The sequence below is a fragment of the Neomonachus schauinslandi genome, chromosome 7 (genome assembly GCF_002201575.2).
Source record: "Neomonachus schauinslandi chromosome 7, ASM220157v2, whole genome shotgun sequence".
Lineage (NCBI taxonomy): Eukaryota > Metazoa > Chordata > Mammalia > Carnivora > Phocidae > Neomonachus > Neomonachus schauinslandi.
Window position 1 is genome coordinate 3,597,965 of NC_058409.1, and position 72,089 is coordinate 3,670,053.

At 37.8% G+C, this 72,089-nt stretch overlaps 1 protein-coding gene across 1 annotated transcript; it reads left to right on the plus strand.

The window, feature by feature from the left end:
* The first annotated feature begins 13,517 nt into the window (after window positions 1-13,517).
* On the plus strand, window positions 13,518-14,465 carry LOC110581197 (olfactory receptor 2G6). The gene has a single exon (XM_021690948.1). It carries the CDS (start codon window positions 13,518-13,520, stop codon window positions 14,463-14,465), a length of 948 nt encoding a protein of 315 aa, XP_021546623.1.
* The last annotated feature ends 57,624 nt before the right edge of the window (window positions 14,466-72,089 follow it).

The following is a 72,089-nucleotide window of genomic DNA, read 5'->3' on the forward strand; positions in this document are numbered from 1 at the left end:
GAATGGAATAAATATGACTAGAAAAGACAAATGCTGTATGATTTTGCTCATATGTGGAGTCCTAAAAAATCAAAACAAAGAAACAGAAAAAAGAAACAAACCAGGAACGTTTATAAATATAGAAAACAAATTAGTGGTTGCCAGAGGGGAGGTGGTTGGGGGATGGGTGAAATAGGTGAATGGGATAAAGAGGTATAAACTTCCTGTTATAGGGGCACCTGGGTGGCTCAGTTGTTAAGTGTCTGCCTTCAGCTCAGGTCATGATCCCAGGGTCCTGGGTTCGAGCCCCACATTGGGCTCCCTGCTCCAGGAAGACTGCTTCTCCCTCTACCACTCCCCCTGCTCATGTTCCCTCTCTCACTGTGTCTCTCTCTGTCAAATAAATAAAATCTTTAAAAAAAATAAACTTCCTGTTATAAAATAAGTATATTATGGGAGTGTAAAGTACAGCATAGGGGATATAATAATACTGTAATAACATTGTATGGTAACAGATGGTAACTACACATATCCTGGTGAGCATTGTGTAATGGATAGAATTTTTAAATCACTATGTATACACCTCAAAATAATGTAACATTGCATGTCAACTGTGCTTTAATAACAGCAATGAAAAGACAGGAAATTGGTTTTAAAAGCCTCCTCAAAATGGCTCAAATGGTAAATTTTATGTTATATATATTTTATCACTATAATAAAATATATTAATATAAAAACTGATTTACACCCTCTTTGAAGAAAGACTCCTTACAATTTATTAATTTTTTAAATTTATAATTCTTATAGAAATAATGACTATAATGGATAGATAATTATTCTATAAAAATGCATTTATTGTTTTTGTAAAAACTTCCAGAGTTCTTTCACATATTTACAAAAAAATAAAAATAAATAAAATGGAACCATACTTTCAGGCAAAATAAATAATACATTTTTTGTATTCTGATTCAATATAATCTTTAATTTTTTGAATGTATTTTCCTTCATGTGAATTTTTCTTAATTGCTTCCAAATCTCAATTTTCCTTTTCAATTTAATTCCTTTATTTATATAATAAATTCAGTTTTTCATTTCCCACTTCAAAATATTTGTTGGAAGGATTAACATATGTAGTGATTGTTAATTAAACATTTAAAAATCCTAGATACAGAAATTTAAATTGCACATGTTCTGTTTATTAAAATTTTATTGTGGGTATTTAGGTCAGTTGGATAGTAAGTTTGTCTGTTTTTTCAGATGAAGTGATCTCAGGACTATTATTCTCCATTGAATCTCTCCAAGTTTAATTGGTGGGTTGGGATCATAGTCCCTGTGGTGTAACCAGTATAAATAAGCCATACCTTAAATATAGGAATGTTATCCCTATGGGGAGACCCTTTTCTACTCCATTTCCTTTCATATTTTCTCATTGCTTTAGATTCAAAATGTAGAACTTATATCATTCTGTTGGTTTTACTGTCCTGACTCCTAAATACAAAAAAGTAGGTGAAGAAGCCAAAGCTTTGCATATTATTAAGGGAGCATATGCTTCCATTTCTCTTTCGACTGGCATTTTACATTACCTTTTCCAGGAATTTCCTTTTTTTTTTTTCTATTTGAATTATCCAAAATTTATAATTGGAATCACACAAAAATTCAAGCCAAAAGGGATCATCCAAGAAGAGGCTGGATCACGGATGAAAGAAGACGCTGGATCATATACCTGGATAATCAGGTATTCCAATATTTGCTCTGTGAATTATAATTGTTTAAAGAAAAAAAACACAGGATTCTGTATGTAACATTTACATACATTTCAACTATTAGAAATAACAATCACGGGGCTCCTGGGTGGCTCAGTTGGTTAAGCAACTGCCTTCGGCTCAGGTCATGATCCTGGAGTCCCGGGATCGAGTCCCACATTGGGCTCCCTGCTCAGCGAGGAGCCTGCTTCTCCCTCTGACCCTCCCCCCTCTCATGTACTCTCTCTCATTCTCTCTCTCTCAAATAAATAAATAAATCTTTAAAAAAAAAAAAGAAAGAAAGAAATAACAATCACATTGAAATCTAGATGTGAACTTGCTGATTGATTGCAGCCAAAAATTATACTGGAATTTAAATATGTCCCTAAACCTGACTCATCTGCAATGCTAGTCAATCCATGTTCATGACCATGTCAGTTTTGAAGCATCAAAATGAAATTTTCTTTTCCAAATTTCCTCCAAGTGAAATGACTAGATGGGATCATGTCAAATAAATTGAGCCACTATAATCCCTTATTTTAAAGAGCAGACTTTGGTATACATAAAGAAACTAGTATGATTTTATACCAGTTGATCAATTTTACTGTATATAAATATTCTCTAAGAGCCACATAATGAAACACAATACAATAACCACTCCTTTTGTGCCCAATATGAGTATGCTATAAGGCTTTTACATTATTCAGATAGTTATGATTATAGCAAAATATTTAAAGCTTCATTGTTTCCATGTCTAATTTTGATCATCACAGTGTCTCCATGCCTGGCACGTGATGAATTTTTGCTGATTGTAGATCATGAGAAGGAATATAGTGATATAATTCTATAAGAGCTAAAATATGGGCAGAGGAGACTACTTTTGACATCAGAAGATTGGTATTCTTCTGAGTTCTGTCATTATGTTTACCTTTTTATACCACAGGATTAATCTGTAAAGCTAACTGGCTACAGACAAAGTGAAGTCTTCAATACATCTGGAGAATTTAAGACTCTTGAATAAAGACCCATGGCATCCTAGAATTCTTTCATTCATTCTTAGAACATGATTACCATTTAGCAGAGCTTTGCAATGAGTTCTAGATAAAGAGTGTCAAGCTTAAAGGACAAGCAGCTCTTGAATGGTAGGAAGAGATGAAGGGCTTTGAATGTTGGGAATTAGAAAGATTGTTGTTTTTTCAAGTGTGGTTATCCAAATATTATTCCAAACAAATGACCCGGGCTTGACATCATACAAAACATAAAACTGATATAAATCAGAATGTTTATTTTTTGGAATTCCCCTTAAATCACAATTAAACATATACTCATGTTAAAGACAAAACAAAGTAAATGCAGCCATGAAATGAAGCAACACTCCACTTACCTGAACAGACACAGACCTAATATAGTTTTGACATAAAAATACACCTCCATATATTCAAAAGACATTACATAGAACTTCATGCAGGCTGTGTTTAAAACTGGAAAAAATAAACTTATAATTTAAGTCTTTCATTCTCAAGTTTCTTACTTTTATAAAAGTGTGTGTGTGTGTATTAGACAGGGAGAGACAGAGTGAGAGATCTTGGTTGGTGGTTGGAGTATGGGGCATTTCTGTTTAAAGCTAATACTTTATAAATGACAGGAGGTAGCAATAGAAGAAAAGGCCAAATGGCTGAGGACATTTTATACAATATTCATAGCCATAATTCCTTAACATAAAACGGAGGAATTATTTTACATCACTTTGTTAATGATATAGAGAATCGCTTACTATATTTGCTTCAAAATGCTTATTTGAAAATTTAAAGAAATGAAACACATAAGCCTTAGTTACCTGAGAAATTAATTTACATAGAAATTTGTTTCCAAATATATTGGGTAAATTGTTTTACTACAGTACATTTTTTCAGCTATAATTGACAAACATTTCTTATGTTGATAGTTTTAAGTGCATCACTAAACTTCATACTCTTCTTTGTCATTCTAGAAGTAAGTACTCTGAGTCCTTAACTTTCTTGTTTGACCTGTTTCTCTCCTCCCAATAAAGAACTTTTCTCTTAGAACTGCTGTTGTGTCATTTCATAAATATTGGTATACTGTGTTTCTATTTTTATTTGTCTCAATTTTTTCCCTTTTGATTTTTTCTTTAACCAATTGGTTGTTCAGGAATGTGTTGTTTAAATATTCACATATTTGTAAATTTTACATTTTTCTTCCTCTTACTGAATTCTAGTTTCATTTTATTATAGTCAGAAATGGTACTTCGTGATTTCAATCTTCATAAATTAAGACTTGTTTTATGGCCTACCATAGGTTCTATAATGTAGAATGTTCTGTGTGTACTTAAGAAGATGTATACTGCTGCTGTTGATGGAATGTTCTGTTTATGTCTGTTGTTAGGTCCAATTGGTCTAAAGTATAGTTCAGGTCCTATGTTTCCATATTGATTTTCTATCTGGATGATCCATTCATTCTTGAAAGTGAGGTATTGAAGTCCCCTAGTATTATTGTATTTTGTCTATTACTCTCTTCAGTTCTGTTAGTATTTGCTTCATATATTTAGCTTCTCTGATGTTGGGTCTATATATTGACAATATAATGGTCAATTCATCCTCTTGATGAATTGCTCCCCTTTATCACTAATGAACTTCTTTGTCTCTGGTGAGTTATTGAAATAAGTATATTTTATCTGTTATTCATAACCACCTCTGCTATGTTTTTGGTTATTATTTACATGGAATATCTCTTTGCATACTTTCACTATCAGTTATATTTATATTTAAAGTTTAAAATAAGTCTCTTGTAGGAATTATATATTTTGATGTTGTTTGCTTATCCATTCAGACACTGTATATCTTTGATAGGAAAATTCTGTTTAAAGTGATTATTTATAAATGAAGAATTTCTATTTCCATCTTGTTAATTGTTTTGATTCTTGTAATTCTCTTCTTCCTTCTCTCTTATTTTTTTGTCATTTGATCACTTTTTGTGATGGCATGTTTTGATTCCTTTCATATATATATACTACAGATTTATCCTTTCTGATTGCAATGAGACTCCATGAAATATCATATAGTTTAACACCCTATTTTAAGCTGATTACATTTAAATTTGATCAAATACAAAAAGTCTATCATTTTACTTTTCCTTGCTTACATTTGATGTTATTGTTGTAATTTACATTTTTAATATTGTGTATTGATTATCAAATCATCATATATAGTTATTTTAATGTTTGTCTTTTAACTTTGGATTAAAGTTAATAGTTTATTACAATATTGGAAAATTCAGAATTTGACTACATATTTATATTCACCAGTGAGTTTCATATGTTCATATGCTTTATGTTGTTAATTAGCATATTTTTATATTGTCTTGAAGAACTCTCTTCAGCATTTCTTACAGTGAAATTCTAGTGATAATTAATTCCCTCCACTTTCTTTTTAGTAAGGGTGGAGTTTTTAATCTCTTCTTCATTTCTGAAGGGCAGTTTTCCAGGTAGAGTATTTTTTAAAATATATCATCCCATTATATCCTGGCCTACCAGACCCCTGCTGAAAAATCTACTGATAGTTTTATGGGGGTTCCCTTGTATGTGATGAGTCTCTGTTCTTTTATTTCAAAATTTTATTTTTGTGTTGTCACATTTATTTTTATTATACTGTGCCTCAGTGAACATTAAATGTGACTTAAATCTCCTTGGGGATCTTTAAGCTTCTTATACCTGGATATTGATATCCTTACTCAAATTTGGGAGTTTTCAGTCATTTTTCTCCAAATAGAATTTTTCTTTTTTCCCTTTGAGACTCCTATTATATTCATATTATGTACTTTGATGTAGAAACTTTCCACTTTTTTTTTTTTACTCCTCTGAATGGTTAATTTCAAATGACTTGTTTTCAAGTTAATAGTTTATTCTTCTAGATCAAGTCTTTTTTCGAAGCTTGCTATTCAATTTTCCAGTCAATCATTGTACTCTTCAGTTATAGGATTTCTTTTTGTTTTTGTTTATGCTCTCTTTTACTTTGTTAAACATCTCATTTTGTTCATTTACTACTATTTTCCAATTTCATTTAGTTGTCTATCTGGTTTTCTTTCATTGTACTGAACTTATTTAAAAGAATTATTCTGAATTCTTTATCATTCAGTTCATAGATCTCTCTTTCTTTAGGATGGGTTATTGAAGCTGTCTTAGTTTCCATTAGTAGTGTCATGTTCCCCATTGTCTTCATGATCCTTACATCTTTATGTTGGTGTCTGCACATTTGTGAAAGTAGTCATTTGTTACATTATTTACATGTTCACTTTGACAGAAAAAGATCTTTACCAATCATCTCAAACTGGTGTCCCAGCCAGGCTAGCTTATAGTTAGTATACATGGGGAGGTGGGGAATTCTGCCAAGGTCTCTGGTTGGGTGAGTTCAGTTCCTGAACTTTGAGGTTAGCTAAGATCTCTAAATTACAGTTTGGTGGATCAGCTGGCTAAGCTCTGTGATCTTGCATTTCTACTACCTGGGCTCCTTGATTAGGCAGGGTCTATGGCTAGACCCTCTGGATGGGTGAGACCACTGGCTGGACTCTGCAGTACAGCATAGAAGTTGGCTGGGCTTTGCACATAAATGGGACCACTGACTGGGCTCCCTGGACAGACTGGGATGTATGTATGCTGTGATTCTTGTCCAGACAATGCGACTGGCTAGATTCTATAAGTTATTGTGATCTCAGGCTGAGCTCTGTGAAGAAGCAGTGTCACTGGCTAAATTCTGTGATCATACTGAGCCACAGCCTGGGCTTTGCAATCATCCATGCTTAGGCAGTACCACAGGTTGCACTCCCTTAATTGGTGGTGTCACTGGCTGGGCTATGTTTTCAGAAAGGCTACATTTGAACATAGCTACAGAGGGACTACATGATCAGGTAGGTCCACTGGCTGTGATTGGCTGGTCAGGGTCACTGACTGCAGTCCCAGGTAAAATGGGATATAGGCTATGCCCCACATTTGGATGGGACTATAGACTAGAATATGTAGGGTTGCCCTCTCTGTTCTGCAGTCAAATGGGGTCACAGGCTTGGATCCACAGGTGGACAGGACCACTGACTAAGGACCTTATTCAGACAGAACTGCTGATTGTGCTCACTGACCATATATGGGATTATAGTTCAGCTTCATTAGATGGTTGAAACTGGTGGCTGGGTTTTTTGGTAAGGTAAGCTTGCCAGCAGGGAGATGGTTTTATCACAAATATCTATGCACTGGTTGGTGAGTTTTACACCACCTCTTTTGGAGGGGGGGGCTGCAAGTGTGATCCTAGATGATCTAACCCTTCCAATTTCCTCAGTGTTCTCCATGACATGAGAAAGAAATGGGACTCTTGGCAAAAGCTCCAGAATTCCAAGGAAGCTTAATGTCTGCCTTGAAATCTCTTTTCCTGACTATAGACATCATAGGCCAAACGGATTCCTCTGTAGTGTGTTACTGGGGAGAAATGGCACAAAGTTAAACAACTTCTGCTCTTCTATCTAGTGTAGATTGTTTTGGTTTGTGTGCTTTAAGAAGGTGTTTCAGCCTCACTCCTGGGCTTTGAGTTTTTTACAGATGTGTTCTTGTCTGTGGATAGTTGCTAATCCATATTTCTGTAAGAGAGAATAAAGCCAGATATCAACTATGCCATCATCTTGCTGATGTCACTTCTAAATGATTTAGTATATTCCTTTAAAAATTATTTTTGAACATCTGCATTGGTGTGGGCATTGTGTCAAGGATTGGGGAGATACCAGTGATAAAAATAGGTAAAATGTCACAATTCTTGTATTTCCATTTATTATGGAGAAGAAATAATAAAGTAATTGTAAAAATATGAGAAATTGTTAATGCTGTGACTAAAAGTAAAACAGGGAAAGGAGTATATGACAATTTAACATTAACTTATGAAATAAAACTTCTCTAATAATCAAATAATGGAGAAGAGACCTAAACGAATTGAAAAAAATAGGCCAAAATTTATCTGGCAAAAGAGATTGCCAGACAGAGAGAATAGTAATATTTTCCTCTTACTAAGTATGTTAAACACAATGATACTTATTGACATATCCAATAAATTTATATCGTATTCTCTTGCATTTTATACTAATCTATATTATTTTTATGATTTTATTTTAAAGGTTTTTTTACTATGTGGTTTATTTCCATATAACCAGTTTTGTATATTTGTTCAGTTTTCGTTTAACAACACATTCATAGAGTAAAAACTGTACTCTATAAAGAGTAACATACCCTTTGTTTTATTTCTCCTTATACAGTGTGTAATGGTTCCCTAATATAAGCAAGATAAAATATCTTTCAAATATTTTTCGCTTTTTTTACCATCCAGTCCTAGTTAATATTTCTTAGTGTTTATTATTCTATCTTTAAATATGCTTCATCTTTCACTACTTGATTTATTAACCTTAAACATTATTTTACTGCCACATACTAACCGTGAAGCAACCATTCAGTTTAATGTCCATTATTTTCTTCAAATTCTTTCCTGACTCGTCAGTTCCCATTTCACATTTTTCTGTTTTCTGACCATCACTTCTTCTTGACAAGTCATCAAACCTCTGAATCTTGTATTTCAGCCTCAAGATGTTTTCCCATTGTCAAATTACTTTATTAAGAAGTTTTTTCTTGTTGTAAATAAGGTTTCAGCATTGTAGTATGATTTAAACCTGGTTTATGGCAACAGATTTCAGATCAATTTATTTACTCTTCTAAAAAGTTTGCTCATCCCTCAACTCTATGGTCAAATAATCTTTGACAAAGCAGGAAAAAACATACAATGGAAAAAAGACAGTCTCTTCAATAAATGGTGCTGGGAAAATTGGACAACCACATGCAGAAGAATGAAACTCGACCATTCTCTAACACCATACACAAAGATAAACTCAAAATGGATGAAAGACCTCAATGTGAGACAGGAATCCATCCAAATCCTAGAGGAGAACATAGGCAATAACCTCTTTGACATCGGCCACAGCAGCTTCTTTCAAGATACATCTCCAAAGGCTAGTGAAACAAAAGCAAAAGTGAACTTTTGGGACTTCATCAAGATAAAAAGCTTCTGCACAGCAAAGGAAACAGTCAACAAAACAAAGAGGCAACCCACAGAATGGGAGAAGACACTACTAATGACACCACAAATAAAGGGCTGGTATCCAAGATCTATAAAGAACTTCTCAAACTCAACACCCAAAAAACAAATAATCAAGTCAAAAAATGGGCAGAAGATATGAAAAGACACTTCTCTGAAGAAAACATACAAATGGCTAACAGACACATGAAAAAATGTTCATCATCATTAACCATCAGGGAAATTCAAATCAAAACCACATTGAGATACCACCTTACACCAGGTAGAATGGCAAAAATGAACAGGGAAAGAAACAACAAATGTTGAAGAGGTTGTGGAGAAAGGGGAACCCTCTTACACTGCTGGTGGGAATGCAAGTTGGTACAGCCACTTTGGAAAACAGTGTGGAGGTGCCTCAAAAAATTAAAAGTAGAGCGACCCTATGACCCGGCAATTGCACTCCTGGGTATTTACCCCAAAGACACAGATGTAGTGAAAAGAAGGGTCATATGCACCCCAATGTTCATAGCAGCAATGTCTGCAATAGCCAAACTGTGGAAAGAGCCAAGATGCCCTTCAACAGGTGAATGGATAAAGAAGATGTGACCCATATATACAATGGAATATTACTCAGCCATCAGAAAAGATGAATACCCAAATTTTACATCAACATGGATGGAACTGGAGGAGATTATGCTAAGTGAAATAAGTCAAGCAGAGAAAGTCAATTATCATGTGGTTTCACTTATTTGTGGAACATAAGGAATAGCATGGAGGACATTAGGAGAAGGAAGGGAAAAATGGGGGGGTGGAATTGGAGGGAGAGATAAACCATGAGAGACTATGGACCTGAGAAACAAACAGGGTTTTAGAGGGGAGGGGGGAGGGAGGATTGGTTAGCCCGGTGATGGGTATTAAGGAGGGCACGTACTGCATGGAGCACTGGGTGTTATATGAAAACAATGGATCATGGATCACTACATCAAAAACTAATGATATATTGTATGGTGACTAACATAACATAATAAAATAAAATAAAAAACAAAAAAACCTAATGATGTATTGTATGGTGAGTAACATAACATAATAAATTTTTTTTTTAAAGTTTGCTCATTATTTTTGTTGTTTCCTTTTCTCTATTGTATTTTTGGTAAGAAAATGCATTTTCATATGTTATTATTTAAAGATCTAATTTGCTTTTACATGTATTACCGTTTTGATTCCATGAGGTTACAGGCATGGTGGAATCTTTCCACATTTCTCAAGCTCTCCTGCTTTGTTATATGCACTCCTACAATTTTCTCCATGTCTTAGTTCTTTCTTTATTCTTGTTTTTAAATTTACGTGTAGTTTACACACTAAATTACATTAGTTTCAGGTGTACAACATAGTGATTCCACAAATTTATACAGTATGCTATGCTGACCACAAATATAACTACTACCAGTCACACTGCAATGCTATTACAATATCATTGACTATATTCCTTATGCTGTGCCTTTTATTCTCATGACTTACTCATTTCACAACTGGAAGACTGTATCTCCCATTCTTCTTCACTCACTTTGCCAATTCCTTATGTCCTTGCCCTCTGGTAACTATGTTTTTTTTTTTTTTCTCTGTATTAAGAGGTCTGATTCTGCTTTTTGTTTATTAAATTATTGTTTATTAATTTCTTTTTAGATTCCACCCACATATGAATGAAATCATATGGTATTAGTCTTTCTCAGTCTGAGTTATTTCACTTACCATAATTCCCTCCAGGCCTATTCATGCTGTGGCAAATGACATGATTTCTTCTTTTTATGGCTGCATAATAGTCCCGTGTGTGTGTGTGTGTGTGTGTGTGTGTGTGTGTGTGCCATATCATCCTTATCCATGTCTCTATCGATGGACACTTAGTATGCTTCTGTATCTTGGCTATTGGAAGTAATGTTGCAATAGGCACACCGTTTTCCATAGTGACTGTACCAATTTGCATTCCCACCAGTGGTGTACAATGATTCCTTTTACTCCACATCTTTACCAACTTTATTAAATAACACTAGCCATTTTGACTGTCTTGAGGTAATAGCTCATTGTGGTTTTGATTTGCATTTCCCAATGACTGTGATGTGGAGCATCTTTGCATGTGTCTATTGGCCATCTGTATGTCCTCTTTGGAAAAATGTCTATTGAGGATCTCTGCCCATTTTTTAATCAGATGGTTGTTTTGGTGTTGAGTTGTATAAGTTCTTTATATATTTTGGATATTAACCCCTTATGAGATATACCATTTGCAAGTATCTTCTATCCGGTAGGTTGCCTTTTTGTTGTGTTGGTTTCCTTTGCTGTGCAAAAGCTTTTCATTTTGATGTCGTCTCACTAGTTTATTTTTGCTTTTGTTTACCTTGCCTCAGGAGACATATCTAGAAAAATGTTGATATGGCCAATGTCAGAGAAATTACTCTTTCTTCTAGGATTTTTATGATTTCACATCTCACATTTAATCTATTCAGGTCTCACATATTTAATCCATTTGAAGGTTATTTTCTATGTATGGTGTTAGAAAGTGGTCCAGTGTCATTATTTTGCATATATCTTTCCAGTTTTCCCAGCACTGTTTATTGAAGAGTCTTTTTCTGATTTTATATTCTTGTCTCCTTTGGTCATAGAATAACTAACTATATAATTGTGGCTTTGTTTCTGGGCTCTCTACTCTGTGCCATTGATCTATGGGTCTATTCTCATATTGTATTGATTACTATACCTTTGTAGTATATCCTGAATTGTGAACTTGTTATATCTCCAACTTTGTTTTTCTCCCTCAAGATTGTTTTGACTATTCATGGTTTCTTTTTGTTTCCATACAAATTTTAGTATTATTTGTTCTAGTTTCTGAAAAATGTTGGTATTTTGATAGGGATTACATTGAATCTGTACTTTGCTTTAGGCAATATAGAAATTTAAAAAATATTAATTCTTTCAATTTTTGAGCATGGGATTTCTTTCCATTTATTTGTGTCATATTTAATTTCTTTCATCACTGTTTTATAGTTTTCAGAGTACAGGTCTTTCACTCTCTTGGTTAAGTTTATTTTGGGTATTCTATTATTTTTGGTGCAGTTATAAATGGAGTTGTTTTCTTAATTTCTCTTTCTGCTACTTTGATATTAGTGTATATTACCACTATCATTTTCTGGGTATTAATTTTGTATCCTGCAACTTTACTGAATTCATTTGTTATTTCTAGTAACTGGGTTTTTTTTTAAAAAAAGATTTTATTTATTTGACAGAGAGAGAGATAGCGAGAGCAGGAACACAAGCATGGGGAGTGGGAGAGGGAGAAGAAGGCCTCCTGAAGAGCAAGGAGCCCGATGCGGGACTCGATCCCAACACCCTGGGATCATGACCTGAGCCGAAGGCAGATGCTTAATGACTGAGCCACCAGGCATCCTTGGGTTCTTTTTTTTTTTTAAGATTTTTCTATATATAATATCATATCATCTGCAAATAGTGAGAGTTTAACTTTTTCTTTACTAATATGGATACCTCTAATTTTTTTCTTGCTTGATTGCTGTGCCTAAAACTTCCAGTATTATGTTGAATAAAAGTCATTCTTCACTTCGTGTTACCTTATTATTCCCGGCCATGACTGGTATGGTGATCTCAGTTTAGACAATGCTGCCTCTTAACTCCATCACCTCCTGCCAAGGCTCTGGCTAATTTTTTTTTAATTTTTATTTATTTGACAGAGAGAGAGTTAGTGAGTGAGTGAGAGAGAAAGAGTGCACAAGCAGGGGATGAGGGAGAAGCAGACTCTCCACTGAGCAGGGAGCCTGACATGGGGCTCAATTGTCTAGATAACTCTTTGTCTCTCCTTCTAATCTGAATGATATCCTTGCTGGATAGAGTACTCTTGGATGCAGATTTTTCCCATTCTGCACTTTGAATATATGATGCCACTCTCTTATGGCTTGCCAAGCTTCTGTTGAGAAATCTCCAGCTAGACTTATGGGCCTTCCCTTGAAAGTTAAGGACTTCTTTTTTCTTGTTGCTTTTAAGTTTTTTTCTTTAGCGCTATATTTTGCAAATTTAATTACAATATGTCTTGGTGTTGGCCTGGTTTTGTTTGTTTTGATGGGAGTTCTCTATGCTTCTTAGATCTGGAAGTCTGTTTCCTTCCCCAGAATAAGGAAGTTTTCAGCTCTTCTTTCTTTAAACACATTTTCTGCCCCTTTTCTCTCTCTTCTTCTTCTTCTGGGACTCCTATAATATGAGTGTTACTATGTTTGATGGAGTCACTGAGTTCCTTAAGTCTATTCTTACGTTGCATAATTCCTCTGTCTCTTTTGTTCATCTTCATTATTTTCCATTTTGTCTTCTATATCACTAATTCATTCCTCTTTTTCCAGCTTGCTGTTCATTGCATGAAGCCTGTTTCCAAGAGAAGATATTGTGATGGTGTTTGGATTAGTGCTGTTCTTATTTGAAAGAGTGAAATGTGTTCAAGTAAACAGAAGTAGGAGGCATTTTCTGTCAAATAATACACATTGAGAAAAGTGCTATCAGTCTTTACAACATGACTGAATGTTATAAAAGGGAGATAATTATATTAGATTAACACCACAGTTTACCATTGTTCACCTTATCATTTTCTTTCTCCAGAATATTAATCCTTTTATAAATTGAAGTCTGCAGGACAATGGAGGAAAGCAACAACAGTTCTGAAAAGGGATTTCTTCTCTTGGGATTTGCAGATGAACCCCAGCTAGAAAGGATCCTTTTTGTCATAATTTTGCTTTTCTACATCTTGAACATCATGGGGAACACTGCCATCATTTTTGTGTCTTGTTTAGCCACCAAACTCCACACTCCAATGTACTTTTTCCTCAGCAATCTCTCTTGTGTGGACATCTGCTTTACCACCAGTGTTGCCCCACAGTTGCTGGTTACCATGAGTAAGAAAGAAAAAAACATGAGCTACGGTGGATGTGTGGCCCAACTCTATGTGGCCATGGGGTTGGGCTCCTCTGAGTGTATTCTCCTTGCAGTCATGGCTTATGACCGATATGCTGCTGTCTGCCGGCCTCTGCAGTACACAACTATAATGCATCCTCAGCTCTGTGCATCCCTGGCCAGCGTAGCATGGTTCAGTGGACTCATCACCTCCTTAATTCAGTGTTCCCTTACTGTGCAGCTGCCCCTTTGTGGTCATCGCAAACTGGACCATATCTTCTGTGAGGTTCCTGTGCTCATTAAACTGGCCTGCGTGGACACAACTTTCAATGAAGTAGAACTCTTTGTGGCTAGTGTTATTTTTCTAATTGTCCCTGTGTCACTCATCTTAGTCTCCTATGGCTTTATAACAAAAGCTGTGCTGAGGATAAAATCAGCAGTAGGACGCCAGAAGGCTTTTGGGACTTGTTCTTCCCACCTGATTGTGGTCATTATTTTCTATGGAACCATCATCTTTATGTACCTTCAACCACCCAAAAGTGGCTCAAAAAAACAGGGAAAATTTGTCTCTCTTTTCTACACGATAGTCACCCCAGTCTTAAACCCCATTATCTATACTCTGAGAAACAAAGATGTGAAAGGGGCCTTAAGAACACTGGTAATGAGAAATGTTCTTGTTTCAGAAAATAAATGATTTGTTGGTATTATGTTCCTGGGCTACTCTTAGCTCATGGATTATTTGTTCTAAGTTCTGGGTTGTTTTTAGACAATGCCATAAGGAATAGTAAAAGACACAGAATTCTGTAAGAAGCTAACATAGTCCAGTCACAGTAGTTTTTAATTCTTCCCAAACATCCTTTGCAAGAATCCAAGTTCTTATGTTTTATCTACTTTGCTCTTCTTCAACCATGCCATCAACTTTCACGCACAAATTGTTTCACTCTGGAGTCCATGTTTATCTTGTAAACCTCTACTTTTTCCTTAAAGCTCATCTGAAATGTTACCTGCACTCCCTAGCTTTCTTGAAATATCATTCATCTCACCTCTGTGAAAAAATTGTGTCACAATATGTTCCCAAGAAACATGAAATGTACTTTATTCCTACATTTTCACACACAGTGTGTGTATGTACATACACACATAATATATGTTATATATCATGTTGTGTATATATATATTACCAGGTTTATAACATATTATATGTATATATAATAAACAATATATAACCATTTCCCCATTAGTTTAAACCAGAGAATGGACAGGTTTCACTATATTGGCTTATTTATATTATGAAAAACACAAACTTAATTCAGAATTGTAGTAAAATTATTACATTTGTAATGTAAATTATGACTTTATTATTAAAATAATGAAATGAGTAAGCTTTATTAAGTTGATCAATTCACAAATTATTTATTCCCCATCTCTTAAAGGATTTAGAAGTTAAGTGAAAGAAAAGTGTGCATCATGCTTTCTGTCTCTCTGTCCAAAGAGAGTGAAATGTGTCAATGTGTCAATTTCAAGTATTTTAACAGAATGGTACAACTATAGAAAAATTGATTTAATCCACAATCTCAGTTTTACTTTCATTTTTTATTATGACAAAACAAGGCAAAAAGAAGCATTAAAGCATCAATGAAAATAAAAAGTATAATTCATACAGAATCTGTGTGGGTTTTCATTCAATTTTTTTTAAATTATATTTTGTTATGTTATGTTAGTCACCATACAATACACCATTAGTTTTTGATGTAGTGATCCACGATTCATTGTTTTCGTATAACACCCAGTGCTCCATGCAGTACGTGCCCTCTTTAATACCCACCACCGGGCTAACCCATCCCCCCACCTTCTCCCCTCTAAAGTCCTCAGTTGGTTTCTCTGAGTCCATAGTCTCTCATGGTTCATCTCTCCCTTTGATTTCTCCCCCTTCATTTTTCCCTTCCTTCTCCTAATGTCCTCCATGCTATTCCTTATGTTCCACAAATAAGTGAAACCATAGGATAACTGACTTTCTCTGCTGGACTTATTTCGCTTAGCATAATCTCCTCCAGTCCCATCCATGTGGATGTAAAAGTCGGGTATTCCTCATTTCTGATGGCTGAGTAATATTCCATTGTATATATGGACCACATCTTCTTTATCCACTTATGTGTTGAAGGGCATCTTAGCTCGTTCCACAGTTTGGCTATTGCGGACATTTCTGCTATGAATATTGGGGAGCATATGGCCTTTCTTTTCACTACATCTGTGTCTTTGGGGTAAATACCAAGGAGTGCAATTGCTGGGTCATAGGGTAGCTCTATTTTTAATTTTCTGAGGAATCTCCACACTGTTTACCAAAGTGGCTGTACCAACTTGCATTCCCACCAAGTGTAAGAGGGTCCCCCTTTCTCCACAAACTCTCCAACATTTGTTGTTTCTTATCTTGTCAATTTTTGCCATTCTAACTGGTGTAAGGCGGTATCTCAGTGTGGTTTTGATTTGAATTTCCCTGATGGCTAACGATGATGAACATTTTTTCATGTGTCAGCCACTTATATGTCTTCTTTGGAGAAGTGTCTGTTCATGTCTTCTGCCCATTTTTGACTTGATTATTTGTTTTGGGGCGGTTGAGTTTGAGAAGTTCTTTATAGATCTTGGATACCAGCCCTTTATCTGTAGTGTTATTAGTAGTGTCTTCTCCCATTCTGTGGGTTGCCTCTTTGTTTTGTTGACTGTTTCCTTTGCTGTGCAGAAGCTTTTTATCTTCATGAAGTCCCAAAAGTTCATTTTTACTTTTGTTTCACTAGGTTTTGGAGAGGTATCTTGAAAGAAGCTGCTGTGGCCGATGTCAAAGAGGTTACTGCCCATGTTTTCCTCTAGGATTTTGATGGATTCCTGTCTCACATTGAGGTCTTTCATCCATTTTGATTTTATCTTTGTGTATGGTGTTAGAGAATGGTCGAGTTTCATTCTTCTGCATGTGGTTGTCCAATTTTCCCAGCAATATTTATTGAAGAGACTTTTTTTCCATTACATATTTTTTCCTGTTTTGTCAAAGATTATTTGACCATAGAGTTGAGGGTCCATATCTGGGTTCTCTATTCTGTTCCATTGGTCTATATGTCTGTTTTTGTGCCAGTACCATGCTGTCTTAGTGATCACAGCTTTGTAATACAGCTTGAAATCGGGCAAAGTGATGCCCCCAGCTTTGTTTTTCTTTTTCAACATTTCCTTGGCAATTCGGGGTCTTTTCTGATTCAATACAAATTTTAGGATTGTTTGTTCCAGCACTTTGAAAAATGTCATTGGAATTTTGATCGGGATGGCATTGAAGGTATAGATTGCTCTGGGTAGCATAGACATTTTAACAATGTTTATTCTTCCGATCCATGAGCATGCAATGTTTTTCCATCTTTCTGTGTCTTCTTCAATTTCTTTCATTAGTGTTCTTTTTTTTATTTTTATTTTTTTTTAAGATTTTATTTATTTATTTGACGAGAGAGACACAGTGAGAGAGGGAACACAAGCAGGAGGAGTGGGAGAGGGAGAAGCAGACTTCCCGCAGAGCAGGGAGCCTGATGTGGGGCTCGATCCCAGAACCCCGGGATCATGACCTGAGCTGAAGGCAGACGCTTAACAACTGAGCCACCCAGGCGCCCCTCATTAGTGTTCTGTAATTCCTAGAGTATAGATCATTTACCTCTTTGGTTAGGTTTATTCTGAGAACTCTTATGGTTTTTGATGCTATTGTAAATGGAATCATTTCTTTTCTCTTTCTACAGTTGCATTGTTAATATATAAGAAAGTAACTGATTTCTGTGCATTGATTTTGTATCCTGCCACATTACTGAATTGCTGTATGAGTTCTAGTAATTTGGGGGTGGAGTCTTTTGGATTTTCCACATAAAGTATCATGTCATCTGCAAAGAGAGAGAGTTTGACTTCTTTGTCAATTTGAATACCTTTGATTTCTTTTTGTTGTCTGATTGCTGTTGCTAAGACTTCTAGTACTATGTTGAACAATAGCGGTGAGAGTGGGCATCCTTGACGTGTTCCTGATCTCAAGGGAAAGGCTCTCAACTTTTCCCCATTGAGGATGTTATTTGCTATGGGTTTTTCATAAATGGATTTTATGAAATTGAAGGATGTTCCCTCTATCCCTATACTCTGGAGAGTTTTAATCAGGAAAGTATGCTGTATTTTGTCAAATGCTGTTTCTGTATCAATTGAGAGAACCATATGGCTCTTCTCTCTCCTCTTATTAATGTGTTCTATCACATTGATTGATTTGCAAATGTTGAACCACCCTTACATCCCGGGGATAAATCCCACTTGGTCGTGGTGGATGATCCTTTTAATGTATTTGGATCCTATTAGCTAGGATTTTGTTGAGGATTTTGGAATCCATATTCATCAGGGATATCAGTCTGAAATTCTCCTTTTTGATGGGGTCTTTCCCTGGTTTGGGGATTAAGGTAATGCCAGCCTCATAATGTGTCTGGAAGCTTTCCTTCTGTTGCTATTTTTTGAAACAGCTTCAGTAGAATAAGTATTATTTCTTCTTTGAATGTTCAGTAGAATTGCCCAGGGAATCCATCAGGCCCCGGACTCTTGTTTTTTGGGGCGTTTTTGATCACTGCTTCCATCTCCTTACTGGTTATTGGCCTATTCAGGTTGTCAATTTCTTCCTGTTTCAGTCTTGGGAGTTCATAGGTTTCCAGGAAGGCCTCCATTTCATCCAGATTGCTCTGTTTATTGGCATATAGTTGTTGACAATAATTTCTAATAATTGTTTCTATTTCTTTGGTGTTAGTCATGATCTCTCCCCTTTCATTCCTAATTTTATTAATTTGGGTCCTTTCTCTTTTCTTTTGGATAAGTCTGGCCAGTGGTTTATTGATCTTATTAATCCTTTCAAAGAACCAACTTCTAGTTTTGTTGATCTGATCTACTGTGTTTCTGGTTTCTAATTCATTGATTTCTGCTCTAATTTTAATGATTTATCTTCTAATGCATGGCTTAGGCATCGTTTTTGCTTTTTCCTAGTCCTTTAAGGTATAGAGTTAGTTGGTAAATTCGGGATTTTTCTATTTTTTTGAGTGAGGCTTGGATGGCTATGTATTTCCCCCTTAGGACCACCTTTGCAGTATCCCCTAGGTTTTGGACCAGTGTTTTCATTTCCATGCATTAAGTTCTTTGATTTCCTGGTTGAGCCAAACATTCTTGAGCAGAGTGGTCTTTAGCTTCCAAGTGTTTGAATTTCTGCCCAATTTTTTCTTGTGATTGGGTTCCAGTTTTAAAGCATGTGGTCTGAGAATATGCAGGGAATAATCTGTCTTTTGGTATAAGTTGAGACCTGATTTGTGACCCAGTATGTGGTCTATTTGGGAGAAAGTTCTATGTGCGCTCGAGAAGAATGAGTATTCTGTTGTTTTAGGGTGGAATGTTCTGTATGTATCTATGAGGTCCATCTGGTCCAGTGTGTCATTCAAAGCTCTTGTTTCTTTGTTGATTTTCTGCTTAGATGATCTGTCCATTGCTGAGAGTGCAGTATTGAGGTCTCCTACAATTAATATATTGTTATCCATATGACTATTTTGGTTAACATTTGGCTTATGTAAATGGATGCTCTCATGTTTGGGGGCATAGATATTTACAATTGTTAGATCTACCTGTTGGATAGACACTTTAAGAATGATATAGTGTCCTTCTGTGTCTCTAACTACAGTCTTTAGTTTAAAATCTAATTTGTGTGATACAAGAATTGCTACCCCAGCTTTCTTTTGAGGTCCGCTGGCATGGAAGATGGATCTCCATCCCTTCACTTTCAGTCTGGATGTATCTTTAGTTTCAAAATGAGTCTGTTGTAGACAGCATATGGATGGGTTCTGTCTTTATCTAATCTGCAACCCTGTGCCGTTTTATGGGAGCATTTAGGCTATTCATGTTGAGAGTGATTATTGAACAATATGAATTAATTGTCATCATGTTACCTGTGAAGACCTTGTTTTTATAGATTGTCTCTGTAAATTTCTGTTGTATACGACTCTTGGGGTCTTTCTCCTTTTATAGAACCCCCCCTTAATATTTCTTGCAGGGCTGGCTTAGTGGTCACATATTCTTTCAGTTTCTGCCAGTCTTGGAAGCTCTGCATCTCTCCGTCCATTCTAAATGACAGCCTTGTTGGATAAAGTATTCTTGGCTGCATGTTCTTTTTGTTTAGTACCCTGAATATGTCCTGCCAGGCCCTTCTGGCTTGCCAGGTCTCTGTGGATAGGTCTGACGTTATTCTGATGTTCCTCCCTCTGTACGTAAGGAACCTCTTCCTCCTAACTGCCCTTAAGATGGCTTCCTTGGTTCTAAGACTTGCAAGTTTTACTATTACATGCCGGGGTGTTGGCCTGTTTTCCTTGATCTTGGGAGGGGTCCTCTCTGCCTCTAGGACTCGAATGTTTGTTTTATTCCTCAGATTAGGGAAGTTTTCAGCTACGATTTGCTCAAATTTATCTTCTAGTCCTCTCTCTCTCTCCACTCCCTCCAGGATTCCAATAATTCTGACATTGGAGTGCTTCATGATGTCACTTATTTCTCTGGTTCTATTTTCACGGATTCTGAGTTGTTTTTCCCTGGCCTCCTCTTTTCCCCTTTTATCTATTATATTGTCTTCCAGGTCCCTTACTCGTTCTTCTGCCTCACTTACCCTAGCTGTTAGATTATCTAGATTGGATTTCATCTCATTGATAGCACTTTTAAGTTCTGCCCATTCAGCTTTCATTTCTGCCCTTAGAGACTCTATGTTGCTATTAATTGATTTCTCCATTCTAGCTATTGTCCTCAAAGTTGCTAGCATGAATTCCATCTCTGACATCTTGGTTATATCTGCATCCATTTGTAAATCTGCAGCAGAAGTCATAATCTCTGAGTCTTTTCTATTGAAAGTCATTCTGTTGCGGGGTGGTTGAGGGAATGTATAGAGTTCAAATTATTGACCACATCCCAAGCAAGATGCACCTGTTTTCTAAGGGTTGCTGGCCTCTTGTTTTCCCAACCTGTCTTCTGGGGGACAGGCCTGCCCCACTGTTACTCAGGCAACCTTGTTTGGGCAGAGTTGCCCTGTCCCCCTGTGGCTGTGGGTGGGCTCATTGGGAACCGGTTTTTTGAGGCTTTTGTTCTCTGGTCACTTTCCCCAGTGGCTTTCTGCATCTCTTCTGAGAGTCAGAGCAGAAGAGACGATTTCCAACCCTCTGCCTCAGAGCAGAGAGATCGAAATCTGTTTTTCAGTGAGCTCTCCAGGCCACACTATCTCCATTTCTGTGTGCTGCTATAAACTTCGGTGTCTGGGTTGTGCACCCCTCCACAGTGCTCCCGGTCTTGCCTCCAGATCGGGGCACGTCTCTGCCCTTTTTGCTTCTAAAACCACCAGCCACCCCCAGTTCATACACACGACCCCACTGCTCAGGTTTCTGTCTAAAGTCCTTTCCCTGCCACTACACATTTGCGAGTTTGTGCCTTTTTCATAGCATGGGAGGTTATTGCTCACTGGTGGTGTAGGATCCCCATGGCCAGGCTCCCTCTCGCTGCCATTTATCATCAGATATCTGCCTGCGGAATCACAGCTCCCTGCTTTGTACCTCCAAAACAACCACCTGCGATATTCTGTTTGTAGAGACCCAGATCTTCTTACATCTCAGGCTGATTTTGTGGGTGCTCAGAGTGGTCTGGTAGATATCCAGCTCAATTCTGGGACCAGCTGGAATAGGGTCTCCTACTCCTCCGCCCCCATCTTTTCCAAATCCCCACTGCTGATAAGTTCTAACAATTTTCTCTATTTCATTGGTATTAGTCATGATCCTTCCCCTTTCATTAATGATTTTATTAATTTGGGTCCTTTCTCTTTTCTTTTGGATAAGTCTGGCCAGATGTTCATCGATCTTCTTAATATTTTCAAAGAACCAGTTTCTAGATCTGTTGATCTGTTCTACTGTTTTCTGGTTTCCATTTCTTTGATTTGTGCTCTAATCTTGATTATTTCTCTTCTCCTGCTTGGTTTGAGCCTTATTTGCTATTCTTTCTACAGGTCCCTTAGGTGTAAGTTTAAATTGAGCATTTTGGATTTTTCTATTTTTCTGAGAGAGGCTTGGATAGTTATGTTCTTCCCTCTTAGGACTGCCTTTGCAGTGTCCCATAAGATTGGAACCCATGTCTTCATTCTCATTAGTTTTGATGAATTGTTTAAGTTCTTTACTATTCTGGTTGACCCATTCATTCTTTAGCAGGATGCTCTTTAGCCTCCATGTATTTGAGTTCCTTCCAAATTTTTTCTTAGGCTTGAGTTCCAGTTTCAAAGCATTGTGGTCTGAAAATATGCAAGGAATAATCTCAGTTGAGACCTGATTTTTGACCCAGTATGTGGTCTATTCTGGAAGAGTTCCATTTGCATTCCAGAAGAATGAGTATTGTGTTGTTTTAGGATAGAATGTCTGTATATATCTATTAGTCCTTCTGGTCCAATGTGTCCTTCAAAGTTCTCGATACTTTGTTGATCTTCAGCTTAGATGATCTCTCCATTGCTATGAGTGGGGTGTCGAAGTCTCCTACTATTAATGTATTACTATTGATATGTTTCTTTATTTTGGTTATTAATTTGTTTATATAATTGGCTGCTCCCATGTTGGGGGCATAGATAATTACAGTTGTTAGATCTTGTTGGATGGACCCTTGAAGTGTGATATAGTGTCCCTCTACATCTCTTATTGCAGGCTTTGGTGTTAAACTGATTTTTCTGATATGAGGATTACTACCCCATCTTTCTTTTGAGGTTCCATTAACATGCTTAATGGTTCTTCACCCCCTTACTTTCAGTCTGGAGTGTCTTTAGGTCTCAAATGAGTCTCTGGTCAACAGCATATGGATGGGTCCTGCTTTTTTATCCAATCTGATACCCTGTGTCTTTTGATTGGAGAATTTATCCCATTTACATTCAGAATAACTATTGAGAGATATGAATTTGGTGCCATTGTATTGCCTGTAAAGTCTCTGTTTCTGTAGATTGTCTCTGTTACTTTTTTGCCCATATTACTCCTGGGGTCTCTCTTTGCTTACAGAATCCCCCTTAATATTTCTTGCAGGACTGGGTTGGTGGTAACATATTCTTTCAGTTTCTGCCTGTCCTGGAAGCTCTTTATCTCTCCACCTGTTCTGAATGACAGCCTTTTTGGATGAAGTAGTCTTAGCTGCATGTTATATTCATTTAGTGCTCTATGTCTTGTCAGCCCTTTCTGGTCTGCCAGGTTTCTGTGGGTAGTTCTGATGTTATTCTCATGTTCCTCCTTCCATACATAAGGAACCTCCTCTTTGGCTCTAAGTTTTGCAAGCTTCACTATTATATTTTAAGGTTTTGATCTATTTTTATTGATTTTGGGAGTGGTCCTCTCTGCCTCTTGAACATGAATGCTTATTTCCTTTCCCAGATTAGGGAAGTTCTCAGTTATGATTTGTTCAAATATACCTTCAAACCCTCTCTCTCTCACTCTCTCCACCTCTTCTTGGATCCTGATGATCCTAATATTCACAGAGCTGGAATAAATAATCCTAAAATTTATATAGAACTAGAAAAGACCCTGGTTCACCAGGGGAATGTTGAAAAGAAAACCAAAGCGGGGGCATCACAATGGCAGACTTCAAGCTATATTACAAAGCTGTGATCATCAAGACAGCATGATACTGGCACAAAAAACAGACACATAGATCAATGGAACAGAACAGAATGCCCAGAAATGGATGCTCAACTCTATGGTCAAATAATCTTTGATAAAGCAGGAAAGAATATCCAATGGAAAAAAGAGTCTCTTCAATAAGTGGTGCTGGGAAAATTGGTCTGCCACATGCAGAAGAATGAAACTGGACCATTCTCTTATACCATACACAAAGATAAACTCAAAATAGATGAAAGACCTAAAGGTGAGGCAGGAATCCACCAAAATCCTGGAAGAGAACACAGGCAGTAACCTCTTCAACCTTGGACAAAGCAACTTTTGCAAGACAAGTCCCTAAAGGCAAAGGAAACAAAAGCAAAAATGAACTATTCAGACTTCATCAAGATAAAAACTTACACACAACAAAGGAAATAATCAACAAAACTAAGAGGCAACCCACAAAATGGGAGAAGATATTTGCAAATGACACTACAGATAAAGGGCTGGTATCCAAGATCTATGAAGAACTTCTCAAACTCAATACCCAATAAACAAATAATCCAGTCAAGAAATGGGCAGAAGACACGAACAGACACTTCTCCAAAGAAGACATACAAATGGCCAATGGACACATGAAAAAATGTTCAACAGCACTAGCCATCAGGGAAATACAAATCAAAACCACAATGAGATACCACCAGTGGTCAGAACGGCTAAAAATAATAAAGCAAGGAATAACAAATGTTGGCAAGGATTTGGAGAAAAGGGAAGCCTCTTACACTGTTGGTGGGAATGCAAGCTGGTACAGCCACTTTGGAAAATATGATGGAGTTTCCTCAAGATGTTAAAAATAGTGCTACCTTGGAGAGGGGAAAGATGACGGAGGAGTAGGGGACCCTGTTTCAACTGGTCCCCAGAATTGACCTGAATAACTACCAGACCGCTCTGAGCACCCACAAAATCAGCCTGAGATGTAAGAAGATCTACAAACAGAATATCGCAGGCTGTTGATTTTGAGGTACGAAGTGGAGAGCCGTGATACTGTGGGCAGATATTGGAGGATAAACGGCGGCGGGAGGGTGCCTGGCCGTGGGGATCCTGCACCTCCGGTGAGTGACAGCCTCACACGCTGCGGACGGGGCACAGACTCGCAGACCGGTAGCATCGGGAGAGGACTTTAGGGCAGCCCCGGGGTGGAAAACCAGAGCCGCGGGGTCGTGCTTACGCAAACTGCAGCCGCCCCCCGACAGAAACTGGAGCGACGGTCGTGTGCATGCGAACTGCACTCCCCCCCTCCCCCCGGAAGAAACCCGAGAGACGGTCGTGCGCAAGTGAACTGCAGCCTCCAAAACGGAAACCCGGTGCGCCAGGGTCATGCTGGTGAACTGCAACCCCCGGGGGTGGAAACCCCAAGCGGCAGAGTCATGCATGCGCGATTGGGAGTGGCTGGCGGTTTGAGAAGCACAAAGGGCAGAGACGTGCCCTGACCTGGAGGCAGGACTGGGAGCGCTGTGGAGGGGCGCACAACCCAGGACGCTGCAGTTTATAGCAGCACGGACAGAAACGGAGACAGTGTGGCCTGGAGAGCTCACTGAAGAACAGACTGCAGTCTCTCTGCTCTGAGGCAGAGGGTTGGAAATGGTCTCTTCTGCTCTGACTCACAGAAGAGACACGGAAAGCCGCCAGGGAAAGGCGCCAGAGAACAAAAGCCCCAAAGACTGATTTCCCCTGAGCCCATCCCCCACCACAGGGGCACAGGGCAACTCCGCCCAAACAGGGTTGCCTGAGTAACAGCACGGTAGGCCCCTCCCACAGAAGACAGGCTGGGAAAACAAGAGGCCAGCAAACCTAAGGTCCCAAGAAAACAGGTGCATCTTGCTTGGGTTCTGGCCAATAATTTCGACTCTATACATTCCCTCAAACACCCATCAACAGAATGACTAGGAGGAGGAGGCCCCAAAATAGAAAAGACTCAGAAATTATGATTTCTGCTGCAGATTTACAAATGGATGCAGATATAACCAAGATGTCAGAGATGGAATTTAGGCTAGCAATTGTGAAGACAATGGCTAGAATGGAGAAATCAGTTAATGGCAACATAGAGTCTCTAAGGGCAGAAATAAAAGGTGAATTGGCAGAACTTAAAAATGCTATCAATGAGATCCAATCCAATCTAGATAATCTAACAGTTAGGGTAACTGAGACAGAAGAGAGAATAAGCGATCTGGGAGACAGTATAATAGATAAAAGGGAAAAGAGGAGGCCAGGGAAAAACAACTCAGAATCCGTGAAAATAGAATCAGAGAAATAAGTGACACCATGAAGCATTCCGATGTCAGAATAATTGGAATCCCGGAGGGAGTGGAGAGAGAGAGAGGGCTAGAAGATGTATTTGAACAAATCGTAGCTGAGAACTTCCCTAATCTGGGGAATGAAACAGACATTCGAGTCCTAGAGGCAGACCCCTCCTAAGAACAAGGAAAACAGGCCAACACCCCAGCATGTAATAGTAAAACTTGCAAATCTTAGAATCAAGGAAACCATCTTAAGAGCAGTTAGCGGGAAGAGATTCCTTACGTACAGAGGGAGGAACATCAGAATAACGTCAGACCTATCCACAGAGACCTGGCAAGCCAGAAAGGCCTGGCAAGACATATTCAGAGTACTAAATGAGAAGAACATGCAGCCAAGAATACTTTATCCAACAAGGCTTTCATTTAGAATGGATGGAGAGATGCAGAGCTTCCACAACCGGCAGAAATTGAAAGAATATGTGACCACTAGGCCGGCCCTGCAAGAAATATTAAGGGGGGTTCTATAAAAGGAGAAAGACCCCAAGAGCGATATACAACAGAAATTTACAGGGACAATCTATAAAAACAACGTCTTCACAGGCAACATGATGACAATTAATTCATATCTTTCAATAATCACTCTCAACGTGAATGACCTAAACGCTCCCATAAAACGGCACAGGGTTGCAGATTGGATAAAAAGACAGGACCCATCCATATGGTGTCTACAAGAGACTCGTTTTGAACCTAAAGATACATCCAGACTGAAAGTGAAGGGATGGAGATCTATCTTCCATGCCAGTGGACCTCAAAAGAAAGCTGGGATAGCAATTCTTATATCAGACAAATTAGATTTTAAACTTAAGTCTGTAATAAGAGACACAGAAGGACACTATATCATTCTTAAAGGGTCTATCCAACAAGAAGATCTAGCAATTGTAAATATCTATGCCCCCAACATGGGAGCAGCCATATACATAAGCCAACTGTTAACAAAAATAAAGAGTCATATTGATAACAATACATTAATTGTAGGAGACCTCAATACTCCACTCTCAGCAATGGACAGATCATCTAAGCAGAAAATCAACAAAGAAACAAGAGCTTTGAATGATACACTGGACCGGATGGACCTCATAGATATATACAGAATATTCCACCCTAAAACAACAGAATACTCATTCTTCTCGAGCACACATGGAACATTCTCCAGAATAGACCATATACTGGGTCACAAATCAGGTCTCAACCGACACCAAAAGACTGAGATTATTCCCTGCATATTCTCAGACCACAATGCTCTAAAACTGGAACTCAATCACAAGAAAAAATTGGGCAGAAATTCAAACACTTGGAAGCTAAAGACCACTCTGTGCAAGAATGTTTGGGTCAACCAAGAAATCAAAGAAGAACTTAAACAATTCATGGACATCAATGAGAATGAAAGCACATTCGTCCAAAACCTATGGGACACTGCAAAGGCGGTCCTAAGGGGGAAATACATAGCCATCCAAGCATCACTCAAAAAAAAATAGAAAAATCCCGAATTCACCAACTAACTCTGCACCTTAAAGAACTAGAGAAAAAGCAACAAACAATGCCTAAGCCACATATTACAAGAGAAATAATTAAAATTAGAGCAGAAATCAATGAATTAGAAACCAGAAACACATTAGATCAGATCAATGACACTAGAAGTTGGTTCTTTGAAAGAATTAATAAGATCAATAAACCACTGGCCAGAGTTATCCAAAAGAAGAAAGAAAGGACCCAAATTAATAAAATTATGAATGTGGAGAGACCACAACTAACACCAAAGAAATAGAAACAATTATTAGAAATTATTGTCAACAACTATATGCCAATAAACTGAGCAATCTGGATGAAATGGAGGCCTTCCTGGAAATCTATAAGCTGCCAAGACTGAAACAGGAAGAAATTGACAACCTGAATAGGCCAATAACCAGTAACAAGATGGAAGCAGTGATCAAACACCTCCCCAAAAACAAGAGTCCAGGGCCTGATGGATTCCCTGGGGAATTCTACCAAACATTCAAAGAAGAAATAATACCTCTTCTACTGAAGCTGTTTCAAAAAATAGAAACAAAAGGAAAGTTTCCAAACTCATTCTATGAGGCCAGCATTACCTTAATCCCCAAACCAGGCAAAGACCCCATCAAAAAGGAGAATTTCAGACTGATATCCCTGATGAATATGGATTCCAAAATCCTCAACAAAATCCTAACTAATAGGATCCAACAATACATTAAAAGGATCATCCACCACGACCAAGTGGGATTTATCCCCAGGATGCAAGGGTGGTTCAACATTCGCAGATCAATCAATGTGATAGAACACATTAATAAGAGGAGGGAGAAGAACCATATGGTCCTCTCAATTGATGCAGAAATAGCATTTGACAAAATACAGCATCCTTTCCTGATTAAAACTCTCCAGAGTATAGGGATAGAGGGAACATTCCTCAAGCTCATAAAATCCATCTATGAAAAACCATAGCAAATATCATCCTCAATGGGGAAAAGCTGAGAGCCTTTCCCTTAAGATCAGGAACACGTCAAGGTTGCCCACTCTCACCATTGTTGTTCAACATAGTACTAGAAGTCCTAGCAACAGCAATCAGACAACAAAAAGAAATAAAACGTATTCAAATTGGCAAAGAAGAAGCCAAACTCTCTTTGCGCAGATGACATGATACTTTATGTGGAAAACCCAAAAGACTCCACCCCCAAATTACTAGAACTCATACAGCAATTCAGTAATGTGGCAGGATAGAAAATCAATGCACAGAAATCAGTTGCTTTCTTATACACTAACAACGCAACTGCAGAAAGAGAAATTAAAGAAATGATTCCATTTACAATAGCACCAAAAACCATGAGATACCTCGGAATAAACCTAACCAAATAGGTAAAGGATCTATACTCTAGGAACTACAAAACACTCATGAAAGAAATCGAAGAAGACACAAAATGATGGAAAAATATTCCATGCTCATGGATCGGAAGAATAAACATTGTTAAAATGTCTATGCTACCCAGCACAATCTATACCTTCAATGCTATCCTGATCAAAATTCCAATGACATTTTTCAAAGTGCTGGAACAAACATTCCTAAAATTTGTATGGAATCAGAAAAGACCCCAAATCGCCAAGGAGATGTTGAAAAAGAAAAACAAACCTGGGGGCATCACGTTGCCCGATTTCAAGCTATATTACAAATCAGTGATCACCAAGATAGCATGGTACTGGCACAAAAACAGACCTGTAGACCAATGGAACAGAATAGAGAACCCAGATATGGACCCTCAACTCTATGGTCAAATAATCTTTGACAAAGCAGGAAAAAACATACAGTGGAAAAAAGACAGTCTCTTCAATAAATGGTGCTGGGAAAATTGGACAGCCATATGCAGAAGAATGAAACTCGACCATTCTCTAACACCATACACAAAGATAAACTCAAAGTGGATGAAAGACCTCAATGTGAGACAGGAATCCATCAAAATCTTAGAGGAGAACATGGGCAGTAACCTCTTTGACATCGGCCACAGCAACTTCTTTCAAGATACATCCCCAAAAGCTAGTGAAACAAAAGCAAAAATGAACTTTTGGGACTTCATCAAGATGAAAAGCTTCTGCACAGCAAAGGAAACAGTCAACAAAACAAAGAGGCAACCCAAAGAATGGGAGAAGAGATTTGCAAATGACACTACACATAAAGGGCTGGTATCCAAGATCTATAAAGAACTTCTCAAACTCAACACCCAAAAAACAAATAATCAAGTCAAAAAGTGGGCAGAAGAGATGAACAGACACTTTTCTGAAGAAGACATACAAATGGCTAACAGACACATGAAAAAATGTTCATCATTATTAGCCATCAGGGAAATTCAAATCAAAACCACATTGAGATACCACCTTACACCAGGTAGAATGGCCAAAATGGACAGGGAAAGAATCAACAAATGTTGGAGAGGTTGTGGAGAAAGGGGAACCCTCTTACACTGTTGGTGGGAATGCAAGTTGGTACAACCACTTTGGAAAACAGTGCGGGAGGTGCCTCAAAAATTTAAAAGTAGAGCTACCCTATGACTCAGCAATTGCACTACTGGGTATTTACCCCAAAGACACAGATGTAGTGAAAAGAAGGGCCATATGCACCCCAATGTTCATAGCAGCAATGTCCACAATAGCCAAACTGTGGAAAGAGCCGAAATGCCCTTCAACAGGTGAATGGATAAAGAAGATGTGGTCTATATATACAATGGAATGTTACTCAGCCATCAGAAAAGATGAATACCCAACTTTTACATCAACATGGATGGACTGGAGGAGATTATGCTAAGTGAAATAAGTCAAGCAGAGAAAGTCAATTATCATATGGTCTCACTTATTTGTGAAACGTAAGGAATAACATGGAGGACATTAGGAGAAGGAAAGGAAAAATGGGGGGGGAATTGGAGGGAGAGATGAACCATGAGAGACTATGGACCTGAGAAACAAACAGGGTTCTAGAGGCGAGGAGGAAGGGGGCATTGGTTAGCCCGGTGATGGGTATTAAGGAGGGCACGTACTGCATGGAGCACTGGGTGTTATATGAAAACAATGGATCGTGGATCACTACATCAAAAACTAATGATGTATTGTATGGTGACTAACATAATATAATAAAATTAAAAACTACAAAAAAATAAAAATAAAAAAATAAAAGAGAATTGGAGATTATCTATTCAGAAGAGATTTTTTTAAAAAAAAGTAAAAAGAGTCAAGAAAGCATATGTGATACATAAGGTAACAGTGAAAGAAATAATCCTCAAATTATAAGTAGACAAGTGGAAGAAGGGGATTAAAAGTTTATCTTAAAAGCTTATTTAAAGGAATAATTCATGCAAATTCTAAAATGTGAGGAATGATTTGGACATCTCAATTCACAAAACTCATAAATCTTCAAAAATTAAATGGGGGTTCATTACCACTAGAGTAGTCTTACAAGAAGTACTGAAAGGAATTCTTCACACTGAAATGAAAATATATTGGGATGAACTAGTTTGAAAATATACAAAATATAAAACACTCTGGTAAAGGTAAATACACTGTCAGATTTTGAAAACTCTAATTATATAATTTGATGGTGTATTAACTAATATGAAAATGTTGGGTTTTGGAACAAATGACCAAGAAAGAAGTCTTGATATGTCTTTGGGGCAAAAAGGTGGTTTTATTTAAGCACGGGAACAGGACCCGTGGGCACTAAGAGCTGCACTGGGGTTGTAACAAGTGAGTATACACTTTCAAGTTGGGAGAGGGTTAGGTATACATAAGTCTCTAAGGAATTTTGAAAGCAAGCTTTCCACGACCTTGAGAGCCTAGCTGTTGTTAGGAAAAGGTCATTTATTACTGTCTAGTAAAATCTGCAGATTTCTGACCTCCTCTGACATGTCTAGTGTGTAGTTTGCTTGGGTCATGGTTGATATTTTTGATAGTGTTCACTTGTTCATCCATTCCTCTGGCAAAATGACTAGAAGGAGGAATTCACAACAAAGGAAAGAACCAGAGGTAAGACTCTCTGCTACAGATCTAATTGTTATGGATATAAGTAAAATGTTGGAGATGGAATTCAGGATAACGATTATAAAGTTACTAGTGGGGCTTGAAAAAAGCATAAAAAACACAAGAGAATCTCTTAGTGCTGAAATAAAATCTAATCAGGCCAAAATTAAAAAGGCTCTGAGATGTAGTCTAAAATGGATCCTCTACGAGCTAAGGTAAAAGAGTCAGAATAGATTCAGTGACATAAAGAAAAAATGATGGAAAAGAAGAAGCTGAGGAAAAGAGAGAAAAACAACTAATGGACCAAGGCGGGCGGAGATTCAAGAAACCAGTGATACTATAAAACAAAACAATATCAGAATTATTGGAGTGCCTGAGGGAGAAGAAAAAGAGAGAGGGCCAGAAGGTGTATTTGAGCAAATCATAGCTGAAAACTTCCCTAATCTAGGGGAAGAAACAGGCATTCATGTCCAAGAGAGGACCCCTCCCAAAATTAATGAAAATAAATCAACACTCTGACATATAATAGTGAAGCTGGCAAAGTTCGGTGATAAAGAGAAAATCTTGAAAGCTGCTCGAGACAAGACGTTCCTTACCTACAGGGGTAGGAACATTAGACTGGCAGCAGATGTAATCACAGAGACCTGGCAGTCCGGAAAGGGCTGGCATGATATATTGAGGGTACTAAATGAGAAAAATATGCAGTCAAGAATACTTTATCCAGCAAAGTTCTCACTCAGAATAGAAGGAGAGATAAAGGGCTTCCAGGACCAGCAGAAATTGAAAGGATATGTAACCACCAAGCTAGACCTGCAAGAAATATTAAGGGGGATACTGTAAGTGAAGAGAGAACCCATGAGTAACAAGGACCAGAAAAGAATAGAGACAATCTACAGAAACAGGGACTTTACAAGTAAAAAAATGGCATTAAATTCATATCTTTCAATAGTTATTCTGAATGTAAATGGGCTAAATGCTCCAACCAAAAGACACAGGGTAACAGAATGGATAAAAAAGCAGGACGCATCCATATTCTGTCTACAAGAGACACATTTGAGACCTAAACACACCTCCAGACTGAGAGTAAGGGGGTGGAGAACCATCTACCATGCTAATAGACATCAAAAGAAAGATGGACTAGCCATACTTATATCAGAAAAACTAGATATTAAACCAGAGATGGTAATAAGACATGAAGAAGGACACTATATCATAATAAAGGGGAATATCCAACAAGATTTAACAATTGCAAATATTTATTCTCCCAACTTGGGAACAGAGAAATATATAAATCAATTAATAGCAAACTTAAAGGAATTTATTGATAATGATACAAAAATAGTAGAGGACTTTAACACCCCACTCACAACAATGGACAGATCATGTAAGTAGAAGATCAACAAGGAAACAATGAATGACACACTGGACCGGAAGGATTAAACAGATATACTCAGTGGATTTCATCCTAAAAGAGCAGAATACACATTCTTTTCAAATGCACATGGAACATTCTCCAGAACAGATCACATATTGCATCACAAATCAGGCCTCAACCTCAAATCAGGTACAAAAAGATTGAGATCATACCATGCATATTTTCATAACACAATGCTCCAAAACTTGAAGTCAATCACAAGAAAAAAATTGGAAAGACCACAAACACATGGAAGTTAAAGAATATCTTATAAAGAATGAATGGGTTAACCAGAAAATTAAAGAATTTTAAAAAAACATGAAAGCAAAGGAAAATGAAAACATGACAGTCCAAAACTTTTAGGATGCAACAAAGGTGGTCCTAGGAGGGAAATATATAGCAATACAGGCCTTCCTCAAGAAGCAAGAGAATTCGGGCGCCTGGGTGGCTCAGTCGGTTAAGCGACTGCCTTCGGCTCAGGTCATGATCTTGGAGTCCCAGGATCGAGTCCCATATCGGGCTCCTTGCTCAGCAGGGGGTCTGCTTCTCCCTCTGACCCTCCCCCCTCTCATGTGCTCTCTCTCTCTCATTCTCTCTCTCAAATAAATAAATAAAATCTTTAAAAAAAAAAAAGAAGCAAGAAAATTCTCAAATACACAACCTAATTTTACACCTAAAGGAGCTGGAAAACAATGGCAAATAAAGCCTAAAATCAACAGAAGAAGGGAAATAATTAAGATTAGAACAGAAACCAATGATATAGAAATCAAGAAAAAAAACAGAATAGACCAAAGAAACTAGAAGCTGGTTCTCTGAAAGAATTAACAAATTGATAACCCCCTAGCCAGACTTATCAAAAAGAAAAGAGAAAGGATCCAAATATACAAAATCATGAATGAAAGAGTAGAGATCACAAGCAACACCACAGAAATACAAATGATTATGAGAATATTTTGAAAATATTATGAATATTATATGCCAACAAATTAGGCAATCTGGAGGAAATAGATAAAGTCCTAGAAACATATAAACTACCCAAACTGAAACAGGAGAAATATAGAACTTGAACCAACCCACAACCAGGAAAGAAATTGAATCAGTAATCAAAAATCTCCCAAAAAGCAAAAGTCCAGGGTTGGATGGCTGTTCAGGGGAATTCTAGCAAACATTTAAGGAAGAGATAATACCTATTCTTCTGAAGCTGCCAGCATGACCTTGATCCCAAAACCAGACAAAGACCCCACTAAAAGAGAGAATTATGGACCTATATCCCTGATGAACATGGATGCAAAAATTCTCAAGAAGATACTAAGTAATCAAATCCAGTAGTACATTAATAGGATTATTCACCATGATCAAATGAGATTTATTTCTAGTCTACAGGGGTGGTTCAATATCCACAAATTAATGTGATACATCACATTAATAAAAGAATGGATAAGAAACATAAGGTCCTCACAATAGATGCAGAAAAAACATTTGACAAAATACAGCATCTATTCTTGATAAAAACAATCGAGAAAGTAGGGATAGAAGGAACATACCTCACAAGAATAAAGGTCATCTACCAAAACCCACAGATAATGTCATTCTCAATGGGGAAAAACTGAGAGCTTTTCTTCTAAGGTCAGAAACCCAACAGGGATATCAATAATCACCACCACTATTAAACATAGTACTGGAAGACCTAGCCTCAGCAATCAGACAACAAAAAGAAATAAAAGGTATCCAAATTAGCAAGAAAGAAGTTAAATTTTCACTTTTTGCAATTAACATGATACTCTATGCAGAAAACCTGAGAGACTCCACCAAAAAACTGCTAGAACTAATACATGAATTCAGAAAAGCCACAGAATACAAACTTAACATACAGAAATTTGTTGCATTTCTATACACCAATATGTAGAAAACCTGGAAGACTCCACCAAAAAATTGCTAGAACTGATACATGAATTCAGAAAAGTCACAGTATACAAAATCAATATATAGAAATTTGTTACATTTCTATACACCAATAATGAAGCAGCAAAAAGAGAAATCAATCCCATTTACAATTGAACTAAAAAAATAAGTTACCTAGGAATCAACCTAACCAAAGATGTAAAAGATCTGAACACTGAAAATTATAGAATACTTATGAAAGAAATCGAAGATGACACAAACAAGGGGGAAAGCATTCCATGCTCATGGATTGGAAAAAACAATACTATTAAAATGTCTATTCTTCCTCCAGCAATCTACACATTCAATGCAGTCCAATCAAAATAACACCAGCATTTTTCACAGAACTAGAACAAATAATGTTAAAATTTGTATGGAATGAAAAAAGACCCCAAAGAGCCAAAGCAATCTTAAAAAATCAAAGGAAAGCAGGAGACATTACAATCCCAGACTTTAAGCTGTAAAATCCAAAAGACTCCACCCCCAAACTACCAGAACTCATATAGCAAGATATGAAGTCAATGCACAGAAATCAGTTGCTTTCTTATACACTAACAATGCAACTGTAGAAAGAGAAATTACAGAAATGATTCCATTTACTATAGCACCAAAAACCATAAGATACCTCGGAATAAACCTAACCAAAGAGGTAAACGATCTATACTCTGGGAACTACAGAATACTCATGAAAGAAATTGAAGAAGACACAAAAAGATGGAAACATATTCCATGCTCATGGATTGGAAGAATAAACATTGTTAAAATGTCTATGCTACTGGGGTGCCTGGGTGGCTCAGATGGTTGGGCGTCTGCCTTCGGCTCAGGTCATGATCTCAGGGTCCTGGGATCGAGTCCCGCATCGGGTTCCCTGCTCAGTGCAGAGCCTGCTTCTCCCTCTCCCTCTGCCACTCCCTCTGCTTGTGCTCTTCTGTCTATCTCTCTGTCAAATAAATAAATAAAATCTTAAAAAAAAAATGTCTATGCTACCCAGAGCAAAAGGTATACTTCCACGCCATCCGATCAAAATTCCAATGACATTTTTCAAACTGCTAGAACAAAATAATTTGTATGGAATTAGAAAAGACCCAGAATCACTAAGGAAATGTTGAAAAAGATAAAGCTGGGGGCATCACATTGCCCAATTTCAAGCTATTTAATGAAGCAGTGATCACCAAGATAGCATGGTACTGGCACAAAAACAGACATATAGACCAATGGAACAGAATAGAGAGCCCAGATAGGGACCCTCAACTCTATGGTCAAATAATCTTTGACAAAGCAGAAAAAAACATACAATGGAAAAAAGACAGTCTCTTCAATATATGGTGCTGGTTAAATTGGACAGCCACATGCAGAAGAATGAAACTCAACCATTCTCTAACACCATACACAAAGATAAACTCAAAATGGATGAAAGACCTCAATGTGAGACAGGAATCCATCAAAATCTTAGAGGAGAACATGGGCAGTAACCTCTTTGACATCGGCCACAGCAGCTTCTTCCAAGATACCTCTCCAAAGCCCAGTGAAACAAAAGCAAAAATGAACTTTTGGGACTTCATCAAGATAAAAAGCTTCTGGACAGCAAAGGAAACAGTCAACAAAACAAAGAGGCAACCCACAGAATGGGAGAAGAGATTTGCAAATGACACTACAGATAAAGGGCTGGTATCCAAATTTTATAAAGAACTTCTCAAACTCAACACCCAAAAAACAAGTAAGTCAGAAAATGGGCAGAAGACATGAACAGACACTTCTCCAAAAAAAACATACAAATGACTAACAGACACATGAAAGAATGTTCATCATCATTAGCCGTCAGGGAAATTCAAATCAAAACCACATTGAGATACCACCTTAAACCAGTTAGAATGCCAAAAATTGACAAGGCAAGAAACAAAAAATGTTGGAGAGGTTGTGGAGAAAGGGGAACCCTCTTACACTGTTGGTGGGAATGCAAGATGGTACAGCCACTTTGGAAAACAGTGTGGAGGTTCCTCAAAAAATTAAAAATAGAGCTACCCTATGACCCAGCAATTGCACTTCTGGGTATTTACCCCAAAGACACAGATGTAGTGAAAAGAAAGGCCATATACACCCCAATGTTCATATCAACAATGTCTACAATAGCCAAACTGTGGAAAGAGCCAAGATGCCCTTCAACAGATGAATGGATAAAGATGTAGTCCATAAATTCCGTGGAATATTACTCAACCATCAGAAAAGATGAATACCCAAGTTTTACATCAACATGGATGGGACTGGAAGAGATTATGCTAAGTGAAATAAGTCAAGCAGAGAAAGTCAATTATCATATGGTTTCCCTTATTTGTAGAACATAAGGAATAGCATGGAGGACATTAGGAGAAGAAAGGGAAAATGGGGCAGGGGTAATCAGAGGGAGAGATGAACCGTGAGAGACTCTGCACTCTGAGAAACAAACTGAGGGTTTTAGAGGGGGGGCGTGGGGGATGGGTTAGCCCAGTGATGGGTATTAAGGAGGGCATGTACTGCATGGAGCACTGGGTGTTATATGAAAACAATGAATCCTGGATCGCTACATCAAAAACTGATGATGTATTGTATGGAGACTAACATAACATAATTCAATTAAATTTTTTAAAAAGCTGTAATCGTCAAGACAATATGGTATGGCACAAAAAAGGCCCATAGATCAATGGAATAGAACAGAGAACCCAGAAATAGACCCTCAACCCTACATTCAACTAATCTTCAACAAATCAGGAAAGAATGTACAATGGAAAAACCCAGTCTCTTTAAAAAATGTTGTTGGGAAAACTGGACAGAACCTGTGGAAGAATGAAAATGGACCACTTTCTTACACCATACACAGAAATAAATTGAACCTGGATGAAAGACCTAAATGTAAGGCAGGAAATCCTCAAAATCCTAGAGGAGAAACACAGACCGCAAATGCTTTGACCTCAGCCATAGCAACTTCTAATAGACACATTGCTGGAGGCAAGGGGGAAAAAAGCAAAAATGAACTATTGAGACCTCCTCAAGATAAAAATCTTTTGCACAATGAAGGAAATAAAATTAAACTAAAAGGTAACCAATGGAATGGGAGAAGATATTTGTAAATGACATATCTGATAAAGGGCTAGTATTTTGAATCTATAAAGAACTCATCAAGATGAACACCCAGAAAATAAATAACCCAGTTAATAATAGGCAAAACACATGAACAGACATTTCTCCAAAGAAGGCATACATGAAAAAAATGTTCAGCATCTCTCATCATCAGTGTAATACAAATGAAAAACACAAGATACCACCTCACAACTGTCAGAATGGTTAAAATCAACAACTCAGGAAAAAACAGATGTTGGTGAGGATTCAGAGAAAGGTAAACCTTCTTAAGCTGTTGGTGGGAATTCAAACTGGTGCAGCAACTCTGGAGAACAGTACAGAGGTTCCTCAAAAAGTTAAAAATAGAACTACCCTTTGATCCAGCAATTGCACTACTAGGTATTTACCCAAAGGATATAAAACTGCTGATCAAAAGGGGCACATGCACCCCAATGTTTATAGCAGCACTATCAGCAATATCCAAATTATGGAAAGAGACAAGATGTCCATTAACTGATGAATGGATAAAGAAGACATGGTGAATATATACAATGGAATATTACTCAGCCATTTAAAAGAAAGAAATCTTGCCATTTACAACAACGTGGATGGATCTAGAGTGTATTTTAAGTGAAACCAGTCAGTCAGAGAAAGACAAGTACCATATGATTTCTCTCATATGGAATTTAAGAACAAAACAGATGAGCATGGGAGACGGGAAGGAAAAATAAAATAAGATTAAAAACAGAGAGGGAGGCAAACTGTAAGAGACTCTTAACTGTAAGGGGAGAGTACAAATTGAGGGTTGCTGGAGGGGAGGCACGTGGGGGAGGCACTAAATGGGTGATGGGCAATAAGGAAGGCACTTGTTGGGATAAGCACTGGGTGTTACATGAAAGTATTGAATCACTAAATTCTCCTGAAATCAATACTGCACTATATGTTAACTAACTTGAATTTGAATTAAAAAAAAGAAAATTTCCTTTATCATCATCTACTTCTTGGCATTTATCCAATAATATTTTGTCTATTACTACAACAAAGGAATACAAAGAGCTATGAAAATTTGCAATAAAATATGTGGAAAATGTAGAGAGACTCAATATTCATGTAAAGAGGTCGACATTTTAAATGATAATCTAACAAATACTTTAATGCTTAATTAATCCCTTCTCTAAGCTTATTTTAATCACCATCAAAATATAAGACCTTTATCTTAGCATATATTAGCCAAAATATATTTAGATAATAAGTACTAGCTAGGATATCATTTAGATAATTATTTCTCTCCACAGCCTTCAAAGAACACTAGCAGTAGTGAAGAAAGTACCTGCTTGACATTGAGATCTCCCTGTTGTAGTTTGGGTTTCCAAAGTGCAGATTCAGATATTAGAGTCAAAGAAATATATCAAGAAATTAAGATTAACATCTGTAAGGGAAAGATCAAAGATAGACTAGTAATAAGGAGAAGTTGGACTGCAAAGTTTACACTGCAAAGCCCTTCACTGAACTCAGAAAGGGCTCTGAAATTGTGGTGACCCTTTAACAGTGTTACATGTTTGGGTGATTGGCTTAGGTTTTATACTCCACATTGGCCATATAATGCACACTGCATCCATGAAGAATGGGTGATCTTTGATGAAGCAATTATGTACATCTCATGTCAATTTTATATAAAGCAGGTCATAAGTTAAAGGCTAGGGCTTGCAGCATTCTTAAGAACTGAGGAAATTGATCATCAGTTTTCCTGTGCATATGTGTGGCATGTCATAATTGTATTACTTTCATACATTGATTTTGTAATTTATGAAAAATATTTCTTGTAACAATAGTAATTATAGAAGAGAATATAGTAAAATATTTTTTTAAAGATTTTATTTATTTATTTGAGAGAGAGAGAATGAGAGAGAGCACATGAGAGGGGGGAGGGGCAGAGGGAGAAGCAGACCCCCCACTGAGCAGGGAGCCCGATGTGGGACTCGATCCCGGGACTCCAGGATCATGACCTGAGCCGAAGGCAGTCGCTTAACCAACTGAGCCACCCAGGCACCCGAGAATATAGTAAAATATTGATTAATATTCTTCAGCAAGTTCAGAATTCAACTTCCTTAGAAAAAGTTGGAAGGCATATTAATGGAACAACTTGATATTGCATCTACCATCAATGAAAAGATAGTATGACAAGTAGTGGGACTTAGAATCTTATTACCGTTCCTGTTACAATTCTATATTTACTGTCACAACTGGACTCGGAAGTAATAAGGGATACCGAAATCGATAATCTGTGTACCAAACAAATTTCTCCTTCTCTCTTTCATATAATAGTAGCCTTAAAGCCTACAAAATTAGGTACCCCAACCAGAATGGTAACTTCTCCCTTGGTCTGCTTACTACATAGTATGAGGGACCCAAGATTACCAGGGGGGCAGCCATAGCTTAAAATTCAGTGGAAATTTGTAGTTCACTCTTATAGAACAGCTCACTATTAGGAAAACAGACTTCTTAACCAGCCGAGCCCAAGAGTGGAAGGAATAATATGTATGCATTCTCATCAACAATACAGGAGACAGGGGCGCCTGGGTGGCTCAGTCGTTAAGCGTCTGCCTTTGGCTCAGGTCATGGTCCCAGGGTCCTGGGACTGAGCCCCGCATTGAGCTCCCTGCTCAGCTGGAAGCCTGCTTCTCCCTCTCCCACTCCCCCTGCTTGTGTTCCCTCTCTCGCTATGTCTCTGTTAAATAAATAAATAAAATCTTTAAAAAAAAACCCACAAAACTATAAAAAAAATACAGGAAACTACAGGTGTTGGTGAGGATTTGGAGAAAGAGGAACTCTCCTGCACTGTTGGAGGGAATGCAAACTGTGGAAAACAGTGTGGAAGTTCCTCAAAAAGTTAAAAATAGAACTACCCTATGATCCAGCAATTGCACTACTAATCCATAAAAAATAAAGAAATCATCCCACTTGCAATGACATGGATGGAACTACAGAGTATAATGCTAAGGAAAGTCAGTCAGAGAAAGACAAATACCATATGATTTCACTCATATGTGGAATTTAAGAAACAAAACAAATGAGCATAGGGGAAAAAAGAGAGTGCGGCAAACCAAAAAACAGACTCTTAACTATAGAGAAAAAACTGATGGTTACCAGAGGGGAATGGATTAACTAGGTAATGGGGATTAAGGAGTGCAATTGTTGTGATGAGCACTGGATCTTTATGTAAATTTTGAATCACCAAATTTTACACCTGAAACTAATATTACACTGTATGCTTACTAAATGTAATTTAAATAAAAATATTTTTAAAAAATTATATATTCCTCAAGTGGAAAACTAGGAATAACATTAAATTTGTCATACCTACTTTGATATCTTAATAACTAAATCAGTGTATTCTACCAAATAAGTATTCAGAATCCTATGGTTTTCAGCAATTTAGAGTAGATAATGTATCCTAGAGGATGAAATTCTACCATCCTATGGTGTCTTCTTTAATCTATCACCTCAACTACATCTTTAACAAGCTGTTTCATTGCACATTAAGAGAGATTTTGGATAGTGCACTGCACAGTAAAAATAGTGGATCCCATTGTTATTTATCCACTGCTAAACTTCCTGTGCTGTAATGTGGTCAACTATACTGATCGATGATATGTGGATCCCATGACAGTGGATCAAATACACTAAAAGTGCTCAGTAGTGTTGGTTAACACCTTAAGAGCAGGAAATAAAATCCCATTTTTGGAATATATGTCTACTTCAGTCAAAATTAATCACTTCCAGGGGCGCCTGGGTGGCTCAGTTGTTAAGCATCTACCTTCAGCTCAGGTCATGATCCAAGGGTCCTGGGATCAAGCCCCACATTGGGCTCCCTGCTGAACAGGAAACCTGATTCTCCATCACCCACTACCCTGCTTGTGTTTCTGCTCTCGCTGTCTCTCTCTCTGTCAAATAAATAATTAAAATCTTTAAAAAAATAAAAAAAATTAATCACTTCAAGATGGAATTGGACCAATATAATCAGCTTTGCACTAAAAGGCACAGTAGGTTTTCTAGAGATGTCTCCTTATCATAGTAGCATCAGTCTCTGCCACTGAAAGTTGAAGACTTGGCAATGACTACATTCAGATCAATCTTGGTGAATAGGAGCCTATGAGATGGGGACCATGCACACACATCTACCCTGATATGTGGCTACTACATTAATATGCACATATTGCCAACCAATAACAGAGTCTAAAGGATATCACCTGGCAGAAAATGTGGGTGATGGGTATTAAGGAGGGCACGTGTTGTGATGAGCACTGAGTTTTAAACACTACTAATGAATAGTTGAACACTACATCAAAAACTAATGATGAACTATATGTTGGTTAATTGAACATAATAATAAAACATAAATTGAAAAAAGAAAAATGTGGTTTTTTTCTATTAGATTGTTTAGTACTTCATCTGTAGTAGATGTTTTCCTATTGGGGTATACAACACACTACCCTTAAATTCTCTTCCCACCAATATATATTTAAAGAGTATTTATAACCCTACATCCTTTCCTTGTCTCAGTTTTTTGGATGGCTGCCATGTCTTTTCTCAGCCCAGAAGAAGTCTGTGGTTTTATTTCCAGGAGAGGTCTCTAACCTACAAAATCCCAGGCACATATCCTAACCCTATATCTGAGAAAGTGGCCTCCTGCACACACAATAAGAAAAGTTGAGAAGAGGCCTGGTTATCCTGGAGAAGATCCCAAACATTCAAGAATTGGGTCCTATTGAATATCTATTTAAAGAGTAGTTAGAGCCCCTAATCCCTTCCTTGCCTCAGCTCAGTAGATGGCTGCCATGTCTATTCTCACCCCAGCAGAAATGTGGGGTGAAAGGTCTCTGAAATGCAAAACAACACACCTATACCCTAACACTAAACATCCCCCCCCCAAAAAAAAACCGCTTCTCACCATTGGCATCCCCAATAACAAGTAGTCTGCTGGATACTGCCCAAACATTAAGATCAACAGCATTTCAGCCAAGATATATTGTAGAGAAATTTCCTTGCCTGGTGTCATTATACCTTCTACTTTCTGTGACACACTGGTTATTGACTAGAGAAATAGTCCCAGTTGTGGGAAGTGATGCCTCTAAGACAGGGTTCTGTGAGGTATTTTCCCTCCCTCTTTGTATTTAGAAGTGCAATAGTCATCTTTCCCTTGTTCTAGAAGGACTATCTTAGAATAGCCCAGGATATTGTTCTTTTTTCTTTTTTTTTTTTTGCCGATGAAGTCAGCCACTGAATCTCAAGGGTAAATATCACATTATCTGAACCTATCTAGGACACCTATTACACAAAATTTTTTCTCATCTATTGTGATTAGCATGATTCACAGATTTAGCAGACCATCATAATTATCTATGGGTTGTCCGCATAGTTCAGCTTAAGAAAAGTATTTAATGGGGAACTTGAGATACTGTTACTCTAAGGTAAAAGTATACATGTAGAAAGATGGCGGAGGAGTAGGGGACCCTATTCCAACTGGTCCACAGAATAGAGTTGGATAACTACCAGACCACTCTGAGCATCCACAAAATCAGCCTGAGATGTAAGAAGATAGATTTGGAACTTTACAAACAGAATATTGCAGGTGGTTGGTTTTGAGGTACAAAGTGGGGAGCCATGATTCCATGGACAGATATTGGAGGATAAATGGAAGGTGGAGGAAGCCATCAGGATCCTACACCACCAGTGAGCAATAGCCTCCCACGCTGAAGACTGTGCTTAGGCTCACAGACCAGTAGTGATGGGGAAAGGACTTTAGGGCAGCCGCCCAGATGGAAACACAGAGTGGTGGGGCCACGTGTGTGAATTATGGGCAGCGGGTGGTTTCAGAAGCATAAAGGGCAGACACTTGCCCTAACCTGGAGGCAAGGACTGGAAGTGCTGCTGAGGGACGCACAACCCAGGACTGCAGTTTATAGCAGCAGAGACAGAAACAGAGATAGTGTGGCCTGGAGAGCTCACTGAAGAACAGACTGCAATCTCTATGCTCTGAGGGAAAGGGTTGGAAATTGTATTTTCGGCTCTGACTCTTGGAAGAGTCACAGAAAGCCACCAGGGAAAGCCATGAGAGAAAAAAAACCCTGCCAAAAATGGTTTACACTGAGCCCATCCCCACCACAGGGGGCAGGGCAACTCTGCCTAAACAGGGTTGCCTGAGTAACAGCATGGCAGGCCCCTCCCCCAGAAGATAGGCTGGGAAAACAAGAGGTTCCTATAAAGCAGGTGTATCTTGCTTGGGTTGTAGCCAATAATTTGGACTGTATATATTCCCTCAACCACCCATCAACAGAATGACTAGGAGGAGGAACCCACAAAATAGGAAAGACTCAGAGATTATGACTTATGCCACAGATTTACAAAAGGATTCAGATATAACCAAGATGTCAGAGATGGAATTCAGGCTAGCAATTGTGAAGACAATAGCTAGAATGCAGAAATCAATTAATGGCAACATAGAGTCTCTATGGGCAGAAATGAAAGATGAACTGGCAGAAATTAAAAATGCTATCAATGAGATCCATCTAACTTAGATAATCTAACAGCTAGGGTAAGCAAGGCTGAAGAACAAATGAGTGACTAGAAGGCCAAATAATAGAGAAAAAGGGAAAAGAGGAGGCCAGGGAAAAACAACTCAGAATTCAAGAAAAAAGGGGCACCTGGGTGGCTCAGTCGTTAAGTGTCTGCCTCAGTCGTTAAGTGTCATGGTCCCAGGGTCCTGGGGTTGAGCCCCACATTGGGCTCCCTGCCAAGCAGGAAGCCTCTTTCTCCCTCGTGCTTGTGTTCCATCTCTCGCTGTGTCTCTCTCTGTAAAATACATAAAATCTTAAAAAATAGAAGAATACAAGAAAAGAGAATCAGAGAAATAATTAACACCATGAAACCTTCCAATGTCAGAATTATTGGGATCCCTGAAGAGGTGGAGAGAGAGAGAGGACTAGAACATATAATTGAGCAAATCATAGCTGAGAACTTCGTTAATCTGGGGAATGAAACAAACATTCATGTCCTAGGGACAGAGAGGACCCGTTCTAAGATAAAGGAAAACAGACCAATGCCCTGGCATGTAATAGTAAAACCCACAAATCTTAGAACAAAGGAAACCATCTTAAAGGCATTTAGGGGGAAGAGATTCCTTACATACAGAGGGAGGAACATCAGAATAACGTCAGACCTATCCACAGAGACCTGGCAAGCCAGAAAGGGCTGCCAAAACATATTTAGGGTACTAAAGAGAAGAACATGAAGCCAAGAATACTGTATTCGCAAGGCTGTCATTTAGAATGGATGGAGAAATGCAGAGTTTCTAAGACTGGCAAAAACTGAAACAATATGTGACCACTAAGCCGGCCCTGCAAGAAATATTAAGGGGGGTTCTATAAAAGGACAAAGACCCCAAGAGTGATATACAACAGTAATTTACAGAGACAATTTATAGGAACAAGGTCTTCACAGGCAACATGATGACTATTAATTCATATCTTTCTATAATCACTCTCAGTGTGAACAGCCTAAATGCTCCCATAAAATGGAACAGGGTTCCAGTTTGGATAAAAAGACAGGACCCATCTATATGCTGTCTACAAGAGACTCATTCTGGGTTTTTTTTGTTGTTGTTGTTGTTGTTTTTAAAGATTTTATTTATTTGACAGAGAGAGACACAGCGAGAGAGGGAACACAAGCAGGGAAAGTAGGAGAGGGAGAAGCAGGCTTCCCGCACAGCAGGGAGCCCGATGTGGGGCTCAATCCCAGGACCCTGGGATCATGACCTGAGCCGAAGGCAGACGCTTAACCACTGAGCCACCCAGGCGCCTCATATGCTGTCTACAAGAGACTCATTTTCAACCTAAAGATACATCCAGACTGAAAGGGATGGGATGGAGAAGCATCTTCCATTCCAAGAACCTCAAAAGAAAGCTGGGGTAGCAATTCTTATATCAGACAAATTAAATTTTAAACTAAAGACTCTAGTTAGAGACACAAAAGGACACTATATCATTCTTACAGGGTCTATCCAACAAGAAGATCTAACAATTGTAAATATCCACACCCCAAACATGGGAGTAGCCAACGACATAAGCCAACTGATAACCAAAATAAAGAGTCATACTGATAACAATACTTTAATTGTAGGAGACCTCAATACTCCACTCTCAGCAATAGACAGATCATCTAAGCAGAAAACCAACAAAGAAACAAGAGCTTTAAATGACACACTGGACCAGATGGACCTCATAGGTATATACAAAATATCCCACCCTAAAACAACAGAATACTCATTATCCTCAAGAGCACATGGAACTTTCTCCAGAATAGACCACATACTGGATCACAAATCAGGTCTCAATCTATACCAAAAGATTGAGATTATTCCCTGCATATTCTCAAACCATAAGGCTTTGAAACTGGAATTCAATCACAAGAAGAAATTTGGCAGAAATTCAAACACAAGGAAGTTAAAGACTACTCTGCTCAAGAATGTTTGGGTCAACCAGGAAATCAAAGAAGAACTTAAACAATTCATGGAAACCAATGAGAACAAAAACACATTGGTCCAAAACCTATGGGATACTGCAAAGACGGTCCTAAGGGGGAATACATAGCTATCCAAGCCTCCTTCAAAAAAATAGAAAAATCCCAAATTCACCAACTAACACCTTAAAGAACTAGAGAAAAAGAAACAAACGACACCTTAGCCACATATTAGAAGAGAAATAATTAAAATTAGAGCAGAGATCAATGAATTAGAAACAAGAAACACAGTAGATCAGATCAGTGAAACTAGAAGCTGGTTCTTTGAAAGAATTAGTAAGATCAACTTGTCCAAAAGAAAAGAGATAGGAACCAAATTAATAAAATTATGAATGAAAGGGGAGAGATCATGACTAATACCAAGGAATTAGAAATAATTATTAGAAATTGTTATCAAAGGGATCCCTGGGTGGCTCAGTTGGTTAAGCATCTGCCTTTGGCTTGGGTCGTGATCCCAGGGTCCTGGGATTGAGTCCCACATCAGGCTCCCTGCTCTGTGGGTAGGCTGCTTCTCCCTCTGCCTCTGCCTCTCTCTCTCTCTCTCTGTCTCTCATAAGTAAATAAATAAAATCTTAAAAAAAAAAAGAAAAAGAAATTATTATCAAAAGTTATATGCCAATAATCTAAGCAACCTGGATGAAATGGATGCCTTCCTAGAAACGTATAAACTGCCAAGACTGAAACAGGAAGAAATTGACAACCTGAATAGGCCAGTAACCAGTAAGATGGAAGCAGTGATCCAAAACCTCCCAAAAAGAAGAATGAAGGGGGAGAAATCAGAAGGGGAGACGAACCATGAGATACAATGGACTCTGAAAAACAAACTGAGGGCTCTAGAGGGGAGGGGAGTGGGAGGATGGGTTAGCCTGGTGATGGGTATTAAAGAGGATATGCTCTGCATGGAGCACTGGGTGATATACACAATGAATCATGGAACACTACATCAAAAACTAATTATGTAATGTATGGTGTTTAACATAACAATAAAAAATTTTTTAAAAAATCCCCCAAAAACAAGAGTCTGGGACCTGATGGATTCCCTGGGGAATTCTACGAAATATTCAAGGAAGAAGTAATACCTATTCTCCTGAAACTGTTTCAGAAAATAGAAACAGAAAGAAAGCTTCCAGACTCATTCTATGAGGCCAGCATTACCTTAATCCCCAAACCAGGCAAAGACCCCATCAAAAGGAGAATTTCATACCGATATCCTTGATGAATATGGATTACAAAATCCTAAACGAAATCCTAGCTAATAGGATCCAACAATACATTAAAAGGATCATCCACCATGACCAAGTGGGATTTATCCCTGGGATGCAAGTGTGGTTCAACATTCGCAAATCAATCAATGTGATAGAACACATTAATAAGAGGAGAGAGAAGAACCATACCACAATGCAAAAACAGCATTTGACAAAATACAGCATCCTTTCCTGATTAAAACTCTTGAGTATAGGGATAGAGGGAACAATCTTCAAGTTCATAAAATCCATCTATGAAAAACCTATAGCAAATATCTTTCTCAATTGGAAAAGTCTGAGACCCTTTCCCTTAAGTTCAGGAACACGTCAAGAATGCCCACTCTAACCAATATTATTTAACATAGTACTAGAAGTCCTAGCAACAGCAATCAGACAAGAAAAAGAAATAAAAGCTATTCAAGTTGGCAAAGAAGAAGTCAAACTCTCTCTTTTCAGAGATATGAAACTTTATGGGGAAAACCCAAATGACTCCAGGCCCAAATTACTAGAACTCATAGAGCAATTCAGTAAGGTGGCAAGATACAAAATCACTGCACAGAAATCAGTTGCTTTCTTATACGTTAACAATGCAACTGTAGAAAGAGAAATAAGAGAAATGATTCCATTTACAATAGCACCAAAAACCATTAGATACCTCGGAATAAACCTAACCAAAGAGGCAAAGGATCTATACTCTAGGAACTACAGAACACTCATGAAAGCAGGTGAAGAAGACACAAAGAGGTGGAAAAACTTTCCATGCTCATCGATCAGAAGAAAAAACATTGTTAAAATGTCTATGCTACCCAAAGCAATCTATACCTTCAATGCCATCCCAATCAAAATTCCAATGACATATTTCAAAGTGTGGGAGCAAACAATCCTAAAATTTGTATGGAATCAGAAAAGACCCTGAATCGCCAAGGAAATGTTGAAAAAAAAAAAAAACAACAAATCTGGGGCATCATGTTGCCTGATTTCAAGCTATATTAGAAAGGAGTGATCACCAAGACAGCATGGAACTGTCACAAAAACAGACATACAGACCAATGGAACAGAATAGAGAGCCCAGATATGGACCCTCAACTCTATGGTCAAATAATCTTTGACAAAGCAGGAAAAAACATGCAATGGAAAAAAGACAGTCTCTTCAATAAATGGTGCTGGGGAAATTGGACAGCTATATACAGAAGAATGAAACTCGACCATTCTCTAACACCATACACAAAGATACACTCAAAATGGATGAAAGACCTCAATTTGAGACAGGAATCCATCAAAATCCTAGAGGAGTACATAGGCAATAACCTCTTTGACATCGGTTACAGCTACTTCTTTCAAGATACATCTCCAAAGGCTAGTGAAACAAAAGCAAAAATGAACTTTTGGGACTTCATCAAGATAAAAAGCTTCTGCACAGCAAAGGAAATAGTCAAAAAAACAAAGAGGCAACCCAAAGAATGGGAGAAGAGATTTGCAAATGACACTACAGATAAAGGGCTGGTATCCAAGACCTATAAAGAAGTTCTCAAACTCAACACCCAAAAAACAAATAATCAAGTCAAAAAATGGGCAGAAGACAGGAACAGAAACTTTTCCAAAGAAAATATACAAGTGGCTATTAGACACATGAAAGAATGTTCATCATTAGCCATCATCGAAATTCAAATCAAAATCACATTGAGATACCACCTTACACCAGTTAGAATGGCAAAAATTGACAAGGCAAGAAACAACCAACATTGCAGTGGTGGTGGAGAAAAGGGAATCCTCTTACACTGTTGGTGAGAATGCAAGCTGGTACAGCCACTCTGGAAAACAATGTGGAGGTGCCTCAGAAAATTAAAAATAGAGCTTGCCTATGACCCAGCAATTGTTCTACTGAGTAGTTACCCCATAGAAAAATGTAGTGAAAAGAAGGTCCATATGCACCCGAATGTTCATAACAGCAAGGTCCACAATAGCCAAACTGTGGAAAGAGCAGAGATGCCCTTCAACACATGAAAGGATAAATAAGACATAGTTTGAGGTTTTTGAGGAAGATGGCAGAAGAGTAGGAGACCGAAGTTTCGTCTGGTCCCAGGAATTTGGTAGATAGGGATCAAACCATGCTGAACACCTATGAGCTCAACAGGAGATCAAAGAAAAGAATTGCAGAACAAAAAAACAACCACTTTCTGGAGGGTAGGATGTGCAGAGAAGTGAATCCGAGGTGATATTCAGGAAGACAGATGGCAGGTGGAGGGAGCCTCCAACAGCCCCTATTGGCAATTGATAGAGCAGTGGAGCACAAAATCGGAACTTCTAGAAGTGTGCTCCGAGGGACGTCGCTCCAGTGGTTAAGCATTGGGTGGAACCCTCGCTGGGGCTGTGTGGTCTCAGGACCCTTGGGGTCACAGAAAGAACGGGGGTGCCTGAGTGTGGCAGAGCTCCCAGGTGTCCGAGCAGGAAGCCAGCTGCAAAGACAGAGACAAGGAACGGGATCTCAGCTCGGGGTTGCAATAAACTGTAACCTGCGGCACAGTCAGGCCACTGCCCTTACAGCAGGGACCCAACAAGCGTCAGATCCAGGGAGACTCCTCCCTCCCCCCAGAAGGAGCAGTGCAGGTGCCTACGGCAGGAATCTGCTGGGTTTGGAGACTCCACATGGGATCATGAGCTAGAGATAGAAATGCTCTGTCACAGGCTGGATGAACATTGAGTGCCGCCAGAGACCGGGGAGATGGGAGTGATCGTTTTTTACTGGGGGCTCACTGAGAAGTGGGGCCCCCGAGTTCTCGGCTCTGCAGGGGTGGAGAGTGGGAGGCCACCATTTTCACTCTCATCTTCAAAAGCTGTATGGAACGCTTGCAGGGAACAAAAGCTACAGAGAACAAACCCAAGCAGATTACTTAGCACGACCCCGGCAAGGGCAGGGCAATTCCAACTCCAGCAAAGACATCTGAGAACCATTGTGACAGGCCCCTCCCTCAGAAGATCAGCAAGAACAGCCAGCCAAGACCAAATTTACCAATGAGAACAGCAGAACTCCAGCACTAGGGGAATACTGCACATAGAATTCATCGATTTTTTCCTATGATTCTTTAGTCTTTCAAAGTTAATTTTTTTTACTTTCTTTTTCTTTCTTTTTGAAATTTTCTTTTTCTCTTTTTCAACCATCTTATCAATCGCTTTTTAAAAAAATCTTTTACTGAGGGTTGCTGGAATGGGGAATGGGGTGGGAGGGATGGGGTGACTGGGTGATAGACACTGGGGAGGGTATGTGCTCTGGTAAGCGCTGTGAATTGTGCAAGACTGTTGAATCTCAGATCTCTACCTCTGAAACAAATAATGCAATATATGTTAAGAAAAAAAAAGAAGAAGAAGAAGGTAGCAGGAAGGGAAGAATGAAGTAGGGGAAATCGGAGGGTAGACGAACCATGAGAGATGATGGACTCTGAAAAACAAACTGAGGGTTCTAGAGGGGAGGGGGGTGGGAGGATGGGTTAGCTGGTAATGGGTATTGAGGAGGGCACATTCTGCATAGAGCACTGGGTGTTATGCACAAACAATGAATCATGGAACACTACATCTAAAACTAATGATGTAATGTATGGGGATTAACATAAGAATAAAAAAAATCTTTTATTTTTCATTTATAGAGTCATATTCTATCCTTTCATAGTAGTTAACCTTATTTTTGGTATATATATAAGTTTTTCTCTCTTTAAAATTTTGAGATAGATTTTATTCTAACAGGCCAAAATATAACCTAAACCTCTAGTGTATGGCTTTGTTCTAGTCTCCTGCCTGATCACATTCTCTCCCCATTTTTTTTTAATCCCTTCTTTCATTTTTCAACAAACATCTTATCAATTCCCTTTATAAAATCTTTTATAATTTTCATCTTTACAGTCATATTCCATCCCATCATCATATTTACCCTTATTTTTGTATATATATAAGTTTTTCTTTCTTTAAAATTTTGGGAGGCACTTTCTTCTAACCAATAAAAATATGCCCAAAATCTAGGTGTGGCACTGATCTATGCACCAGCCTGATCATATTTGATCATATTCTGTTTTTTTAATTTTTTAATTTTTATCTTTTTCTTTTTTCTCTTTTTGTTTCTTTCCATTCATTTTCCCCCAGTTTCAGGCCTCTTCTCATTTTTTTTTACTGTATATTTTTCTGGGGTCCTTGTTACCCTGTTAGCATTTGGTTCTCTCATTCATCTATTCTCCTCTGGACAAAATGACAAGAAGGAAAATTCACCTCAAAAAAATAAGAACAAGATGCAGTACCAACTGCCAGGGACCTAATCAATATGGACATTAGTAAGATGTCGAAACTAGAGTTCAGATTGATGATTTAAAAACTCTAGCTGGGCTTCAAAAAAGCACTGAAGATATTAGAGAGACCCTTCCTAGAGAAATAAAAGAACTAAAATCTAATCAATTCAAAATCAAAAAGGCTATTAATGAGGTGCAATTAAAAATAGAGGCCCTAACTCCTAGGATAAATGAGCAGAGCAGAGAACTATTGATATAGAAGACTAAAGGATGGAAAATAAAGAAGCTGAGAAAAAAAGAGATAAACAACTACAGGATCACGAGGGCAGAATTCGAGAGATAAGTGATACCATAAGATGAAAAAATATTAGAATAATTGGGATCCCAGAAGAAGAAAAAAAGAGAGAGAGGAAGACGGTATATTGGAGCAAACTACAGCAGAGAATAAAAATAGGTCAACACCCCGACATCTAATAGTAAAACTTACGAGTCTCAGAAACAAAGAGAAAATCCTGAAAGCAGCTCAGGAGATCTGTAACCTACAATGGTAGAAACTGGCGTGATATCTTCAGAGCCCTAATTGAGAAAAATATGCAGTCAAGAATACTATATCCAGCTAAGCTGTCATTGAAAATAGAAGGAGAGATAAAAAGCTTCCAGGATAAACAAAAAATAAAGGAATTTTTGAACACGAAACCAGCCCTACAAGAACTATTGAAAGGGGTCTTCTAAGCAAAGAGAGAGCCTAAAAGTAACATAGACCAGAAAGGAACACAGACAATATACAGTCACTTTACAGGCAATACAATGGCACTAAATTCGTATCTTTCAATGGTTACCCCAAATGTAAATGGGCTAAATGCCCCAATCAAAAGACACAAGCTATGAGATTGCATAAAAAAAGAAGACCCATCAATATGCTGTCTGCAAAAGACTCATTTTAGACCCAAAGACAGCCCCAGATTGAAAAGGAGGGTGTGGAAAACCATTTACCATGCTAATGGACACCAAAAGAAAGCTGGCGTGGCAATCCTTATATCACACAAATTAGATTTTAAACCAAAGACTATAATAAGAGATGAGGAAGGACACTATATCCTACTTGAAGGGTCTATCCAACAAGAAGATCTAACAATTGTAATTATCTATGCCCCTAACATGGGAGCAGCCAATTATATAAGCCAGGTAATAACAAAAGCAAGGAAACTCATCGAAAACAATACAATAATAGTGGGGGACTTTAACACCCCCCTCACTGAAATGGACAGATCATCTAAGCAAAAGATCAACAAGGAAATAAAGACTTTAAATGACACACTGGACCAAATGGACTTCACAGACCTATTAGAACATTCCATCCCAAAGCAACGGAATACACATTCTTTTCTAGTGCCCATGGAACATTCTCCAGAATCGATCACATCTAGGTCACAAATCAGGTCTCAACTGGTACCAAAAGATTGGGATCATTCCCTGCCTATTTTCAGACCACAATACTTTGAAACTAGAAAATCACAAGCGGAAAGTAGGAAAGAACTCAAATACATGGAGGCAAAAGAACATCCTACTGAAGAATGAATGGGTCAACCAGGAAATTAAAAGAGAATTAAAAAAATTCATGGAAACTGGTGAAAATGAAAACACAACTTTTCAGAATCTTTGGGATCTCAGGATACAAGAAAGGTCTCAAATACAGAACCTAACCCTACACCTAAAGGAGCTGGAGAAAGAACAGCAAATAAAGCTTAAATCCACCAAGAGAAGAGAAATAATAAAGATCAGAACAGAAATCAATGATAAAGAAACCAAAAGAACAGTAGATCAGATCAATGGAACTAGGAGCTGGTTCTTTGAAAGAATTAATAAGATTGATAAACCAGACTTATCAGAAAGAAAAGAGAAATGACCCAAATAAATAAAATCATTAATGAAAGAGGAGAGATCACAACCAACACCAAAGAAATACAAACAATTCTAGGAACATATTATGAGCAATTCTATGCCAGCAAATTAGATAACCTGGAAGAAATGGATGCATTCCTAGAGATGTATCAACTACCAAAACTGAACCAGGAAGAAGTAGAAAACCTGAAAAAACCTATAACCACTAAGGAAATTGAAGCAGTAATCAAAAATCTCCAAACAAACAAAAGCCCAGGTCCAGATGGCTTCCCAGGGGAATTCTACCAAACATTTAAAGAAGAATTAATATGTATCTTTCTGAAAATGTTCCAAAAAATAGAAATGGAACTAATACCTATTCTTCTGAAAGCTGTCATCATCAAAACAGGATGGTACTGGCACAAAAACAGACACATAGATCGATGGAACAGAACAGAGAGCCCAGAAATGGACCCTCAACTCTATGGTCAACTCATCTTCGACAAAGCAGGAAAAAATGTCCAATGGAAAAAAGACAGTCTCTTCAACATATGGTGTTGGGAAAATTCATGCAGAAGAATGAAACTGGACCATTTCCTTACACCACACACAAAATAGACTCAAAATGGTTGTACGGCCTAAATATGACACAGGAGTCCTTCAGAATCCTAAAGGAGAACACAGGCAGCAACCTCTTTGACCTCAGCTGCAGCAACTTCTTCCTAGAAAATCGCCAAGGGCAAGGGAAGTGGGGGCAAAAATGAACTCTTGGGACTTCATCAAGATAAAAAGCTTTTGCACAGCAAAAGAAACAGTCAACAAAACCAAAACACAACCAACAGAATGGGAGAAGATATTTGCAAATGACATATCAGATAAAGGGCTAGTATCCAAAATCTTTAAAGATCTTCTTAAACTCAACACCCAAGGAACAAATAATCCTATCATGAAATGGGCAGAAGACATGAACAGACATTTTTCCAACAAAGACATCCAAATGGCCAACAGACACATGAAAAAGTGCTCAACAGCACTCGGCATCAGGGAAATCCAAATCAAAACCTCAATGAGATACCACCTCACACCAGTCAGAATGGCTAAAATTAACAAGTCAGGAAACAACAGATGTTGGCAGGGATGAGGAGAAAGGGGAACCCTCCTACACTGTAGGTGGGAATGCAAGCTGGTGTAGCCACTCTGGAAAACAGTATGGAGGTTCCTCAAAAAGTTGAAAATAGAGCTACCATATGACCCAGCAATTGCACTACTGGGTAGTTACCCCAAAGATACAAATGTAGGGATTGGAAGGGATCGGAAGCAGCAATGTCCACAATAGCCAAACTATGGAAAGAGCCAAGATGTCCATTGACAGATGAATGGATAAAGAAGAGGTGGTATATATATATACAGTGGAATATTATGCAGCCATCAAAAGGAATGAAATCTTGCCATTGGCATTGATGTGGATGGAAATGGAGGGTATGATGCTGAGTGAAATAAGTCAATCAGAGAAAGACTTCTGTCATATGATCTCACTGATATGAAGAATTCTTAATCTCAGGAAACAAACTGAGGGTTGCTGGAGTCGTGGTGGGTGGGAGGAATGTGGTGCTGGGTGATAGACATTGGGGAGGGTATGTGCTATGGTTAGCGCTGTGAATTGTGAGACTGTTGAATCACAGACTACCTCTGAAACAAATAATACATTTTATGTTAAAAAAAAAGAAGATAGTAGGAAGGGAAAAAGGAAGGGGGTGGGAATTGGAGGGGGAGATGAACCATGAAAGACTATGGACTCTGAGAAACAAACTGAAAGTTTTAGAGGGGAGGGGGGTGGGGGGATGGGTTAGCCTGGTGATGGGTATTAAAGAAGGCACGTACTGAATGGAGCATTGGGTGTTATACACAAACAAGGAATCATGGAACACTACATCAAAATGTAATGGTGTAATGTATGGTGATTAACATAACATAATAAAATAAAAAAAATAAGAAGCTGTGGTCATATATACAAAGGAATATTACTCAGCCATGAGGAAGGATGAATACCCAACTTTTTCATCAACATGGATGGGACTGGAAGAGATTATGCTAAGTGAAATAAATCAAGCAGAGAAAGTCAATGATGATATGGTTTCACTTATTTGTGGAATATAAGGAATAGCATGAAGGAAATTAGTAGAATGAAGAGAAAAATGAAGGGGGGAATCAGAGGCGGAGATGAGCCATGAGAGTCTATGGACTCCAATAAACAAACAGTGTTTTAGAGGGGAGGTGCATGGGGGGTGGGTTAGTCCAGTGATGGGTAATAAGGAGGGCATGTGTTCCTTGGAGCACTGGGTGTTATACGAAAACAATTAATCATGGAACACTACATCAAAAACTAATGATGTACTGTATGGTGACTAACATAACATAATAAAAATAAATTAAATTTTAAAAAAGCTAAGAACCAGCTCCAAGTTTCATTGATCTGTTCTGTAGTTCTTTTAGTTTCTATTTCATTGATTTCTGCTCTAATCTTCATTATTTCTCTTGTCCTGCTGGGTTTAGGCTTTATTTGCTGTTCTTTTTCCAGCGTCTCTAGGTATAAGATTAAATGTATTCGTAACTTTTCATGTTTTTTGAGAAAGGCCTGTATTGTTATATACTTCCCTCGTAGGACAGCCTTGGTTGCATCACAAAGGTTCTGAACTGATTATTTAACATATAGTGTTTCTTCAAACGCAATTCTGCCTACGGAGGGATGACAAAATTGTATTGTTGATGGGGAAAATAAAGAAATGTCTTATGCTGCCATCATGCTAATACCACTCCTGCATTTGCTGTTCCTTCTTGTCATACATAACATATTCTCCTATTTTTACTTTTGATATACTATGTTGTCTAATTTGAAATATTTTATATTTTAATATGTTTCTATTCTTAAATATTGATGTATTTTATTCAGGAATTGGTTTTGAAGTATATTTAAAGACTTTCAGATCTTTTGCACATGTTACACATTTCCTAGAACAATAAACTATCAAACAGTCCTATATATACTTATGCTACCTATCATTGCATGTCTGAAATAAAACTTGCTTCTTTTTCTTCCATTTTATCCTTAAGTGCCAAATCTTTATTTTTATGAATTATTTTCTCTTGTGTAAACCTTTGGATTTTTCAATCTCCATGGACTATTTTTAGCTAATAGCGTGCACAAACAATTTAAGACTGAAAAAGCATATTGTTTTTATTCTTTCTGATTTTCTTTCATCCCTACTATGTCTCCAGTGACTAGCATATGGATGGGCACAGAACAGACACAAAAAATTTTTGGAGTCAATAAGTAAACCAATGATGTCTTAAACTTTTTAACATATATAATAAGTGACTTGTTTGATTATGTTAATGGATAATCAGTTAAACTGTTAACTGAAAACAGCTAAGTGGTAGGTCATTTCGTTCACTGAAAACAAGGAAGTAGGGGTGCCTGGATAGCTCAGTTGGTGAAGAGTCTCCTTTGGCTCAGGTCGTAATTCCAAGGTCCTCGGATCGAGTCCCACATCAGGCTCCCTGCTCAGCTGTGAGTCTGCTTCTCCCTCTGTCCCTCATCCCACTTATGCTCTCTCTCTCTCTCTCTCTCAAATAAATAAATAAAATCTAAAAAAAAAAGAAAGCAAGGAAGTATTTTTGTTGTCATTCTTTAGGTTTTTACAGCAGTTTGGACTGTAAAAATAGAACCTCCAGGGACCTCCAAGAAACCCCTTTCCATTTGTATTCCTTTTGTTCTATCCTTCAGTTGAAATAAAATTGCTCACACCTTCTTTGTCATCTCCTAATAACTACGTTGTTATACACTTAACTGGAGAGTTACTTGGCGTGGGCAAGTCTGAGAAAACCTCAATGAATGGATGTTATATAGATGGCTCCTGGGCAGGCTATATTTTTCCCATTCAGCCACTGACCTGTTTTCCTACACAGGTAAGCTACTTAAATTTGAGGTGGAATGGTTAGAAAACGAAGAAGAAAGGAAAGTTATGCTCAGATCTGTGGAACTTAGTTGAACAAGCTATATCTGAAAATGCACAAATTGTTATTGTGTTCTATTTAGCCCCAAAGATCCTGTGTTGTAAATGTATATATAAAATTTATGATAAAAATCACAAACACACAAACTTACTTCTGGTTTTTGACTGTGTTGTTGCCAAAATTTTATGGCACACTATTTCATTTTTCATATCACAGCAGTGTATTTTTAAAACCCTCATATTAAAAGGTATAAAAAGTTAGGCATTGGATTAATTCATTAAATATTGTTTTACAATAAACCTTAGAGTTAAATGATTTCACATCTTCAGAACTTTTGTGTTAATATGAAACAGGGGCAGCCTTAAGGAAGCTATAGCCTATTTAGAACTAAAATAAACATATTTATTTATTAAATCTATTTTCTTAACAATAATAAATCATCATATAGAATCTGGGGATTTTTTTTACACAGATAATTTTCTCAGTATTGTTTTAGTTTAGTAAAAGTGTTAAAGAATATTACATTTAGGGGTGCCTGGGTGGCTCAGTCATTAAGCATCTGCCTTCAGCTCAGGTCGTGATCCCAGCGTCCTGGGATCAAGCCCCACATCGGGCTCCCTACTCTGCGGGAAACCTGCTTCTCCCTCTCCCCCTTCCCCTGCTTGTGTTCCCTCTCTCACTGGGTCTCTCTCTGTCAAGTAAATAAATAAAAAAATCTTAAAAAAAAGAATATTACATTTAAAATATAAAATTGTTATGGGAATTATTTTAGTAAGGTAAAATAATAGGGATCTTTAAATTATGTTCATAAGAATCATATTTTTAAGTATTTAAAGAAAGGGGAATATATATACAATTATAAGATTTAGGGAAATATAGAACTATACATAGCATAATTCTATTATATATCTGATATATTTTATATACCTATATCTACCTATATGCATTATTTATTCAAATATATATTGAAAAGAATAGATGAAACTTTTACAGTAAATATCATATTTAGTGTTGGGATTGGATATGCCTCTATTTTTCTTTTGTTCCATATGTGTTAAATTATCTATAGTGTTAAGAATACAATTATGAAGTGAAAATATTTTAAAACAATTCAGATTAAACTTGAATTTTTTTTCTTTCCATAATGAAAAACTGAACCAATGATGTAATTTCAAAACAAAGCCAGATGAACAATGTGAATATTCTTCTCCAAATGCCACAGTTTAATACAGTATTGCATCTGAGCCAAGTGAAGGTAAGCCCATGAAAAATCTTAACACTAAGAAAACTATAGAAAAAACACTAGGAGAACAGAATGGACTTGTGTGGTTAAATCAGAATGTCCTATAAGTGGAAAAAAATTAGATCAGCTCACTTCAAGATCATAGAATAGAAAAGCTGAATTTGGCTGTCATATCTGGCCACATCCCTTGCAGACAGCTCTGAATTTCTCAGGCAGCTGAACTTCTCGGAGCTTGCGTATTTCCTCAGAATCAGACATTTTGCTCTTCTTTTTCCCCCTGTGTAAAACAATCTTCTTCTGCTTCTTACAACTTCCATTGTTGTCTTCAATTACAATACACTATTTCTTTTTCATTTTTTTTTTAGAATTTATCATTGAAATAATTAAATCCTCATGATTTACTTGCTTATTTCTTTACTTGCTATATCTGTCTCCCACAGGGCTTGAAGCACTATATGAACATGGATTCAATTTCTCTTGTTCAAATTATTTCCACATCATAGCCCAGGGCCTTAATAGCAATGAATAAATACCTATGAGGTTGTTTCTGAATAGAAGCAGACCTCTGTAATGTTCCCCCTATTTCTGTGTTGACTACTTGCAAAATTTAATTTTCACAATATAATAACTCAGTTTCCTTCACTTGACAGCATTTTTTTTTGTATACTCTGCATCTCATATTTTTTTATCCTCTGAACTATTCCACAGTTGCTGGGAGACAGAAAATTAATATCCAGGACAGTGTTCCCAAAATCCAATATCCTACCTTAGTATTTCATAGCTAACACCTCCGCACTCTCTTTGCCTTTTGCACATGAAGTAAAGATTTAAAATAATCATATATTTCATAATTTTATTACTATAATATAATTCTATTTTATAATTATTGTTTCTGATTGGGAAATATATTTAGTCTGATTGATAATTGACTAGAACAATAATGACTTTTGAGGCAAAAATTATACAGCATATGTAATGCTTTCTTTTCACTACTTTAATCATGTTTAGTATTTTGTGCTTAAAAGTAGAAGGTTGTCATTTCTATAATTTTGACCCTAATCCACTGATGTTTGAATTATTATAGTCATTTCTTTGATAACAATATTGACTGAAGATTTTTAAGTTGTTTACCTAAAGAAATTTTAATTACTTAAGGTAAAACTTTAATTAATACCATGTATTCAACATAGATTTTCCTCCCTTAAAAACTTGTATTTCTCTTATGCCGAGGTTGCTCTTAAGACACTCAGAGAATCAAGGTTAAGGTCTCATTGTTTAGAGTCTACATTGATAACAGAAAGATCTTGTTTCTGGGATAATCTCCATTTCCTGTGTTTCTATAAATATCACTGAACAATGGAAAGAACACCACAATACATAGAGGTACTACATATTTGAAAAATACAACTTTGTTTTCAACGTGTCATTCCAAATATTTTAGAGAGATACTACATATATAGCTGAAAGAACAATCTAGAAGAAACATGCACATAATCTAAAGCAATTGTATCAGGGTGTCTACAGAGAATGTTGTGATTTCAGATTTTGTGATAATTCTACAGGGTAATATTTTACAAATACCTCTTTTGTATAAAAACAACAGAAGTTTATCTTGCTGGTCTAGTATAAGAGAAAACACACATATGTCTCCTTTCACTTATCTTAGGAAAGTAAAACTAGTAATACTTGCCTTCTCTGAAAAAAAATGACAGAATAACTTTCAAAAATCAATTAATGATGTTTTTGTTAAAATTATATTCAGATTCCAATGCCAAAAGCACCAATGATGACAAACAAGAGTTTCCCAATGGGCTTCATTCTTCTTGGCTTCTCTGAATGGCCCCATCTAGAAAACGTTCTTTTCTGGATTGTAATCATCTTGTACACCATGATCATCCTCTCCAACTCAACCATTATCTTGCTCTCTTGTGTGGACCCTCATCTCTACACCCCCATGTACTTCTTTCTTAGCAATCTTTCCTTCTTGGATCTCTGCTTTACCACAACCAACTTGTGGGGGCCAGGAAAGATCATCACCTACACAGGCTGTGTCATCCAACTCTGTGTGTTGCTCTGTCTTGGTGCCACAGAATGTGTCATGTTGGTGGTGATGGCTTTTGACCACTACATTGCTATCTGCCAGCCCCTGCACTGTACCATCATCATGTAGCATCAGTTCTGTTGGAAGCTGGTGCTCATAGCCTGGCTGTCTGGACTGATAGAATCTGTTACCCAATTCCTGTCACACTTCAGCTTCCCTTCTGCACCCACCACTACCTAGATGACTTTCTGTGTGAGGTTCCAGCCCTTATATGCTTGACATGTGGAGACGCATTTGCCAGTAAGTGGCAGATGACAGTTTCTGCTGTTCTTTTCACCATCATGCCACTGGGATTGATTCTGACTTCTTATGGCTACATAGCCCAAGCATTAGGTGAAATCCAATCTAAGGATGGAAGGCAGAAAGCCATTGCCACCTGCTCCTCCCACCTCATGGTGGTCTTCATGTTTTATGGAACTGTGGCACCACTGTATACATACCCTAAGAACAACTTTGCTTCAAAATATAGCAAATTCTTTACCTTCTTCTACACTGTGGTCACACCATTATTAAACCCTCTCATCTATTCCCTGAGGAACAAAGATGTAAAGGATGCCCTGTTACAACTGCTGAGAAGAGGGTCACCATAAAAGTAGAAATTGATCTTTGAACCACAAAGGAAGTTGAAAATCATGATATTCACACATTCTCCATAACAGAGAGTCTTTGAAACATTTTAAAATGTGGTTTTGTTTCAAAGGAAGTAATTTATTACTTAACTTTATCCCTATGATTTTACATGTCATTTTGTTAAAACAATATATCTGTATAAATGCAATGCCAGTTTTTGACACCAAATAAGTGGTAGATATATATTTGCCAATTGTAATACTATTGCAGAGTAAACTTTTCAAGAAAATGTGTTTTTATTAAGCAAAGTAAGCACCATGAGCTCAACAGTTTTGATTCTGAAAGCCAATAAATTATAAATTATCTATTAGTTGTGTTTTATTTATTTGTTTAAAGGAACTATATAGGGTAGCCTCGGTGGCTCAGTCAGTTAAGTGTCTGACTCTTGGTTTTGGCTCAGGTCATGGTCTCATGGATCGTGAGATCGAGCCCTGCTTCAGGTTCCCTGCACAGCAGGGAGTCTGCTTGAAGATTCTCTCCCTCTGCCCCTCCCCCCACTTACTCTCTCTCTCTCTCACTCTCTCAAATAAATAAATCTTTTAAAAAATAGAAAGGAACTATATATTGTGGAGGGTTTTATTTTTTTTATGCAAGCCTGAAGAAAGGGGAAATTTTCCTGGAGTTTCCCTATATCCTCATGTATGTATAGCCTTTCCTTTTTAATTTGACTCTGAGAATAAAAATTTGTGTATAAAGAAGAAATGCTACCTGCATATACTGTGCTATATTCGTCTTTTATTTAAAATTTTAGAAGATGATGTCATGACAGTGAAGTCCCTCTGTGTTATTTAAACTGTAAAAAGGTATTCATATCTCTAAAATAAATCCAAACTTAATTTAACCTCCATTTTATTACAAGTAAAATAAATATTTAGCCAAATCTACATTTCTACGTACATAAATTAAAGAACAATTTAAAATAATAGAAGTATTTAAATCCTATGTGCTTCATCTATTTTCTGTGTTTTCTTATTTGTCATAACATTAAACAATCACAACTCTGCCTAATCCAAGTGAATTTTTCCTAATGAAACTGTGGTATTAAAAGGTGGTCTTAGCAATTCAATACCACATATTGATCTGGAAATTTCCTTCTTTCTGAAATGCTCTGAGCTGTTGTGCTGTTAGAAATACAAATTTTATATTATACTTGCAAGACACTGTAAGAAATATCTGTCATTTGATTTTTGGCAGAAGTTTGGGGTAGTTGCCAAATGTTATTACCAAGAATTAGTTAAGTAGGAGGTCTGGAAGTGACACTAATAGCAAAATATAGAAAAAGCATATGGCTTAGAGTGGGTGGCAAGAATTAATACTATTCAGAATAGGCCTTTATCACCCTCGTAATCAGTGAACCTAAGAGGATATCAAGGTAACAACAGATTATCAGTGCCTTAAAAACAACATGGGTTTATTGCTTACACATTCAAAGTCCAGTGTGGGAGCACATGACTCTCTGGGGCGGTGAACTGTGCTTGTAGGTTTGACATTCTAAGAGGCTTTGTTCTTAAGATGTTTCCATACGCACTCTCATGACAGAAGACAAGTTTGTAAGCCCAATCCTACAAAACTAGATTTTTCCTCCTAGAATTTACACAGACTTCTTCCCTCATGTCTCCTGGGTTGCAGCAAGGCAGATGGCCATATAAAATTTCAAGTGGGCAGAGTCTTAAGATTTTCCTGTATCTCCAAAAGTGGAACAGGAAGGGGGTGGGGAATACAGATATGCCTATCACAAACACAACAGGTAAAAGAGGGACTCAGGTAAAAATGTTACCTGGAGATGGAAATGGAGAATTAAGTTTATGTGTTAAGCTCTAGAAGTAGGAGTTTCTTTTTTAAACTAGTTATATAGGGGCACCTGGGTGGCTCAGTCGGTTAAGTGTCTGCCTTCAGCTCAGGTCATGATCCCAGGGTCCTGGGATCGAGCCCCACATCGGACTCCCTGCTCCATGGGAAGCCTGCTTCTCCCTCTCCCACTCTCCCTGCTTGTGTTCCCTCTCTGTGTCTCTGTGTCTCTCTCTGTCAAATAAATAAATAAATCTTTAAAAATAAATAAATAAATTAGTTATATAAATTGGGTATATTTGAACAACTTAAAATTCAGCTTAGGAAGAATTGTAGGAATGACTGCTTGTTTCACAGTTGAGTGACCTGATGAAGTGGTAGCTATGTGTTTTTGTTTTCTGTTTCTCTTATAATTTCATTATTTTTTACTCTCTTTTTGTTCCCCAATATACAATTAATCCTTTTTAAGAAGTTTTTATTATTATTTGTTCCATGTGCTTCCATTTTAAAATATTTCTTTAAGAGTAGGTCAATCTTGGGGCGCCTGGGTGGCTCAGTTGGTAAAGCGACTGCCTTCAGCTCAGATCATGATCCTGGGTCCTGGGAATGAGTCCTGCACCAGGCTCCCTGCTCAGCAGGGAATCTTCTTCTCCCTCTGACCTTCCCTGCTCTCATATGCTCTCTCTTTCTCATTCTCTCTCTCATATAAATAAATAAAATCTTTTAAAAAAAAGAGTAGGTCACTCTTTGTCAGGCCTATTAAGTACATTGAATAAAGCTTTGAACTAAATTTGATCACTGAGTCAATATTAATAAGCACAAAGATAAGAATAAGTGTTGGATTAACTCAACATATGGAATTTTAATTATGATTTTATTTTAGACATAGGCTTAGTTTCCAGTATGCTCAAAGTACCTCTGAAAATTGTCACTGACCTTGTCTTCCAGACTCAAAAAAGTCAAAAACAATTCTGAATGAAAAATAAAATTTTAAGAGCAAGCCTGCCATTAAGCAGGGTAGAAAAATAACAGAATAGGGGCACCTGGGGTGGCTCAGTTCCTTAAGCAGCTGCCTTCGGCTCAGGTCATGATCCTGGGGTCCTGGGATCAAGCCCCATGTCCAACACCCTGCTCAGCAGAGAGCCTGCTTCTCCCTCTCCCTCTGCCTGCCACTCTGTCTACTTGTGCCCTCTCTCTATCTCTCTGTCAAATAAATAAATAAAATCTTTAAAAAGAAAAAAGAAAAATAACAGAATATTTCACCCAAGAAATTATGATAATAGAAATATATATTTTTCAAAGGTACATAAACATTTATTAAATAGGCCATATCTTAGTCCAGAAAATAAACCTAAAGAAATATAACTGAAATCCAACAATGCATCCTCTTGTAATAATGATATAAGACTGGAAATTAATAGCACACCAATATAAATATTTTATAAAAATCTCTATTCATGTGGAAATTAAATGTACTTCTAAATAATCAATGTATGATGAGGAGGTGTCAGTTGAGAATCCTGAGAAAATAAAACTAATACAGAATTCTAAGCTCAAGTAAATTTTCCTTTAAAAGTAAGGGGTAGGGGGAAGGAAAGATGGCGGAGGAGTAGGGGACCCTATTTCAACTGGTCCCTGGAATTGAGCTGGATATCTACCAGACCACTCTGAGCACCCACGACACCAGCCTGACATGTAAGAAGATCTGGATCTCTACAAACAGAATATCACAGGCAGTTGGTTTCGAGGTACGAAGTGGGGAGCTGTGATTCCATGGGCAGAGAGCGGAGGATAAATGGCAGTGGGAGGGAGCCTGGCCGTGGGGATCCTACACTTCCGGTGAGCAACAGCCTTGATCACTGGGGACGGGGCATGGACTTGCAGACCAGTGGTGGCAGGGAAAGGACTTTAGGGCAGCCCCCCAGGGCAGAAACCCGGAGCAGACAGGGTCGCGCATGCGAACTGGGAGAGGCTGGCGGTTTTAGAAGCAGAAAGGGCAAAGACATGCCCCAACCTGGAGGCAGGACTGGGAGCACTGTGGAGGAGTGCACAACCCAGGATGCTGCAGTTTATAGCAGCACAGACAGAAATGGAGACAGTGTGGCCTGGAGAGCTCACTGAAGAACAGACTGCGATCTCTGCTCTGAGGCAGAGAGTTAGAAATGGTCTCTTCTGCTCTGATTCATGGAAGAGATGCAGAGAGCCACCAGAGAACAAAAGCCCCAAAAATTGATTCCCACTGAGCCCATCCCGTGCCACAGGGGGGCAGGGCAATGCCGCCCAAACAGGGTCGCTTGAGTAACAGCGGGGCAGGCCATCCCCCAGAAGACAGGCTGGGAAAAGAAGAGGCCAAAAACCCAAAGGTCCCTAGAAAACAAGTGCGTGTTGCTTTGGTTGTGGTCAATAATTTGGACTCTATACATTCCCTCAACCACCCATCAACAGAATAACTAGGAGGAGAAACCCCCAAAATAGAAAAGACTCAGAGATTATGACTTATGCTACAGATTTACAAATGGATACAGATATAACCAAGATGTTGGAGTTGGAATTCAGACTAGCAATTGTGAAGACAATGGCTAGAATGGAGAAATCAATTAACGGCAACACAGAGTCTCTAAGGGCAGAAATGAAAGCTGAATTGGCAGAACTTAAAAATGCTATCAGTGAGATCCAATCCAATCTAGATAATCTAACAGCTAAGGTAAGTGAGGCAGAAGAACGAATAAGCGACCTGGAAGACAATATAATAGATAAAAAGAGAAAAGAGGAGACCAGGGAAAAACAACTCAGAATCCATGAAAATAGAATCAGAGAAATAAGTGACACCATGAAGAGTTCCAATATCAGAGTAATTGAAATCCCGGAGGGAGTGGAGAGGGAGAGAGGACTAGAAGATGTATTTGAGCAAATTGTAGCTTAGAACTTCCCTAACCTGGGGAATGAAACAAACATTCGAGTCCTAGAGGCAGAGAGGACCCCTCCTAAGATCAAGGAAAACAGGCCAACAGCCCGGCATGTAATAGTAAAACTTGCAAATCTTAGAACCAAGGAAACCATCTTAAGAGCAGTTAGGGGGAAGAGATTCCTTACGTACTGAGGGAGGAATTCAAATAATGTCAGACCTATCCACAGAGACCTGGCAAGCCAGAAAGGCCTGGCAAGACATATTCAGGGTACTAAATGAGAAGAACATGCAGCCAAGAATACTTTATCTGGCAAGGCTGTTATTTAGAATAGATGGAGAAATGCAGAGCTTCCACGACTGGCAGAAACTGAAAGAATACGTGACCACTAAGTTGGCCCTGCAAGAAATATTAAGGGGGGTTCTATAAAAGGAGAAAGACCCCAAGAGTGATATACAACAGAAATTTACAGGGACAATCTATAAAAACAATGTCTTCACAGGCAACATGATGACAATTAATTCATATCTTTCAATAATCAATCTCAATGTGAATGGCCTTAATGCTCCCATAAAATGGCACAGGGTTGCAGATTGGATAAAAAGACAGGACCCATCCATATGCTGTCTACAACAGACTCATTTTGAAACTAAAGATACATCCAGACTGAAAGTGAAGGGATGGAGATCCATCTTCCATGCCAGCGGACCTCAAAAGAAAGCTGGGATAGCAATTCTTGTATCACACAAATTAGATTTTAAACTAAGGTCAGAAGGACACTATATCATTCTTAAAGGGTCTATCCAAAAAAATCTAACAATTGTAAATATCTATGCCCCCAACATGGGAGCAATCATCTACATAAGCCAACTGTTAACCAAAATAGTCATATTGATAACAATACGTTAATTGTAGGAGACCTCAATACGCCACTCTCAGCAATGGACAGATCATCTAAGCAGAAAATCAACAAGAAAACAAGAGCTTTGAATGATACACTGGACCAGATGGACCTCATAGATATATACAGAACATTCCACCCTAAAACAACAGAATACTCATTCTTCTCGAGCGCACATGGAACTTTCTCCAGAATAGATCACATAATGGGTCACAAATCAGGTCTCAACCGACACCAAAAGATTGAGATTATTCCCTGCATATTCTCAGAATACAGTGCTTTAAAACCGGAACTCAATCACAAGAAAAAAATTGGCAGAAATTCAAACATTTGGAAGCTAAAGACCACTCTGCTCAAGAATGTTTGGGTCAACCAGGAAATCAAAGAACTTAAACAATTCATGGACATCAATGTGAATGAAAACACATTGGTCCAAAACCTAGGGGGTACTGCAAAGGCAGTCCTAAGGAGGAAATACATAGCCATCCAAGCCTCACTCAAAAAAATAGAAAAAGCCTGAATTCACCAACTAACTCTATACTTTCAAGGACTAGAGAAAAGGCAACAAACGATGCCTAACCCATGCATTAGAAGAGAAGTAATTAAAATTAGACAGGAGATCAATGAATTAGAAACCAGAAACACAGTAGATCAGATCAATGAAACTGGACGTTGGTTCTTTGAAAGAATTAATAAGATCAATAAGCCATTGGCCAGACTTATCCAAAAGAAAAGAGAAAGGACTCAAATTAATAAAATTATGAATGAAAGGGAAGAGATCACGACTAACATCAAGGAAATAGAAACAATTATTAGAAATTATTGTCAACAACTATATGCCAATAAACTGAGGAATCTGGATGAAATGGAGGCCTTCCTGGAAACCTATAAGCTGCCAAGACTGAAACAAAAAGAAACTGACAACCTGAATAGGCCAATAACCAGTAAGGAGATGGAAGCAGTGATCAAAAACCTCCCAAAAAACAAGAGTCCAGGGCCTGATGGATTCCCTGGGCAATTCTACCAAACATTCAAAGAAGAAATAATAGCTATTCTACTGAAGCTGTTTCAAAAAATAGAAACAGAAGGAAAACTTCCAGACTCATTCTATGAGGCCAGCATTACCTTAATCCCCAAACCAGGCAAAGACCCCATCAAAAAGGAGAATTTCAGACTGATATCCCTGATGAATATGGACTCCAAAATCCTCAACAAAATCCTAATAAGATCCAACAATACATTAAAAGGATCATCCACCACGACTATGTGGGATTTATCCCCGGGATGCAAGGGTGGTTCAACATTTGCAAATCAATCAATCTGATAGAACACATTAATAAGACAAGAGAGAAGAGCCATATGGTCCTCTCAATTGATGCAGAAAAAGCATTTGACAACATACAACATCCTTTCCTGATTAAAACTTTTCAGATTATAAGGATAGAGGGAATATTCCTCAAGTTCATAAAATCCATCTATGAAAAACCCACAGTGAATATCATCTTCAATGGGGGAAAAGCTGAAAGCCTTTCCTTAAGATCAGGAACACGTCAAGGATGCCCACTCTCATCACTATTTTCAACATAGTACTAGAAGTCCTAGCAACAGCAATCAGACAACAAAAAGAAATAAAAGGCATTCAAATTGGCAAAGACGAAGCCAAACTCTCTCTTTTAACAGATGACATGATAGTTTATGTGGAAAACCCAAAAGACTCCACCCCCAAATTACTAGAACTCATACAACAATTCGGTAATGTGGCAGGATACAAAATCAATGCACAGAAATCAGTTGCTTTCTTATACACTAACAATGCAACTGTAGAAAGAGAAATTAGAAAAACGAGTCCATTTACAATAACACCAAAAACCATAAGATACCTTGGAATAAACCTAACTAAAGGGGTAAATGATCTATACTTTAGGAACTACAGAACACTCATGAAAGAAATTGAAGAACACACGAAAAGATGGAAACATGTTCCATGCTTGTGGACCGGAAGAATAAACATTGTTAAAATGTCTATGCTACCCAGAGCAATCTATACCTTCAATGCCATCCCGATCAAAATTCCAATGACATTTTTCAAAGTGCTGGAACAAACAATCCTAATATTTGTATGGAATCAGAAAAGACCCCAAATGACCACGGAAAGGTTGAAAAGAAAAGCAAAGCCGGGGGCATCACTTTGCCTGAATTCAAGCTATATCACAAAGCTGTGATCACCAAGACAGCATGGTATTGGCACAAAAACACACATATAGACCAATGGAACAGAATAGAGAACCCAGATATGGACCTTCAACTCTATGATCAAATAATCTTTGACAAAGCAGGAAAAAACATGCAATGGAAAAAAGACAGTCTCTTCAATAAATGGTGCTGGGTAAATTGGACAGCCACATGCAGAAGGATGAAACTCGACCATTCTCTAACACCGTACACAAAGACAAACTCAAAATGGATGAAAGACCTCAGTGTGAGACAGGAATACATCCAAATCCTACAGGAGAATATAGGCAGTAACCTCTTTGACATCAGCCACAGCAGCTTCTTTCAAGATACATCTCCAAAAGCTAGTGAAACAAAAGCAAAAATGAACTTTTGGGACTTCATCAAGATGAAAAGCTTCTGCACAGCAAAGGAAACAGTCAACAAAACAAAGAGGCAACTCACAGAATGGGAGAAGAGATTTGCACATGACACTACAGATAAAGGGCTGGTGTCCAAGATCTATAATGAACTTCTCAAACTCAACACCCAAAAAACAAATAAAGTCAAAAAATGGGCAGAAGATATGAAAAGACCCTTCTCTGAAGAAGACATACAAATGGCTAACAGACACATGAAAAAGTGTTCATCATCATTAGCCATCAGGGAAATTCAAATCAAAACCACATTGAGATACCACCTTATACCAGTTAGAATGGCAAACATGGACAGGGCTAGAAATAACAAATGTTGGTGAGGTTGTGGAGAAAGGGGAACCCTCTTACACTGTTGGTGGGAATGCAAGTTGGTACAGCCACTTTGGAAAACAGTGCGGAGGTGCCTCAAAAATTGAAAAATAGAGCTACCCTATGACTCAGCAATTGCACTCCAGGGTATTTACCCCAAAGATACAGATGTAGTAAAAAGAAGGGCCATATGCACCCCAATGTTCATAGCAGCAATATCTGCAATAGCCAAACTGTGGGAAAAGCCGAGATGCCCTTCATCAGATGAATGGATAAAGAAGATGTGGTCCATATATACAATGGAATATCACTCAGCCATCAGAAAGGATGAATACCCAAATTTATATCAACATGGATGGGACTGGAGGTGATTATGCTAAGTGAAATATATCAAGCAGAGAAAGTCAATTATCCTATGGTTTCACTTATTTGTGGAATATAAGGAATAGCATGGAAGACATTAGGAGAAGGAAGGGAAAAATGAAGGGAGGGAAATCGGAGGGAGAGATGAACCATGAGAGACTATGGACTCTGAGAAACAAACAGGGTTTTAGAGGGGAGGGGGAAGGGGGGTTGGTTAGCCTGGTGATGGATAATAAGGGGGCACGTACTGCATGGAGCACTGGGTGTTATACGAAAACAATGGATCGTGGATCACCACATCAAAAACTAATGCTGTATTGTATGGTGACTAACATAACATAATAAAATTTTTTTAAAAATTAAAATAAAGGTAAGGGGCAGCACTGGGTGTTATACGAAAACAATGAATCATGGAACACTACATCAAAAACCAATGATGTAATGTATGGTGATTAACATAACAATTAAAAAGGAGTGATAGTAAAAAAATGTAATAAAATAAAAGTAAGGGGAAATAAAATTTATTTTTATTCTTTTTTACATTTAGTGTCAATTAATCTGGCATATGTGTAGTCCCATATGCTTCTACAAATATTTTTACAAAAGCATATCTTAATTAAAGAAGTGTTACTTGAAGGATTCTTTATATATAGTGTAGTTTCACTGAATTGATTAAAGCTCTATTCCCTTATGTTTCTACACATACATTTACAAACTCAATGAGAGAATTATTATGCTTAATGCATGAGTACACAAGGATTAGGAGTTTGGAAAAGAAGACAATAGCAGTAAAGTTTTAGAAGATAGAAAGCAAAAGTATAAAGAGTATTTGACTTATTAAAGCTAAAAAATGCAAAATATTAAGGTGGCAATGCATAGTGCTCAAAAGGAAGTTAAATCATGCTGGAAGAAACACTGCAAGCTTAAAGGTGGAGTAACCTGGTATATCTATCAGACAGATTATTTTTCAGTGGAAAAAGATCAGTCCAAGGAGAATAACCAGAATACTGACTTTTGGAGGTTCCCCCCAAAATGAGTCACTGAGATCATAGTTCCATGATGCCTGCCAGTTAAGATATGCTCTTGTCTAGAGACATTCCTGGTAACAAAAATTCAGGGGTCACCAGATTTTTAAAAAACCTTCTAAAATAGAAGGTAGAAATCAAAGCAAATGAATAGAATTTTTAAAAAAAGAAAGAGTGCAAGGAATAAAAAGTCTTTTTTCAATAGGAAACTCTAATTAATCTGCTCAGAGAGATAAGAACATAATATGAAATATTAAATTAGAACAATTGTTACAGCTTTGGAGGAATAAAAATTAAATTTTGAACATTTAAATGAGGACACCAAAGGCCATGAAGGAGAACATAAAAAAAAAAGAAAGAAAGAAAAGAAAAAACTATTGGGACCACATCAAAATAGAAAGCTTGTGCACAGCAAATTCTCAGC

Coding starts and splice junctions, on each gene's coding strand:
- LOC110581197 (XM_021690948.1), top strand. CDS start 13,518: ATGGAGGAAAGCAACAACAGTTCTGAAAAGGGATTTCTTCTCTTGGGA.